Below are 60,948 nucleotides of genomic sequence, written 5' to 3'. Positions count from 1 at the left end.
AAATAGACATTATTACTTTATGTATATATGCGACTACATGACCAAAATGATTCGGCAACAATACATTCAGAAAAATGAGAAATTATATCCCATCTATGTATGATATTATCTATGCATAAATGCATTCTAATGTCATATATAATTAAAACAAATAAAAAAATTAGAGTCAGTGTATGAATAAATCTAATTAGAAGAATAGTGAATTAGGAGGGACAAGATTGCAGATTAGAGTGAGGCAGCATTTCTCCTAGCTTGGCTACCCAGAACTCAAGCAGTAGGAATATGTCTTCTCCCCAAGGCTGAGAGAAAAATCCTGAGACTGGAGGGGCAGTCTGTCCTAGCTGAACCAGAGATTGTTTGACTCATTAAGTGGACCTAAGAAAGTCATCCTGAATTTATTAATCATCCAGTGAAGAGCCAATCCAGGAGCCATCTTGGGAATGCAATGCAGTTGCACCAACAGGAACTGGAAATACAGATTTGTGAGTTTGGCTAGGTCTATGTGGGCCTGTCTGAGCATAGCAAGGACTTGGCTGGGTTTAGCAAACCTATGGAAAATCAGAAACTGGGACCATTTTGCTTGGAGGAGCACAGTTTGGAGAGGCTGTCCCCAGCCCTGTGAGTCCTGTGGCTTATGGGGGCTGACAGTGGTCAGGAGGTTGGAAAGGTAGGTATGAGAGCACTTGGCTCTCTGCATACCTGCCTGGCTGATCCCAGCAACCACACAGTCCCAAGCACCCACCAGTTCCCAGGGCCCACCTGGGCCAGCTCCCCACCCCAGGTCCCAACATTAGCCTGATCCCTGGTGCCTTCCCCAGTCTGGCACCCACTGGTTTCCTGGGGCACACCTGGGCTAATCCCCTGTCCCATCACCATGGTTCCCAGCATCCTCTCTTGTCTGGCACCCGTTGGGTTCTCAGGTCCCCAGTGCCAGTAACAGACTGGCAACTGCCAGGGCATTTGGGCCCCCTAGCCCCCAGTTCCCTGGCCCCCTGGACATTGACCTGGACCACTGCTCTGCTCACTCAAACAGGAGCTCTGCTGCTGGCTCAAAGCCCAGCCTGCCAGGCCACTGCTTCACTGCTAGGCCTCCCTGGCCCAGCACATAGCTTTACCAATGACTACAGGGACATCACCTAGCCCTGATCTGCCTGGCTGAGGTCAGCTAGGCCTGCTAGATGTGGCCATCCACTTTGCCATCCAGCCACAGCCCAGCCTGCATGACCCACTACTTTGTGGCTGGCCCGCCTGGCCCAACCACTTCATCATCATTTGGCCACAGTCCAGCTTGCCTGTCATGCCAGTTTGCTGCCAGGCCCAACTGCCCCAGCCACCAGCTTCACCACCTGGCCAGCATCCCATACTGTCCACAATAATCCCCCAAGAAGGGAAGTGGGGAAGTCTTAAACCCCAACCTTCAACGAGGTGGCCAATACAATAAAAATGAAGGACTCACAGTCCAAGGCCCATATTCCCACACTTAGTTCACACTTCAAAAAGAAATGAAAAGAAAACCAGTTGGGCACAGACAGAGAACATATATGTTTACTATTTTGTCCACCACAGTGGAAATGACTCCTTAATTTCTTAACAATTCACCAAGATTTTCCTTTTATTTGGGTTTTGTTTTGTTTTTCTATATTGGGTTTTTGTTTTATTTAAATATGTACTGATTGATTCAAAGACTCCAATACATATACACATTTGCTTCTCTTTCCTCATTTCTGGACTTGTTTTTCTTTTTTGAAAGGGTTATTTTCCCATGCTCTGTATTTTGAGGGTTACAGTTTTTGATTAGCATATTTTGATTTTGTTTTATATTGTTTCTGTCACTAGAAAAGTGAGAGCCTGCAGAATGGGAGATCTTGGCCACCTCCTCCTCAGGCAGGGGATTAATTTTCAGAATATATAAAGAACTAAAAAGCATAATACCTAAAAATACCCAAATTAATATGTGGCCAAAAGAACTAAAGAGACTCTTCCCAAAAGAAGAAATACAAATGGCCAAGAAATACATAAAATAAATGTTCCACAGCAATTAGGGAAAAGCAAATAAAAACTACATTGAGATTTCATCTCACTCCAGTCAGAATGGCAATTATCAAGAATTAGTATGCAGCCATATCAACATTTATAGAAGCACAATTCACATTAACCAAGGTATGGAACCAATCTAGGTCGTGTCAACAAATGATTAAAGAAGTATTCCTAATAAAAAACGAATGATATTATGGCATTTGCCAACAAATGGATGGAACTGGAGACCATTATACTAAGTGAAATAAGTCAGATGCAGAATGTCAAATTTCAAATGTTTTCTCTTATACATGGAACCTGGTCCAAAAGAAGAAGAAAAAAGAAAGTAAAAATCAAAGGGGAGAATTCCATCAAAGCAGCAGAAAGATCAGTGGAGTAGAGGTCGGGGAGTGATAGGGACAGAATAAGGGAATAACAGTGAGATGATTATGATCTTACTTTCCCTTGTATGTGTGTGTGTGTGTGTGTGTGTATATATATATACCACAATAAATCTCATCTTTATGTAAACACACAAGAAACTGATAACAACAACCAAAAAAACCCTAAATAAATAGCAGAAAGATCATAGAGTAGAAAGAAGGGAAAAAGGGAAGGGAGGAAGGGAGAGAAAGGTGAAGTAGTCGGAATTAAATTAGAGCAAATTGTATTCCATGCTTTTATAATTGTGTCAAAATGAATCCTAATGTATGCATAACTAAAAAGTACTATTAAAATGAGATTAAAGGGCAGGGCATGATGGTGCATGCCTGTAATCTCAGCAGCTTGGGAGGCTGAGACAGGAGGATCTTGAGTTCAAAGCCAGCCTCAGCAACTGTGAGGCACTAAGCAACTCGGTGAGTTCTTGTCTCTAAATAAAATACAAAATAGGGCTGGAGATGTGGCTCAGTGGTCCAGTACCCCTGAGTTCAATCCCCAGTACCCCCACATCCCAAAATGAGATTAGAGGAAGGGTGCACATTCTAGTAGCTCCTCAGCACTGAACTTACAAAGCAGGAAGTGGCTTCTCAGCAAGGTTGTCAACTGGGGAACTCACTGAAACTGAACACGGAACTGTAAAAAAATTATCTATAGAGTCAAAGAAGTCAGAAATGAAAACATAAGAAATAACACATCAGAGAAGTGCCAGTTTGGGCTCCAGTGTGGCTGCCAGCAGCTGTAGCAAAGGGGAGGGACAGTGCAGAGAAAAGAGACAGCATGACGGGCTGATAAAGACATTGAAAAAATAAAGAAGAATTGACTTGGGGTAACCTGTTGGATTAGAGAGGGAAAGCTGATTGTAGTATCATTATTTTAATAGCCTGATTATTTTTTTATCTTTATTTATTTTTTCTTTTATTTTTATTGTTGGTTGTTCAAAACATTACATAGTTCTTGATATATCATATTTCACACTTTGATTCAAGTGGGTTATGAACTCCCATTTTTACCCCGTATACAGATTGCAGAATACAACAGACACTAGTATGGCAATATGTAAATCAATGGATGTGTAACTGATGTAGCCTGATTATTTTAATAGTTGAGTTTAATAGCCAGCTAGGAAGTGAAAAAGTGAAAGCAATTTCAAAAATAACTCTCATGTGAGGGGAAGCATTTTTAGGCAAGGCAAACTGGCTGCTGGGCTTGGGGGTGGGGTGGGGGAAAGCATGAACTTGTCCTACCAGATAAGGTGGCTGCCTGCTGTGCTTGCTATACCAGAGAAAGCAGCCAGCCATCTGCTACTAGAGAACTCAGCCACACGTGCTGAATTCCTGTGGGTGAGGAAAATGCACTCATGATCATGTTCACACTTACATTCATACTACCAGAGAGGGTGACCATCTGTTGCTTCCCTGCAGCCAAGAAAACAAGTGGTCATGCTATCAGAGAATTGGTGGAAATAAGCCCTTTTTTTCTCAGTAAGAGTTTTCATTTTATATTATGTATATTTTTTTGTTCCTCATTTCTTTTTTCTTTTCTTCATATTGCCATTTTAATTAAAACTTTTTATTTTTAAAAAGACTGTTTTAAAATTTTCAAACATAATTTCATCATATTTTATTTCTTTTTCCCATTATGTATGTTTTTGTGTTTGTGTGTGTGTATGTACTCACTATGCAGATAGGCTTGAAAAAGTACTAGTATGTTTATATAATTCTTTAAATTTTTTTTTAAATTTATTTTTTGCATTACAATTCTTAATACACTTTTATACCACAATTTATCATATCTCTGTGTTTATATAATTTTACTTTCACATTAATTGCTCCCTTCTGCACCCATTTATTTTATAGCTTCATTTGTCTTAGGTGGGGTTCATTTATATAGGGGTTTGAGTTTTTTTTGATCTTACAGTTGCTGGTTTGTGCATACTTTGATTCTCATCCCTTTTATCTTCCCTTCAATAACTATCCTCCTCACCAACAGTCAAATTTTTCTGTTCCTATGTACTCTCTTATTTTTTATAAATCTTTTATTTCTTCTTTACAGCTGACATCTGCTACCTACCACTGGCCTCTTCTTTATCACTTTTTTAAAAAAATATTTTAGACTTTCCCTCATAGTTATGCCCTATTTTTCTCTGTGCTTAAGTAACTAATTCCTCTAAATATAAAATTATATAGATGTAAATCATACCCCTTTCATACTGTGTTTATTAACATAGTGACGACATGGTAGACACCTCATGTTTGAATGCCTGATCTTGTCCAAATTTTTATTGCTGGTACTGATGATAAATGCTTACCCTAGCATTCCTATATAGGTTGTAATAATGTTACAGATGTAAACACTGGACATTTATCTCAAAATTATACATCTGCATCTGACATCAGTGTTATTCCAGCTACCCTTTCCTCTAAGAGAGGCTGAAAGTGATTGGGATGCTTCAAGATCACAGAGTAGAAATACTGTTGCCAAGAAACACCCACAACTCAGCCAAGCAACAGTGACTCTCATCCTACACATGTTCTAGCTCCACCTGCATCTAAACATTACTTCAAATCATAGAATTGGGCAGACAAAATCCCCAAACAAAAAACCAGGCCCCAAGGAGGAAAACTAGAGGAGAACTTCAGGTCCCATCCCTTGACATCCAATTGTATATCAAAAACAGAAATTCTAGGGGCTGAGGTTGTGGCTCAGTGGTAGAATGCTTGTCTAGCACATGTGAGGCACTGAGTTTGATCTCCAGCACTACATAAATAAATAAATAAAGTTATGTCCATTTACAACTAAAAATATTAAAAAAACAGAGAAATTCTAGAAAAATTAAAAAAAACCCCTACATACATAAGGACACATGTATAAAAGAGAAAGGGAATCTATCTTAATGGGTGTGTAAGTCCAGTATCTCTGAAAATATTAAAAAACAGGTAAATAAATATCCCCTCAAATTTATAATCCCTCATTGAAAAATTCCACAAGATATGGAAGAGGATAAAATTCCAAAGAAGATTATAAAATCTTTATTAGAATGTTCACTGAACTAATAAAAGCTCTAAAAAATGAATTAAGAGAACAAATAAAGAGATGAAAGAATATTTCAATAAAGAAATATAAATATTGAAAATAAACCAATGAGAATTTCTGAAAGTAAAAGACACTATGAACTAAATTAAATTCACTTGAGCTGGGCATGTTAGCATATGCCTGTAATCCAAGCAGCTCAGGAGGCTGAGGCAGGAGGATCACAAGTTCAAAGACAATCTAAGCAACTTAGTGAGGCCCTAAGCAAGACATCCTCTCAAAATAAAATATAAAAAAGGCTGGATCTGGGGTATGTAGGTCAGTGGTTAAGTGCCTCTGGGTTCAATTCCCAGTAACCCATTTCCCAAATCACTTAAAAGCATCACAAACAGATTATTGAAAATTGAACTTCAGCACTTGAAGACTGAACCTCAGGTCTTAAAGACAGAATACATGAATTGAGCACACAGTCTATAATAAAGGAAAAAATAATGGAATAGGATCAGAATATAAAAGAACTCTGGAACAACATCAAGAGACCAAATTTAAGAATCATTGGGATAAAAGAGAACAGAGATACAAGCTAAAGGCATTAAGAACTTTTTCAATGAGAATGTTACAGAAAACTTTTCCTATATCAGAGAAGAAATAGACATTCATGCACAGAAAACATACAGGACCCCAAATAGATATAGCCAGAAGAGAAGGTCTCCAAGACACATCATAATAAAATGCCTAACACCAAAAATAAGAAAATAATATTAAAAACTGTAAGAGAGAAACCTCAGGTCACATTAAGAAGCAAATAAATAAGGCTCACTTCTGACTTCCCAACTCAGACATTACAATAAAGGAGTGCTTATAGTGACATATTCCATCTGATTGCTATACCCAGAAAAGCTTTCCTTCATATTCAATACAGAAATAAAAAAATTCTACGACAAGTGTAAACTAAAGGAATTCATGACAAAAAAAGCCACCACTCTGAAGAATTATCAAATATAAGCTGCACACAGAGGACCCCCAAAACAAATCCTAAAACTCCCCAATAGATGAATATCAATAAAATACTAAGCTAAGTGAGAATCAAGACTGAGTTAAACAACAAAAAAAATCAAAATTGCAGTAAACCACAAACATATTCATAATAACACTGAATATAAATGGTCTCAGCTCTCCAATTAATAGATTAGCTGAAAGCATCAAAACAAAATCTAACTGTATGCTCTTTGCAAGAGACACATCTCATTGGCAAACACACTCACCAGCTGAAAGTTAAAGGATGGAAAAATATTACATGCAAATGGAGTTTGTAAATAAGCTGGAACAGCTATTCTCATACCTGACAAAGTTGATTTCAGGCAAAATTGATCAAAAAAGACAAAAAACACCATTACATCCTGGTAAAGGGAAAAAAATCCAACAAAAAGATATAATGATAGTAAATATATATGCCCAAAATGTAGCACACCTAATTAAATTAAAAAATACTCCTTGACATTAAATACCAGAGAGACCCCAATACAATTGTGGGTGAATTCAACACTCCCCTATCACCAATAGATGGGTCATCAAAGAATACAAAACAATAAATGCTGACAAGTATGTGGGAAAAATTTCTCTCATACATTATTGGTGGATTGCAAATTGATGCAACCACCCTGGAAAGCAATATGGAGATTCCTTAGCAATCTTGGAATGGAAGCACAATTTGACCCAGTTATCCCACTCTGGCTTATACCCAAAGAACTTAAAATCAGCATACTATGGTGATGAATCAACATCAATGTTATAGCAGCTCAATTTACAATAGACAAGCTATGGAACCAACTTAGGTGTTCTTCAACAGATGAATTAATAAAGAAAATATGGTATATAAACACAATGAAATATTACTCAGCCATAAAGAAGAGTAAAATTATGGCTTTTTCCAGTAAGTGGATCAAACTGGAGAACATAATTTTATGCTAAGTGAAATAAGCCAGTACCAAAAAACCAAAGGCTGAATGTTCTCTTTGAAGTGTGGATACTAGCCCGCAACAGGGGAGGATGTGAAAGAGAAGAATATAAACCCATTGAATAAGACAAAGGGGAATGAAAGGAAGGGAAGGGGAGCAAGAGAGATAGAAAGGGAATAGAATTAATCAGTCAAAACTTTTCTATCCTTGTATTTGAATACACAACCAGGGTAAATTTACATCATATATAACCACAGGAATAGAATCCTAATTAGAGTAAGTTATATTTCATGTATGTTTAGTAGGCCAAAATACATATTACTGTAATGTATGTCTAAAAAGAACAACAACAACAACAACAAACTATGCTGAGAATTTCATCTCACTCTAGTCAGAATGAGAATTATCAAGAAGACAAATAATAACAAATGCTCATGAGGATATTGGGGGAAAAACACATTTATACTGTTGGTGAGACTTCAACAAATCTATAAAGATATATGCAATCCAAATAACACTATAGATCAAATGAACCTAATAGACATCTACAGAACATTTCACCCCTGAACAGCTGAATTTACCTTTTTCTCAACAGCTCTTGGAACTTTTTCAAAAATAGACATTATTCTAGGTCATAACCTAAGTCTTAGAAAATATAGAAATGATATTATCCAGTGTATCCTATTAGACCACAATGGAGTAAAACTAGAAATCAGCAGCAAGAGATAGGAATAGGAAAGACAGTGGAATGAATCAGACATAAATTGACTATGTTCATATATGAATACACTGCAGTGAAACTCCACGTCATGTACAATCACATGAATGAGATATTACTTAGAATAAGTTATACTTCATGCATGTATGTCAAAATACCCTACTTTTATGTATACCTAAAAAGAACAAATAAAAAAAGAAAAAAGAACTGTTCCTAGTGTCCTAGAGATTTTGATATGTTGTACCATTATTCTCATGTACCTGTAGGTATTTTTTATTTCTCCTGATTTATTCTGCTATTCATTCATCATTCAAAAGTATATTATTTAATCTTCAGGTGTTAAAGTGGCTTCTATTTTTTTAAATCTCATCATTGATTTCTAATTTCATTCCATTATGATCTGCTAGTATACAAGACAACTTTTTCTACTTTTTTTATTTGATAAGAGTTTCTTTGTGGCCTAGGATATGATCTATTTTAGAGAAGAATCTACGTGCTGCTGAGAAGAAAATGTATTCAGTTATCGAATAGATGAAATATTCTACATATGTCCATTAAGTCTTAATTATTGTATTTTTTAGTTTTGTAGCTTTTTTAGTTTGTTTTTGTTTGAAAGATCTATCCAGTGATGAGAAATGGGTATAAAGTCACCCAGTATCATTGTGTTGTGGTCTGTTTAATTCTTGAAATTGAGAAGTATTTATTGTATGAATATGCTATATTGTTTGGGGCATAAATTTTTACCACTGCTATTTTTGTTGATGTATCTTTCCCTAAAGTAGAATGAAATGACCTACTTTGTCTCTTCTGATTAATTGTGGCTTGAAATATACTTTATCTGTTATAAGGATAGAAACCCCTGCTTGTTTACAAGATCCATGTGAATGGTATGTTTTCCCCCCGCATCCTTTTACCTTCAGTCTGTGAATGTGTTTGCCTATGAGGAGAGTCTCTTAGAGACAGCATATTATCCGGTCTTGTTTTTTTTTTTCTTTTTTTTTGGGGGGGTGTACCAGGGATTGAACTCAGGGGCACTTGACCACTGAGCCACATATCCAGCCATATTTTGTATTTTATTAGAGATAGGATCTCACTGAGTTGCTTAGCACCTCGCTAAATCGCTGAGGCTGGCTTTGAACTTGCAATCCTCCTGCCTTCACCTCCCAAGCCACTGGGATTACAGGTGTGTGCCACCACATCAGGCAAGTTCTTGTTTCTAAATCCATTCTGCCAACCATGTCTTTAGATTGAAGGAGATATATATATATATATATATATATATATTTGATTATTTGATATTTTTATTTCCTATCATTTTGATTAATTTCCAATGTTTAAATTTGATTGTTATTCAATTGATTATTCTATTGCCATATCTCCTTCAGCTGGTTTTCATTTTTATTTACATTTCTTCTTCATGAAATATTTTACTGAGTTTGTTTTTAGTTATGAATTCTTTTAGCGTTTGTTCATCATGGAAGGTTCTTAATCTTATATTCAATTCTGAAACTTAATTTTTTAGGGCTGATTATTCTTGGTTACCATTCATTTTTTTTTTCAAATGTTGGCTTATATTATTCCAAGACCTCTTGGATTTCAGGGTCTGGGTTGAGAAATCAGCTGAAATCTGGATTGGTTTACAACTAAATGTGACCTGATGTTTTTCCCTAGCAGCTTTAAAAAATCTACTCTTATTCTGTATATTAGGCATTTCCATAGTAATGTCTTGGAGTGAATATGTTGTGATTTTGTATATTTGGAGTCCTATATGCCTCCTGTATTAGAATTTTCATTTTATTCTTTAGGTTTGAAAAATATTTTAATATTATTTCATAGAAAAATTGTGCTTTCTTTTAGTTTGTCTTTCAGAGCTTTCATCTATCCTAATGAATTTAAATTTGGCCTTTTAATGTTATCCCATATTTCTTGAACATTCTATTCACAGTCTCTTAACATCTTTTTTTATGGTCAACTTTATTTTCAACATACTTTGTCTTTAAGTTCTGAAAATCTATCTTACAAATTGTCTAATCTATTGGTGATGCTTTCCATTGAATTTTTAATTTGGCTTATTGATTCCTTCATTTTGATGATCTCTGATGGGTTCTTTTTCAAAAACTTTGTCTCCTTATTGAGTTGATCATTCACTTCTTGCACTTCCTCTGATTTCACTCCATACATTGTCTTTTAGCTCGTTGAACAGTTTAACTGTGAACTTTCTAAATTTCTTCTCTAACATTTCCTCCACTGTGATTTCAATGAGGTCTGTTTTTGGAGCATTTTGGGTGTTTTGGAATGGCTTGTTTCCTTGCCTTTTCATGTTTCTATGTCTACTCATCTATCAGTATGTGTCTGAGTTCTTTTAGGTGAAGGAACAATTTGTGAGCTTTTTTTCTTAAGATTCCTGTGTTGGGTGAATATCCAGATGATATTTTAATTCATTGTGTGACCTCTGCTGATTCTGATATCAGACCCACTTTAAGTGATGACACTTAGCCCTATTTACTATAGTCATTTCGGGGCCAAGCCTTATTCCATTCAACTTATAAGAACAAAAACTTGTTGCAGTTGATCTCTGCTGTCCCTTACATTCAGATATATAACTGTAGTAAAGTTCTGGAAGGAGGTAAAAAATTATTTTTTAAATTTAGTAAATTTACTATACCCTTGAGGGCTAAAAGGAGGAAGGAATAAGATTGGACAAATAGGAGAGGAAAAAGATTGACAGAAAGAAAGAAAGGGGGAGAGGAAGAGGCTGTAAAAGAGTAATTTATACAAAGGTAGAAAGAGAAAGATGCGTGTTATTTGAGGTTGTATCAGGGGTTGAGTAGGGAATGAGAGAGGCAGATATAAACTAGAGTTAGGAAAACAAAGATAGGAAGATTGATTCCATTTAATGCTTCAAACAATTAGATGAAATACAATCAAATGTGTTGAATGTACAGTGTTGGCAATTAGGTTAACAATTATATTCAAATTAAGGCATTATTTATATAATCAAAGTTGATGTTAGAGTTGTATATAGTATACCATATCCCAATGAAGAAAATTCTTGTTGGATCTTGGTTTGGATTTCATCGTGGTATGGACATTTAGTAGATGTCCATGAGTCTTAAATCATGGTTCTCTCCTGAGTTGCTGGGAGACAGGGGACATTTTCATGTTTGCTATGGTATTCCTACTAGCAGCTTCTGGTTTGTCAGCTCTGGGGCCTGCAGGTGACTGCTCAGTTGGCACATTGTTTCTATTGCATGTAAAGTATTTCAGGATTTAGGTTCTAGAGTGTCCCCGTGATCACTGTGTGTACCTGTTCTCTATTCATTCCATTTTGCAGAAGTGAAGATCCTGGTGGCTATCTGTGGGTGCAGAAATGTTGGTTGTGAACTTTCTTCAGGTGATCTGTGGTGAAGAAGTATTCCCCTGGCCAACACAACTTTCTGAGGTATGGTAGTAAAGGGACTCCAGTGGTTCACCTAGACTCTATTTTCTACTGTCCCAGGTTGTGAATGGCATGCATCACATAATTCTTCTATTGATTCTTGATGCAAGGACCTGCAAATATCCCAAGTAATGCCCTGTTACTTGCCAGTTATGATTGCACTGGCATCAGCTCTTATCTGCTGCATAGACTCAGGAACTTCCCTGCTGGGTCTCTATGCCACTGGATATTCAGGCAGCTTCCCTCTGGTAGGCCCTTCAATCTCATTCCTGCTATTTGGATCCTGGGGACTATTCCTTGTCTCCCTATGGTGCCTCATCCAAGAGTTGGTATTTGGTGGCCCGGTGAATCTTCCTTCTTTTGTTCAGTTCCAAAGCTGCTTCTTTGTTGCCCTTGCTTGGGGCACAGATGCATAGTGGGGCTTGTCGCACTTCCCTGGCACCAGACCCCTCCAGCCTGCTTGGTTATCCTAGTTCATAGTGAGTGTGGAGGGGGGAACAATTTTGGTGATTTAGGGCTAATAGTGGTCCTTCTAGAAGTTCATTCTATCTGGATTTTTAAGAGATCTCTTTGCACTTTCCTCTGGCTCAGTTTGCAGCTGACGGGCATGGAAAGAAGGAAATGGGTCAGCTGACAGCTACATAAGATGGCTGCAGACCCCAGCTCAGCTTTCTTTTCACAATTTGGTTTTAAGCTGTTTGTGCTATTTTAAGAGATTTCCGTTACTGTTATGCTTGAAGATTTTTCTGGACCTGACCGGGCCCACATGGAGAAATGACTCAACCATGCTGTGGGTCCCCCAGACTGCCTCAATCTTGAGACACAGCAGCCATAGCCATAGTCCTTCCCACATGGTAGTTTCCACCATAAGATAATGGAAAGGGCCTAGAGGTAGCTGCCTGCTGCAGCACTGCATCACCACACAGGCCACCCAATGCCATCACATGGGGGCATCATTCCATCCCCATCTCTGAAAGTAGCCACTTCCATCTTCAGACACCACTGCTGCTATCTTGGGTTGCCTCCACTGCCAACTCTGCCATCTTTAGTTGGGGCAGCTTGCATCTTGGGACACCAACTGGGGCCTGGAAGCCCAACAGCAAGGTACTTATAGGTTTGACACTATTGCTGCCACCCACTAGGGATGTGACCACTTCTATCTAGGGGCAACTAACAAGACCTGAAAGACCATCACCAAGGTTCCTGTGGACCTGGTTACACCAAAGGTATCCCTACTAGGTGTGCTAATTGACATCATCTTGTTGGAGAGGCAAAAGAGAGCCCTGCATGGGGTCACCCCTTTCTAATTTTTCGTCTAACAGCCCACTTTGTTTGGTTCCCCTTTCACTCTTTCTATAATATAATACCACTATATTCTCACATCCTACCTCATGAACATCTCATTCTACATCCCCCTTTCTCTTCCTGTCCACAATTAGAAACTGTAAAGCCTTATGCAAACCTACTGACTATATGGTTGATGATAATCATCATCAATGTTTATAGTAAAAAATCTGTAATTGTCTAAACAGGATCTATTAGATTTATGGCTGCATATTGCATACATTGGGTATTGTAAACATTGAGTTCCCCCATAAAGGCAAGGCATTGGTAATCTGCAGGGACACTACAAGTTTATGGGGTAGAACTGTAATGCCTTAGATCCACATTGCAAGAGAGAAAAAGACACATGGAAAACATGAAAAAAACAAGAGAAAAAATTGCCCCATACAAACCAACCATAGAATAATAGAATCCATTGACATAAAACAATAATAGAATCCATTGACAGCATAGTAGGTGAAATGTCAGAGAAGGAGTTCAGTATGTACATAATTAAAATGATCTGTGAATCAAACAGTAACATAAGAGAGCAAGTACAGGCAACAATTGATCACTCCAACATAGAGATAAGAGGGCAAATACAAGTAGCAAAGATTACTTCAAGAAATAGAGATTCTGAAAAACAAAAACAAAACAAACAAACCCCCCCACAAAACAAAACAGAAATCCTTGAAATTAAAAAAAAACAATAAACCAGATGAAAAGATCAATAGAAAGCATCTCCAACAGACTAGATCATTTGGAATACAGAACCTCAGACAGTGAAGACAAAATATCTAGTCTTGAAAATAAAATTGACCATACAGTGAAGATGGTAAGAAAACATGAACAGAACATCCAAGAATTATGGGATAACATTAAAAGACTAAATCAAAGATTTATTGGGATAGAGGAAGGTACAGAGATTCAAACCAAAGGAATGCACAATCTCTTTAATGAATTAATATCAGAAAATTTCCCAAACATGAACAATGAATTGAAAAATCAAATACAAGAGGCTAACAGGATACAAAATGTATAAAATTACAACAGATCTACCCAAGGCCCATTATAATGAAAATTCCTAGCATACAGATTAAGGATATAATTTTAAAGGCTGCAAGAGAAAGAAATCAGACTACATGTAGGAGGAGAAGACCAATCAGGGTCTCAGCAGATTTTTCAACTCAGACCCCCAGAGCTAGGAGAGCCTGGAACAACATATACCACACTCTGAAAGAAAACGAATGCCAACAAAGACTCTTACATCTAGCAAAATTAATCTTCAGATTTGATGGTGAAATAAAAACCTTCTATGATAAACAAAAGTTAAAAGGATTTACAGAGGAAACCTCATCTACAGAACATTCTCAGCAAAATATTTCATAGGAGGAAATGAAAAACAGCAATGAAAATCAGCAAAGGGAGGAATTACATTAAAGGAAAAGCCAATCAAAGGAGAAACCAAGTCAAGTTAAAAACCGAAAATAAACCAAATGACTGGGAATACAAATGATATTTCAATAATAACCTTGAGTGTTAGTGGCCTAAACTCATCAATAAAAAGATGTAGACTAGCAGAATGGATTAAAAAAAAAAGATCCCAAAATAAGCTGCCTTCAAGAAACTCATAGGAAAAGACATCCACAGACTGAAGGTGAAAGGATGGGGAAAAATATATCACTGACATGGATTATGTAAACAAACAGGGATTTACATACTCATATCAGACAAAGTGGACTTCAAGCCAAAGTTAGTAAAGAAGGATAAAAAAGGTTATTTCACACTGCTTGAAGGAATCATACTTCAACAAGACATAACAATCATAAATATCTATGCCTCAAACAATGGTGCATCTATGTATATCAAACAAACCCTTCTCATCTTCAAGAATCAAATGGACCACAATAACAGTGTGCCTTTAACACACTTCTCTCACCATTGGATAGATCCTCCAAACAAAAACTAAACAAAGAAACTATAAAACTCAATAATATGATCAATGATTTAGACTTTATATATATTATTCCATCCGTCAGTGAGCAAATATACTTTTTTCTCAGAAGCCCAGGGATCCTTCTCCAAAAAAGACCATATGTTATGTCACAAAGCAAGTCTTTTCAAATAGGAAAAAATAGAGATACTACCTTGCATTCTATTTGACCATAATGTAAGGACATTAGAAATCAATGATGAAATAAAAAATGAAATAAAAAATAGTCTCTAACATCTGGAGGCTAAATAGCATGCTATTGAATGATGCATGGATAACTGAAGATATCAGGGAGGAAATAAAAAGAAATTCTTAGAGGTAGATGAGAACTCTGATAGAACATATCAAAATCTCTGGAACACTATGAAGGCAATGCTAAGAGGAAAGTTCATTGCATTAAGCTCTTTCATTAAAAGAAGAAAAACTCAACAAATAAACAACCTGACATTACATCTCAAAGTCCTAAAAAAAGAACAAATCAACACCAAAAGCAGTAGAAGACAGAAAATAATTAAAATCAGGGCTGAAATAAATGAAATTGAAAAAAAAAGGAAACAACTGAAAAAATTGTCAAAACAAAAAACTGGTTCTTTGAAAAGATAAATAAACAAACCCTTAGCAACCCTAATGAAAATAAGGGGATAGAAAACTCAAATTACTAAAATTCGTGATGAAAAAGGAAACATTATGACAGGCACTATTGAAATGAAGAAGACAATTAGAAATTATTTTGAAAATTTATACTCCAATAAAACAAAAAATCTCAAAGACACCAACAAATTTCTAGAGGCATATGATCTGCCCAAACTAAATCAGGAGGACATACAAAATTTAAACAGATCAATTTCAAGCAAGGCAATAGAAGACACCATCAAAAGCCTACCAATCAAGAAAAGCCCAGGACCAGAAAAATTCTCAGCCAAGTTCTACAAGACCTTCAGTGAAAAATTAATATTAATACTCCTCAAATTATTTCATGAAATAGAAAAGAAGGGAATTCTTCCAAACTCATTTTATGAAGCTAGTATCACCCTAATATCAAAGCCAGACAAAGATTCATCAAGGAAAGAAAACTTCAGACCAATACCCCTGAAGAACATGGATGCAAAAATTCTCAATAAAATTCTGAAAATCACATACAAAAACATAGTAAAAAGATAGAGCACCTGATCAAGTGGGGGTCATCCCAGGGATGCAAGGTTGGTTCAACATATGGAAATAAATAAAGGTTATTTCACCACATCAATAGACTTACAGAAAAGAATCATATGATTATATAAATAGATGCATAGAAAGCATTTGACAAAATTCAGCACCATTTCATATGCAAAACACTAAAAAATTCTAGGGATAGTAGAAACATACCTCAACATTGTAAAAGCTGTCTATGCTAAATCCAAGGCCAATATCATTCTTAATGGAGAAAAATTGGAAGCATTCTCTCTAAAAACTGGAACAAGACATTGATGACCTCTTTAACTACTTCTATTCAACCTTGTCCTTGAAACTCTAGCCAGAGTAATTAGACAGATGAAAGAAATTAAAGGGATACAAATAAGAAAAGGAAAACTCAAAATTATCACTATTTGCCAATGACATGATTTTATACTTAGAAGATCCAAAAAAATTCCACCAGAAAGCTTCTAGATTTAATAAGTAAATTTAACAAAGTAGCAGGATATAAAACCAATACCCATAAATCAAATGCATTTTTATGCATCACTGATGAATCCTCTGAAGGAGAAATTAGGAAAACCACCTCATTCACAATAACCTAAAAAAATACACTCCAATCAATAAATCAATTTAACAAAAGAGGTGAAAGACCTGTAGAAGGAAAACTACTGAATACTAAAGAAAGAAATTGAAGACAACCTTGGAAGATGGAAAAATCTCCCATGCTCTTGGATAGGCAAAATTAATATTGTCAAATGGCCATACTACCCAAAAAGCTATACAGATTCAACAGGATTCTAATTAAAATACCAATGTCATTCCTTATAGAAACAGAAAAAACAATCATTACATTAATTTGGAAAAACAAGAGACCCAGAGTATCCAAAGCAATCCATAGCAAGAAGAGTGAAGCAGGAGGCATCACAATACCAGACCTAAAACTATACTGTGGAGACATAGTAACAAAAATGGCATGGTATTCTGATAGGACATAAGAAATTATCCCTAGTGGTTGAATTTACTAAAATTTGGTTTCTGTTGTAAATTATGGTCTACTTTAGAAAATGTTCTATGTATTGATGATAGATGAAATATTCTCCAGATGTCTATTAGGTCCATTTGATTATTTTTTTTTTTTAGTTCAGAAAAATTTTTACTTAGTTTATGTCTGCTGCCGCAGTCTGGCTGCAGCAAACTAACCGGGGGGGTGACGAACAACTTGTGTACATTGATACAGCAGGAGTGGGAGCCATTTATTGTAGGACAGGAGGGGTATATATACATCGCACACAGCTTATCTTAATTAACATAAACTAGATACAGCAGTCAACCAATAAGGAATCTCCACACTTAATGGCTCTCTGGCGTTACTTCACAAACCACTCCCTCTGGCAAAATGCCAGGTGCCATCTTGACTTGTTTACAGACCCTAACAGTCTGCATGATCTCTCTAATGGTGAGAGTAGGTGAGTGACTCACACCTGTGCTCCAGCACCTCCTCCAAATACACAAGTACCATGTCTTCAGGTTATTTTCCTCATCTGGTCTCTTCTCTTCATCTTGGTCATGAGCAACCATAGGTTCTACCCTCTATCACAGTATCTCAACTGGACCCTGAGTCACAGTTATTGGAGATGGCTGTGTCCTCTGAGGTAGAATTCATTATTTCTAGTCTTGCCTGTATTCTCTACCTTCTCCTCTGTAAATAGGGAGGATTTGTAGTGAGAATCCACAGAATGCCAAAGAAGAACATGGGATGGTGGAGGATGGTAGACAGATACTTCACTAGGGCTTCCTTCAGCAACTTCAGCATGGTGTCATGCCCATAATCTCCCCAAACAGCATCTCAAACTTCCTGCTGAAAATGTGGATCATGGGGATAACCTGGCTCAAAGTGGACATGTGGGTGCTCATCCAAGGGTCTCAATGTGTCACAAACAGACTGCATGACCTTTCACTGGTTACAGCTGATCAGTTCTCTGAAGTTAGACTCAGTGGTCATTATGTTAATTGTTCTTTTTTGCACAATGAATCACTCAAGCACATGGAACAATGTGTTCCACTTGGAAGGCATGTCCTGGATAAGGTGGTTATGAGATAGGTCCTTCTACATCTCCTAGTTTTTTACTTAGAGTCACTGGAAAACCCATTCTCACAGCTGGAGAACTACTGCAATGCTCAGTAGGTTCTGCACCATTCTTTGGCTCTTAATGGCCTAGTTTGTGATCAGTTTCACTATGTAGCTGAAGCATTGCATGCTCAATGTTCCCCTAATTCAGTTTCTTCCCTATGCTCAGGTCATCAGTGACTATGGTACCAATCTGAAGGTCATTTAGGCTTCTGCATGCTCTTGCCACTGTGGTCACAATTGATGTGACACAACCAAAAATGCCAAACAACAGTGGTCCTCACAATGTGGTAGGACCTACATTGAGTCATAAGGGTCAGGTACTCATGGGTCTGGTTACTCATCCATATTCTGGAAGGACCACATCACTGTCAGCTTATTTCAGCTGTGACATATTCTTTTACATTGACATTCATACCCAGGATAGCTGTCCTGTACAAGTAAGAAAGAGAAGGCAAAGAGTATTGAGGTTTCAAGCATTTGAGCAACCTTTTAAAGCCAACATCGTCTACAAAAGAATATGGCTGAAGGCCAAATGCAATCATTTCAGCAATGAGACGTGATTTTTGTGTGTTGTGGGGGGGGGGGGCTGAGTGAGGGTCATAAAACTTCTCACTGAGGTTGTCAAAGGAGTAGTGCCAGATAACTCCATGATCAGTGGCCCTTGGATGCCTGAAGAGTGGGTCAGGGTGGTCTCTGAGACATGGGTCTTGAGCAGGTGGCATGGAACCTCTTCAGATGTTAGGAGGCAGCTGGTGCCCTGGTTGGTGGGATTCTTGCTGCTGCTGCTGGTCCAGCCACAGTGTAAGCATACCACTTTAGGGACTCTGCAGAGCAAATAGAGAAATGACTACAGCTTTGAGCTCTTCTTGCTATTAATGGGAAATATAATACATTATTTTTTTCTGGCCTCTCTGGCAAGCCAGTTTATTATTTTTTTGCATGCCTTTAATCCCAGTGCAGGAGTATTGCGAGTTTGAAACCAGACTTATCAACTTAGCAAGGCCCAAGCAATTAAGGGAGACCCTGTCTCAAAAAAAAAGGGCAGGGGGCTGGGGATGTGGCTCAATGGTTCAGTGCCTCTGAGTTCAATCCCTGGTACCAAAACAAATAACAAGAATAAAAAGAAGAAACAAACAAAAATCATTAGAAAAAGCCAGTTAATTTGGAGGAGGAATTTTCCATGGAGTTTGCCAAACTTGTACCCAGAAAGCCCTTTTTAATTCTAACATTTTCATGGTGGCATCTGTAGCACAAATGGCTGGTGCCTAAGCTCCCTTTCTTCCCCGGGCATGATGACCCAGCTGCAGTGTAGACATACTGACTCAAAACTATTCACAGGGACCCAGTGAAAAAATGGTGCCAGACTTCCTACTTCAGTCTTTTCATGACCTTCTTATTCTGTTGGAAGACAGCACCAGATTCAAACATTCTAGAACTCAGTTCCCCAGTATGCTTCTTCTCAGGAGAGGATACCACCAGGGCCTCACCAACATCCTTGGAACCCAACAGCACAGTCATAAATTCCCAGAACACAACTGCAGATCCCTGGCCAGCCTGCCCAGGGATGAGGAGGCAGAAGGGCACACTTTGACCAATGTTGCTAGAAAGAGATGACACAGAATTTGGTTCTCCTCCGGAGGCAGCGGGTTTAGACTCAGGGTATGAGATGGGGGACCGCACCTGCAGACAGGACGCTGGTGCCGCTCCCATTCTCTTGCAGCACGTTGGAGCATTGCGTTTTCCAATTGTGCCAAAAGAGGCAGCTGGTGTCCAGGTTCTTGCGGTTCTTCCCTCTGCTCAACTCATTCATGAAGTCAACGTGTTGGATTTGAGCAGTCCAGGAGTGACCGGAAGTGCTTCCAGACTCCAGATCTGCTCCTGGAACCAAACTTGCTCTCGGGAAGGGGACAGTTTCTTTCCACCACGCCCTCTATAGTTCCGTCATAATGGAATGCAGTGATGTGGTGGTACCCCCACACACCAGGTCCTCCCCTTTGCTGTACTTCTTCTCGTGACTGGCACATCAGAGGAGATTTCAGAAGAGACTACTGACACCGGCTCAGGCAACGGGATCGTAGGCGCCATTTTCTGGACGAGTCTGATGGGTGAGAGTGTGGAACTGAGGTCTCACGCTTTTGCAGGTTGTATGAAAGCAGGAGCCAGAGGTGGGAAAGGAGGACCTCCCAGAGACACTTCTGTTCCTTTGAATGAGCTTAGTGCAGTGCCCTTACCTGAAGTGTCTCATGAGGCAATTTGTACTCAATTATTTCTCATTTTCCCCCCTCCGGAGAACTATTCATACGTTACTTACATGTTGTTTTAGTGCTATCTTGAGAAGAGTTAGAGAAATGCTTCCAAGCTGGAAATTACTTCCTGGAGTTTTTGTGTCAGCTGGAAACAAGGCTCTGGGTCACTGCTTCTGTAGCTACACAATACAGTGTGCTGTTTAAGTGGAAGAACGGAGACCCATGGTCGTCCTCCCTTTCAGCAGGGAAGTACTTTTCAGGAGGTTGACAGGTACAGCTCACTCCTGCCCTGACTTCTGCCTCCTTGGCATCAATCTCTCTGTGCTTCATGTCCTATTGTTCATGCTGGAAGTCCATTCCTTCTAAACTGTGGCCAGGAACTAGATCACCATTTTCCTCCTCTATTTGAATCAAAATCACTGTCTTCTATTTTGAGACAAAAACATAGTCCCCTTTGGAACAAGTGTTCTGGTTATTCTCCATGACCTTCCACAACTATCCTGGCTCCTTCATCATGCTAATGTCTTAGGTAAATAAAAAACTGGTCCAAATGCTCATCTGTGCAGCCAAATGTATATTATCTTCATCTTTTCATAATTACTCAATCTTTGAGGATGTTTCTATGACTGATCATGATTATCATTGGAAAGCAGAAGGTAGCATGCCTGAGCACATGTGTTTCAGGAGTTCTGCTAAATACTTCACAGTGTGGACACACTGTGGAGACTCACTTTTGGTATTAAAGCCAGGATACCCACCACCTTGACAGCACAAACATGGTCCTTTTGCATTTCTGTCTTCATGCTTTCTTAGCTCCATTTTCCAGTTTTCCTCACAACCCAAACTCCAGGCCCATCAGGGATCTGGCTCAGTGCAGTCCACAAGCTGAGGACCTACAACTGTACTGCAGGAGCACCCACTCATCAGTTGCTTTGTTTGCCAAATATGCACTGGGCTACCTGAAATTGTAACCCACTCCCCAGGGCTGCGTATGGTGAGGGTTGGCTCCATTGATTTTTTTATATTGTTTCACTCATTATTAAAACCTTTGACCCAGCCCACTCCATAGCACTGCCTACCAGTTTACATTTTCTGCTTGAGCTGCCAGCGTCCTGATGTGTCATATGAAGTCCACTCATATTACTTGCTCCAGAAAAATATGGAAATTTGTAATTCTTTAAATGCATAATTAATTTCAATTACAAGAGGTAATTTTTGTCTTTTCTTTTTCTTTTATTATGTTATGCTCACTGTGACATATTTGTATATGCACATAATTTGCTCCAATACACTTCCCATTCTTCCTCCCCTTCTCCCTTCCCCTATTCATCTCCTTTATTCTCTGGTCTTCTATTTATTTACATGTATTTTTCCCCCATTGGTGCATTATAATTTTTCACAAAAGTGGAATTTATTGTAATACATCAATAGGTATAGAATAATTTTGATTTATTTTATTCCCCTTTTCTTTTTCCCACCCCCTTTATCTTCTTGATTCCCTACCTCTACTTTGCTGATCTTTAAGAATAATTTTTTTTGGTCAAGAATCTTAAATATTCTGCAATGAACCATCACCTCTGTCCCCCCTAATCCTGTTCTGGCCTTTTCACCTTCATCTTTCTCCCATCCTTGGTTCCCCTGTGTTGAGAGCCACAGCCTAAGGGGCCCCAGCAAACTTTCAGACTGCCAGCTGATGATTGGCTCACAGCAGCCCCAGCAACATCTAGCTGATTGGCTTCTCTTCGGTGATGCTCATTGGGCTGTTTCCCTGCCCTTTCAGACCACAGAGCTGCTCGTTGGGGGACTTTTTTGGCTCTGCCCACGCGACCCAGCCAATGGGCCTCAAGACCAGGAGGATTGTGGGAGGTGGAGAAGCTTGTGTTGGAGAGAGAGGCTTGTGGGAAGCTGGTGGTGGCAGTTGGGGCTCTGAGGGTTTTTCCTGAGAGGCTGTTTTGTTTGGTGTGTGTGGTTCTAATAATAAAGTTAGTTTCTTTTGACAAGTGGCTCCTGATTGTGCCCAGCCAGACTGCGGCACCCCTGCTGCTCTTTCTTAGTAAAACTAGTAAAACCTCTTAAAATATCTTATTTTTCCACTCAATGAACACCTTGCTGTTCATTTTTAGTTCTCACCCTATTTGTGGTCCCTCTCCCAGATTCTCAGACTCTACCCAGACAAACACTGACCACTGCAGGTCCAGGGTCTCAGAGCCTGGATTCAAAGGAGAGGTTTAAAGATCCCCATGCCCAGGAGTTGGCTTTGACATCTTGCCCCACCTGCCTGAGGCTGATCATTAACCCAGTGCTTATATAAACCTAGGGCCTTTCCTGATGTGTGCAAGGCCCTGGGTTCAATTCCCAGTGTTGAACATATTAAATTTTTTTGGACATTTATAAACGTGAATTGTTATAATCTAAATTTATTTGTCTTGTTTTATGCATACAATTCTTTAATAAAATAGCATTTAAATCACTTACTTTTTAAAAGATACTTACAAATAAATAATATTTTTCCATTCTTGTTTCATTTTGGACTAGTTGAGCATTCATATTTGTTTTATCTTGATAGTTATTCATATTTGTTCCAATATTTCAGTGATTTCTTCAGGGCTTACAGTATGTGTTATTTACTATCTAACTTTCTAACTTTAAATAATGTTATACATATGGTATAATAATCTCACAAAATTATAGTTGTATATACTTCTTCAAATTACTTATAAAGTTATTGTCATATTTTATTTAAACTTTATAAATTTCAATATATAATACTTGAATTTTTACTTTGAACAGTAAAATACTTTGCTGAATTTCAGAAGAAAAATTATCTCATATATATCTACATATTTAATAGTTCTGCATTTATTTTCTTAATTTTTGATCTTTTTGGTTACATATGACAGTAGAGTATAATTTGACTCATTTATACAAACATGGAGTATATAGTACTGTCATTAGGATCACAGGCTCATGATTGTTTATGACATAGATTCACTGTGATATATCTATACATGTACATAGGAAATTATGTCATAATCATTCCATTGTCTTTCCTATTCTTACCTCCTTCCATTCATTCCCCTTTGTCTAATCTACTAAACTTGATTCTTCCACTCTTTCCATTGTTGTGTGCTAGCATCTACGTATCAGAGAACATTTGACCTTTGTTTTTTGGGGATTAGTTTATTTCAATTAGCATAATATTCTCCAGATCCATCCATTTACTGGCAAATGTCATAAAGTCATTCTTCTTGATGGCTGAGTAATACTCTATTGTGTATATATATCAAATTTTGTTAGCCTAGGTTGGTTGAAGGGCACTTAGTTCCATAGCTTAGATGTGGGTGTGCCACTGTAGAATACTATTTTTAAGTCCTTTTGGTATAAACTGAAGAGTAGGATAGCTAGGTCAAAGGATGATTCTATTCCAAGTATTCTAAGGAATGTCCATACTGCTTTCCAGAGTGGTTGTACCAATTTGCAGTCCCACCAACAATGTATAAGAGTACCTTTCTCCCCACATCCTTGCCAACATTTATTGTTACTTTTGTTCTTGATAATTGCCATTCTTACTTGAGTTAGACTCTCAGTGTAGTTTTAATTTGTATTTCTCTAATTGCTAGAGATATTAAACATTTTTTTCATATATTTGTTGACCATTCATATTTCTTCTTCTGTGAAGTGTTTGTTCAGGTCCTTTGCCCATTTATTGATTGAGTTATTGTTTTTTTGTTAAGTTTTTTGAGATCTTTGTATATCCTGGGGATTAATGCTCTGAAGCGCAGGTGACAAAGATTTTCTTCTGTTCTGAAGGTTCTCTCATCACTTTCTGGATTGTTTCCTTTGCTGTGAAGAAGCTTTTTAGTTTGATACCATCCCATTTATTGATTCTCGATTTTACTACTTGCACTTTAGGAGTCTTGTTGAGGAAGTTAGTTCCTATGCTGACATGATAGAGTCTTGGGGCTAATTTTTCTTCTAGTAAAGGCACAGGTTCTCTGTTCTAATACCTTGGATCTACTTTGAGTTGAATTTTGTGCAGGCAAGAGATAGGAGTTCAATTTCATTCTGCTACATATGGATTTCCAGTTTTCCCAGCACCGTTGTTGAAGAGGCTATGTTTTCTCCAATGTATGTTTATGATGTCTTTGTCTAGTATGAGATAACTAAATATATGTTGATTTGTCTCTGTGTCTTCTGTTCTGTTCTATTAGTCTTCATGTCTGTTTTGGTACCAATAACACGCTATTTTTTAAGTTTTAAAATATTTTATTAGTTGTCAATGGATCTTTATTTGTTTACATGTGGTGCTGAGAATCAAATCCAATGCCTCACACATGCTAGACAAGCACTCTGCCACTGAGCCACAATCCCAGCCCAAGCATGCTGTTTTTGTCACTGTTGTTATGTAGTATATTTTAATGTCTGGTATTGTGATGCCTCCTGTTTCACTTCTTTTGGTAAGGATTGCTTTGGCTATTCTGGGCCTCTTATTTTCCAAATGAATTTCATGTCTGCTTTTTCTATTTCTACGAAAGATGTCATTGGGATTTTAATAGGAATTGCATTAAATCTGTATAGTGCATTTGGTAGTATGGACATTTTGACAATAATAATTCTGCCTATCCAAGAACATTGTGAGATCTTTCTATCTTCTAAGGTCTTCTTCAATTCTTTTTTTAGTGTTCTGTAGGTTTCATTTTAGTAGAAAAGTTCTTCACTTCTTTTGTTAGATTCATTCCCATATACTTTATTTTATATTTTTGAGGGTATTGTGAATGGGATAGGTTTCTTAATTTCTCTTTTGGCTGATTCATCATTGGTGTATAGGAACACAATTAATTTATTGCTGTTAATTTTATATCCTGCTACTTTGCTGAATTTGTTTATGAGCTCTAAACATTTTCTGGTGGAGTTTTTTTGGCATTTGATTATAGGATCATGTTGTCAGCAAATAGTTTGAGTTCTGCTTTTCCTATATGTATCCCTTTCATTTTATATTTTTGCCTCATTGCTCTGGCTAGGGCTTCAAGGACTATGTTGAGTAGAATTGGTGAAAGAGGGCATCACTGTCTTATTCCTGTTTTTAGAGTGAATGCTTTCAATTTTCTTCACTTAGAATGATGTTGGTCTTGATTTTAGCATATATCCCTTTTACAATGTTGAGGTATATTCCTACTATCCCTAATTTTTTCTAGTGTTTTGAACATGAATGGATGCTGTATTTTGTCAAATGTTTTTTCTGTATATATTTAGATAACCGGATTTCCATATGTTCAACCAATCTTGCATCCCTGGGATGAACCCCACTGGATCACTGTGCACTATCTTTTTAGTATGGTTTTGTATGTGATTTGCCAGTATTTTATTAAGAATTTTTGCATCTATGTTCATTAGGTATATTGGTCTGAAGTTTTCTTTCCTTGGTGTGTTTTTGTCTGCTTTTGGTATCAGGGTGATACTAGCTTCACTGAATGAGTTTGGGAGTGTTCCCTCCTTTTCTGTTGTAATAGTAAGAGGACTACTGGGGTTAGTTTTTATTTGAAGGTAGAACTTGGCTGAGAATCCATCTGGTCCTGGACTTTTTGTTGGCAGGATTTTGATGGAATCTTCAAATTCATTGCTTCAAATTGATCTATTTAAATTTTGTATGTCCTCCTGGTTCAATCTGGGAAGGTCACATTTCTCTAGAAATATGTCCATGTCTTCAAGATTTCAAATTTTAGAAATTTGATGTTTTCCCCTTTTTTCTTGTTTAGCAGGCTAGGGTTTTATCAATCTTATTGATTTTTTTCAAAGACAAAACCAAAGGCTGAATGTTTTTTCTTAATATGCAGATGCTAATTCACAATAAGTCTGGGGGCCCTAGGGAAGAATAGTGTTACCTTAGATTAGGTAGAGGGAAGCCATGGGAGGGTAGGGGAGGTGCTGTGGGGTTAGAAAAGATAGTAGAATGAAGCCAACATTATTACTGTGTGTATACATGTGACTACATGACCAATATGATTCTGTAATATGTACACTCAGAAAAATGAAATTATATCCCATCTATGTATGATACATCAAAGTGCATAAATGCATTCTACTGTCATGTATAATTAATTAAAACAAATAAAAAATTAAAAAATAAAATACAATAAAAAAGTATTTAGCCATTCAATTAAAAATAAAAAAGAACCATCCTTTTGTTTCATTAATTTTTTGAGTTTTTTTTGGGGGGTGGTGGTGTGGATTTCAATTTCATTGATTTTTGCTCTGATTTTTTAATTATTTACAGTCTTATACCGCCTTTAGTATTGATTTGTTCTTTTTTTAGGACTTCAAGGTGTAGTTTTATTATATATATATATATATATATATATATATATATTTTTTTTTTTTTTTTTTGAGGTGCATTATTTATTTTGTTAATTTCTATTCTTTAAATGAATGAGCTCAATGCTATGAACTTTCCTCTTAGAACCATCTTCATAGTGGCTTAGAATATTTTGATATATTGTGTTGCTCTTGTCATTTACCTATAAGCATTTTTTTAAAAATTTCATCCTGATTTCTTCAGCTATCCACTCATCATTCATTAGCATATTATTTAGTCTTTAGATACTAGATAAGCTTCTATTTTTATCTATGCCATTGATTTCTAATTTCATTCTGTTATTATCTGATATAATGCAAGGTATTATCTCTATATTTTGTATTTACTAAGTATTGCTTTGTGGCCTAATTGTGGTCTATTTTAGAAAATGATCTGTGTGCTCCTGATAGGAAAGTGTATTTAGTCATTGAGGGATGAAATATTCTATATATGTTTGCTAACTCTAAGTTATTAATTATATTTATTAGTTTTAGCTTCTTTGTTTAGTTTTTGTTTGGAGGAGCTATCCAGTGATGATGGTAAAGGCATCCAGTATTATTGTGTTGTGGTCTATTTGATTTTGAAATTGAGAAGGGTTTGTTTGATGTATGTAGGTACTCCATCATTAGGGACAGAAATGTTTCTGATTGTTATATCTTGTTGATGTATCATTCCTTTAAGCAGTATGAAATTGATTTCTTGGTCCTTTCTAATAAACTTGGGTATGAAGTCCACTTTATCTGATATAAGTATAGAAACCCCTGCTCATTTATGAGATCCATATGAATTATAAGATTTTCCCCATGCTTTTACCTTCAGACTGTGGATGTCTTTGCTTATGAGGTGAGTCTTTTTGGAGACAGCATGTTGTTGGGTCTTGTTTTTTAATATAGTCTGTGTCTTTTTTAAAATTTTTTTTAGTTGTAGTTGGACACGATCCCTTTATTTTATTTATTGTTATATGTTGCTGAGGATCAAACCCAGCATCTTGCATGTGCTAGGTGAGCGCTCCACCACTGAGCCACAATCCCAGCCCCTCTGTGTCTTTGATTGATGAGTTTAGGCCATTTACATTCAGTGTTATTATGAGAATTGATTTTTATTTCCTGTCATTAAATTTAAAAAAAAATTTATTTAGTGCTGAGGATTGAACCCAGGACCTCACACATGCTAGATGAGCGCTCTACTGTTGAGCAACAACCTTAGCCCCTATTTCCTGTTATTTTGATTTATTTTTGGTTTATAATTTGAATTAGTTTCTCCTTTGATTGCTTATTGTTCGAGTGTAGTTCCTCCCTTTACTGGTTTTCACTTTCATTGTTCATTTCTTCTTCATGAAATATCTTATTGAATATGTTTTGTAGTGCTGGGTTTCTAGTTATGAATTCTCTTAACATGTTTATTATTGAAGGTTTTTATTTCATTATCAAATCTGAAGCTTAGTTTTGTTGGATATAGTATTTTTGCTTGGCATTCTTTTTCTGTCAGGGCTTGGTATATATTATCTAAAACCTCCTAGCTTTGAAGGTTTGGGTTGAGAATTCAGCTGCTATTAGAATTGGTTTCCTTCTAAATATGTCCTGTCAGTTTTCTCTAGCAGCCTTTAAAATTTTATCATTATTCTGTTCTGGCATTTCCATTAAAATATACCTTGGTGTAGGTCTGTTGTAATTTTGTTGTATATTTGGAGTACTGTATTTGATTTCCACTTCATTATTAAGTTTGGGGAAATTTTCAGATATTATTTCATTGAAAAGATTGTACGTTCCTTTGGTTTGTATCTCAGAGCCTTCATCTATCCCTATAAATCTTAAATTTGGTCTTTTCATGTTATCCCATCTTTCTTGTAAGTTCTGTTTGTGTTCTCTTGACATCTTTTCTCTGTGGTCAATTTTATTTTCAAGATTATATATTTTATCTTCTTTGCCTGGAACTCTGTTTGCCTGGTGATGCTTTCCATTGAGCTTTAAATTTTGTTTATTTGATTCCTTCTTTTAAGAATTTCTTATTGATTCTTCAGGATTTCTATCTACTTATTTAGATGGTCTTTCACTTCTTGGATTTTCTTTCTAATTTCATTCCATACATTGCCTTTTAATTCATAGATCAGTTTAACTATGAACTTTCTCAATTCCTTCTATGTCATTTACTCCACTTTAATGTCATTGGATTCTATTATGAGGTATTTTGACTTCTTTAGGATAATTTGTTCCCTTTGCTTTTTTATGTTGTTTGTATGTCTACCCATTTATCAGTAAGAATCTTGAGGTGGCAGAGCTTCTATTATATGAATTTACATTGTTTTTGAAGTTTTCTAGTACCTCATGCTTTAGTGGTAGACAAATAATATTCAATGCAATCAATATTCAACATTGAACTAAATACTTAGTTCCTATTTTGGCATCTCCAATGTTAATTGGCAGTATAAAGAGAAAGGGTATGTAGGCAATTGCTGACAGTATAAATGTTGTGTTCATAAAAGAGTTTGCCATTTAAAAAAGGTGAAGAGGGAGAATGCAGAGGAGATTTAGGATGTAATAATTGATAGAGAGCATGAGAGAGAGAGATAGTAAAGAATTAAAAGATCAGTGAAAAAGAGAACAATAAAATTTGGCTGTTAGCAAAAGACAAGAGAGGAAGAGAATCAAGGGAAATAAGAGAAAAAGAATATAAGACAAAAAATATAAAGCAAAACCAAGGTATACCTATAAAAAACACTAGTCCCCAAAATACAGAGTCAAGAAAATAACTATCTTCAAGAAATGCTAGAAATAAGAGTGAGACAAATATGTATATATTTAAATGTCCATGACCACTCACCACACAAAAGTTAAAAATGTTCTTGATGGAAGATTAATGTATTGTTTCTGCAGTGATGGTAAAAAGTTGTCTATAATATTATATGTTGATTGTCAGTTCCTAATTGCCTGTCTTTCCATTTTTTTCTGGAGGTATGCATTGTGCACAAAAGTATTAGTAGTTGCAGGCTGTCAGTTTTTTCCTGTTGCCTATTCTCAGCTTCCCTTCTCAGCAGTATGAGGTGTGTTGTGTTGGAGGGTATCATCTACTCCACTCATAGTGAGGTGCAAGTGTAGAGTTCTGTGAAAGGAGTTCCCAGAGGTGGTGCTGTTTGGGTCTAGCTAGATCCCCAATGCTTTGTGGAATGATATTTGGTGAAGCTTTTAAATCAGCACCCCTCTGGAACCTGGCTGCTTCCAGTCTACACAGGTGTCTGTACTGCTTGACTCCCCCTTGGGTTCTACTTGAGCAGTGGAGGAGCCAGTCCTTTGCCCTCCTCTACCTCCCATGGCTCCCTATCTTGGCCATTCGGTTGAGTCCCAAGCGCACATTTCCTCTCTCACTAGATCAAGTCCCTAGTCATCCCAGCTGGTCCTGTGAACTGCAAGACTCAAAGTGTAACAGACACCCAGGATCTCTCAGGTCTGAGTGTCTCAAATTCCTCTGAGTACAACACTGTTCATGCCAGAATTTAATTTCACCTGTTTTTCTAGTCAAACTCTGGGTCCTTTGACTTTGTCAGGTCAGGTTTTTGGACCCATCTGGAATTACACAGGTCTAGGCACTTGGGTTTTGACCCACACTAGCCAGCCACCAAAGCACGATGAAAAAAGATGATGGCTGATCCCACTCTCTGCAGGTCACTGGGAGATGTGCAGCATCCCTCTCACATGAAAGCAAAGTGCAGTCATCCACTGGATCAGCTCAACAATGTACTGGATTATCATCCCGTGTTTTAAGACACACCTCAGTGCCACTTGGAATGTGGGCTCTCTTAGTCTCTCTCTCTGACCTGCCTGCAATGGATCTGCATTGGCAGCCAGTGGTGCTGGTGTTGTATTATTTTCTTTTGCTTTATTCTATTGAAACTTCTGTGTCCCGGGCTGGGGATGTGGCTCAAGCGGTAGCGTGCTTGTCTGGTATGCGTGTGGCCCAGGTTCGATCCTCAGCACCACATACAAACAAAGATGTTGTGTCCACCGAAAACTGAAAAATAAATATTAAAATTCTCTCTCTCTCTCTCAAAAAACAAACAAACAAACAAAAAACCTAGCTGATTGGCTCCTCGGCCCCAGCAACATCTAGCTGATTGGCTCCTCTGCGGTGATGCTCATTGGGCTGTTTCCCTGCCCTTTCAGACCACGGAGCTGCTCATTGGGGGACTTTTTTGGCTCCGCCCACGTGACCCAGCCAATCGGCCTCAAGAGCAGGAGGATTGTGGGAGGTGGAGAGAGTCTTGTGGAGGGGAGAGAGAGGCTTGTGGAAAGCCGGTGGTGGCAGTTGAGGCTCTGAGGGTTTTTCCTGAGAGGCTGTTTTGTTTGGCGTGTGTGGTTCTAAAAATAAAGTTAGTTTCTTTTGACAAGTGGCTCCTGATTGTGCCCAGCCAGACTGCAGCATTTGGTGGCTTGCACGGGGAGCGACTGAGGGTAAGTGAACTGCTCGCCCCTGAGGGCAGGGCGAGAGGATGGGTAGCCATTTTAAGATTCTTCTTTTGTTATTTTGTTTCACTTTTGTTTTAAGTTGCCTGTCCCTGGAGATGTGTAAGATGGAAGAAAAACCGCTCACATCTGAGGAACAGATAGGGAGAAAGGATGGATGGACATTTCAGGAGGCTATTATAATGATTTTGTGTTGTTCCAATTTTGTTTCACTCAGTTTCAGTTTTGTTAGGCGTTATCTTGTTGGGTTGTATTATAGTAGAAATACGGGATCAGAAATTAGTAAAAAACAAACTGAAAGAGTGTTAAGTAAATTGTTAGAGGAAGGAGGCATCTCAGTAAAATCAAGAACAATCAGGGCATACGTTGATACAATACAAAAATGTAGCCCATGGCTTTTTAAGGAGGAGTTGTTAAATATATCACAATGGAACCATCATGGTGAAGATTTAAAAAGAATAGAAAAGAAAAGCCCAGGGACTCTGCCAGTTGGCACATTGCCATTGTGGACGTTCATATCTTGTTTGCTTAGTCCAAAGCCTTCAGTTCAGACAATGGTAGAGGAAGAAGAAGACATAATGATTCAAGTAAAAGAGAAGGTCTCTCAAGTTAGTCAGACAGAGGAAAAGATTCAAGTAAAAGAGAAGGCCTCTCAAGCTAGTCAGACAGAGAAAGAAAGTGTAAAACAGAAAAAGCCATCAGGGGGAAAGTTACAACAGGAGACTGCTACTAACACCTTTCTATCACCAGAGGGTGTAAGTGTCCAACCAACAGCACCACCTCTACAGGAGACTGCTACTAACACCTTTCTATCACCAGAGGACGTAAGTGTCCAACTAACAAGGCCACCTCCATATGCTGGGAGGTCCCCAACCCCCGCAGTTGATAGTTGGGATCCTGAGACAAGATCTCAAATATTAACATGCCCTGTATTTGAGGCAGGAGGGCAGCGATTTTACCAAGTTTTAAATTTCAAAACAGTGAAGCAGCTAAAAGAGGCTGTAACAACCTATGGTCCTCAAGCACCCTTCACTGTAAGCATGGTCGAATCCATTAACAACTTGAACATGACGCCAGCAGATTGGGCTAATATGTGTAAAGCTGTGCTAAATGGAGGACAATACCTGTTATGGAAGGTTGCCAATGAGGAATTTTGCAAGGAGATGGCTAGGCGAAATGCAGCAGCTGGTTATCCTCAGAGAAATCTAGATATGTTGTTAGGAAAGGGACCTTATGAGGATCAGCAGCAACAAATTGCATATGATCCTGGCATATACGCACAAATTGCTGCAGATGCAATTAAGGCATGGAAGACTTTACAAGGACATGGAGGTTTACAAGGTCAATTATCTAAGGTAATACAAGGAGCTAATGAACCTTATGCTGAATTTGTAGATAGGCTTATTCAAACAGCTACCAGAGTTTTTGGGAATACAGAACAAGTAATGCCATTACTAAAACACCTGGCTTATGAGCAAGCGAATCGTTGGTGCAGAGATATCATTAGACCATGGAAACATGAAGATTTAAACACATATATTAAATTATGTAGAGACATTAATGAACAAGAGCAAGTCGTGGCAGCTGCAGTAAAACAGGCTTTAGATGCCAGAGACATTAATGAACAAGGGCAAATTGTGGCAGCTGCAGTAAAACAGGCTTTAGCTGCCAGGCCAAGAACATGCTACAATTGTGAACAAACAGGACATTTTAAAAGGAATTGCCCCATTGGAGGAGGGTTTAACAAAACTAGGTATCAAAGGAGTAGAATACCAGGTATTTGCCCACGATGCCGTAGAGGGAGACATTGGGCTAATGAATGCCGTTCTCAAACCACCATAGAGGGTACTCCATTATCAAAAAACGAACAAGGACCAGGTGTTTATCCATGATATCGTGGAGAAAGGCATCGGGCTCCATTGCCAAAAAATGGACAGGGGGGCCCAATGCTCCGGGGCCCAAAACCACAAATATACGGAGCACTGGAGGAACCCAGCAACCCCATCAGGGTAGTGCCCAGGACACATTGTCCATCAGATCCCTCATCAGACAAACCAGAGGGAGCGCAGGGTTGGACATCTGCGCCTCCGCCAGAGCAGTACTAACTCCAGAGATGGGAGTTCAAATCATTCCCACAGGGGTGAAAGGACCTCTTCCCAAAGGAACAGTAGGCTTATTATTGGGACGCAGCTCTTCTACTCTAAAAGGATTTATGATAAGTCCTGGGGTAATTGATCCCAATTATGAAGGTGAAATAAAAATTATAGCCAGTTCTCCAAAGGGTATATCAGTAATTTCACCAGGAGATAGAATAGCACAGTTACTAATAATACCCAGCCTACATGATAAATTTTCCAGTCGTACTGTAGAAAGAGGTTCCAAGGGATTAGGCTCCACAGGTGTAGATTGGGCTATGCTTTCTTTAAATTTAGATTCTCGCCCCATGCTAAAACTAAATATTCAAGGACATGAATTTAATGGGCTACTGGATACAGGTGCAGACCTTAGCATCATCTCTCGTCAAGAATGGCCAAAACATTGGCCATTACAACAAGCCACTCAAATGCTTCGAGGCCTAGGAGTGGCAACTAATCCCCATAGAAGTGCAATGGTATTAGATTGGAAGGATCCTGAAGGATGTGAAGGAACTATACAGCCATATGTATTGGATCATCTTCCCGTAAATTTATGGGGACGAGATGTCCTAGATCAATTAGGTTTGACATTAACAAACAACATCAACCAAAATGCACCCACTATTATGACTAGACAAGGTTTTAGGAAAGGAAAAAGATTAGAAAAACAAGAACAAGGTATAGCAGCACCAATACAAATAGATCAAGGAACAGACAGACATGGGTTGGATTTTCAGAAAGGGCCACTGAGACAATAAAAATTACTTGGAAATCAGAAAGACCAGTATGGGTTTCTCAGTGGCCCCTGACTAAAGAAAAGATACAAGCAGCCCATGACCTGGTCAAACAACAATTAGCAGAAGGACATATACAACCTTCTGTATCTCCCCATAATACTCCCATTTTTGTCATCAAAAAGAAACCTGGTAAATGGAGATTATTGCAAGATTTAAGAGCCATTAATAATGAGATGGTTATTATGGGACCTGCTCAATCAGGGATTCCTCAGTTGTCTGCTTTGCCAAAAACCTGGTATGTTTTAGTTATAGATATTAAAGATTGTTTTTTTTCAATTCCAATTCATCCTGAGGATAGTCCACGTTTTGCATTTACTATCCCTGCACTGAATCATGAAGGTCCTGGTCAGAGATATGAATGGAAAGTACTCCCTCAAGGGATGGCTAACAGCCCAACTATGTGTCAAATTTATGTTAACAAAGCAATCCAGCCACTTAGAAATCAAAATCCTGAACTACAAATATTTCACTATATGGATGATGTATTATTAGCACACAAAGATAAAAACACATTGCTAGAATGTTATGCCACACTTACAAACTTATTAAAAAATTATAATCTAGAGATAGCAATAGATAAAGTACAATTAAATTTTCCAGTTAATTATTTAGGAGTTCTATTATCCTCAACCATGGTCCGTCCACCAAAAATTCAAATACGAGTAGATCAACTCAAATCACTTAATGACTTTCAAAAGTTATTAGGAGACATAAATTGGATAAGGCCTTATTTAGGTATACCAACAGGAGAGTTGGGACCTTTATTTGATATCCTAAAAGGTCCATCAGATCCAAATTCACCCCGAATGTTAACGCCTGAAGCAAGAAAGGCAATAAAAATCATTGAAACATATATGGAAAATATGCATTTGGATAGAATTGATATAAGTTTGCCTTTATTATTTATTGTACTACCAACAAAAAATATTCCTACAGGAGTATTTTGGCAAGAAGGTCCATTATTATGGATACATTTATCTTATTCTCCTAACACTATTCTTACTAGGTATCCTGAGGCTGTAGGACAATTAATACTCAAAGGAATAAAAGCAGCAAAGGGAGTGTTTGGAATTTCTCCCAATAAAATTATTACTCCATATACTATGAATCAAATTGATGAGTTAGCTAATGAGTTAAATACTTGGGCAATAATCGTGTGCAAATCTAATGTTTCATTTGATAACCACTTACCATCTAATCCTTTATTGTCTTTTTGGTCATTGCATCCTGTAATTTTTCCAAAAATGACAAGAAAAACACCTATCATGAATGCTCCAAATATATTCACTGATGGGTCAAATAATGGTACAGCAGCAGTAGTTACCCCTGATCAAACTTTTACATTTTTAGTACCCAAACAATCAGCTCAAAAGGTAGAGCTTAATGCAGTTTTACAAGCTTTTGTGATGTTTAAAGATTCTGTATTTAATTTATTTTCTGATAGTCAGTATGTAGTTAATGCTATAGTATCTCTTGAAGATGCTGGTAGGATTTCCCCTTCTTCTACTGTTTTCTCTTTGCTTTCCACTATACAAAGTCTAATCTGGGACAGAAAAGATCCATTCTTTATAGGACATATCAGGGCACATACAGGATTGCCTGGAGCCCTTAGTTTGGGCAATGATTTAGCAGATAAAACTACACATGACATACATATTTTCTCTACACTAGAAGAAGCTATAAATTTTCATAAAAAGTTCCATGTCAATGCTAATACTTTACAAAAGCATTTTAAAATAACTAAGGAACAAGCTAGACAAATAATAAAACAATGTCAAAATTGTGTGACCTTTTTACCACAAGTTAATCTTGGAGTCAATCCTAGAGGATTGATACCTAACCATATTTGGCAGATGGACGTCACACACTTGCCAGAATTTGGAAAATTAAAATATTTCATGTTACAGTTGATACTTCTTCTGGATTTTTGATGGGCTCCCTTCATGCCGGAGAAAAAACTAAAGATGTTATAGCTCATTGCTTACAAAATTTTGCCACTGTGGGTGTTCCAAAACAGTTAAAAACAGATAATGCCCCTGGTTATACTTCTACCTCTTTTAAACAATTTTGCTCAACATTTGGCATTACTCATATAACAGGAATCCCATACAATCCACAGGGACAAGGCATAGTTGAAAGAGCTCATCAAACTATTAAAATGTACTTATTAAAGCAAAAAGAAGGAATTGGGAAGGGGTATATATTCCCCAAAGATAAACTTAAAATAACCCTTTTTACTCTAAACTTTTTAAATTTGGATTCATCAGGACTTAGTGCTGTGGAAAGGCATATGTGTCCAAAAAATGTGCATAAGCCCAAGGTACTTTGGAAGGATATTCTAACAGGACAATGGAAAGGTCCTGACCCAGTAATTGTCTGGAGTCGGGGGTCTGTTTGTGTGTTTCCACAGGGAGAACAGCAGCCGATTTGGATTCCAGAGAGATTAACCAAGGTCCTGACCCAGTGATTGTCTGGAGTCGGGGGTCTGTTTATGTGTTTCCACAGGGAGAACAGCAGCCGATTTGGATTCCAGAAAGATTAACTAAATCGATTTCTACAGACCAAAAAGAAGATGATTTGGCTCAAATCCATAACAACTGATATCCAAAACTCCAGTTTGGCTATTCTTACATCTGCAACAGAACCAGGATGCTTTTTTCAATATCTATTTTATTATTGCCCTTTGCCATATCATGAAGTTCTATTTTGTTTTTTGAGCTCATACAGACCTAGGTTAATGTTTTGCTGATCAGTTCTATTTTTTGACTATAGAGTTTTTAAACATTGCAATGGAGATTTCACCTGTAAAAAGTTATAAGGCCTTTACTATAATGTTATGTGTTGTATGTATTATATTATGTGTGCACACTTGTGTTTTGTGTTATATGTTTGAATGTACGAATGTCCATATATCATATATGATGAGCACTCATGATAAAATGGATCCAAATATTTTTTTTCACGTGATTTATATGGTTTAATTTAAATTGGGTAAACAACTGTTGAGGATTGTTTTAATATGTAAACAAAAAAGAAGGTTAACAGATCTGTTTGTTTACTTTCACCTTTTCATTATATTTAATAATTCTCTTAAAGATAATGTAAATTGTTAAGAAAATTGTTTTCTTTTAGTGCCTTCTGTAATGTTACATAATTTTTTCTTTAGCCATTATTGCCAGAATTCCTATCTTCATCCCAGTGCCAGTGAAGACAATGTAAATTGTTAAGAAAATTGTTTTCTTTTAGTGCCTTCTGTAATGTTACATAATTTTTTCTTTAGCCATTATTGCCAGAATTCCTATCTTCATCCCAGTGCTGGTGAAGTCAAAGATAAAACCAATCTACAGCTTCTACAATAGCCATCACTGAACTGCTTGCAGAACTTGCCTGGACACATTGTGAGCTCACCTGTATGCATTGTGAACTATCTGTTGGTGCAGCGACTTGTGGTAGTGTTGGGGTATTTTTGCTGATGATGTCATTGGTGGTACAATTTTTCCAAAAGGAGCCGTCAATTGGCTTGGTGTATCTTCCTCCCTTCTGCTTGTCATGATCGTCCAGCTAAAATTTGGGGGCCAACAGAGGTGAGGCAAAGAACCTCACCCCCCTGCTGGTACAAAGACCTCTCCACAGGTGTGGCTGTATACTGGACCGGTAGTCAGTGATGGGTAAGATCCAATTGCAATGGTACCAACCTAAGGACCATATGTATTATTGGACAACCTAAGGCAGGCACGGTCCCTAAGCCACATGCTTTTTGTTTAAACAGAGAGGGGGAGATGTTGAGAGCCACAGCCGAAGGGGCCCCAGCAAACTTCCAGCTGCCAGCAAACTTCCAGCTGCCGGCTGATGATTGGCTCACAACGGCCCCAGCAACATCTAGCTGATTGGCTCCTCGGCCCCAGCAACATCTAGCTGATTGGCTCCTCTGCGGTGATTCTCATTGGGCTGTTTCCCTGCCTTTTCAGACCACGGAGCTGCTCATTGGGGGACTTTTTTGGCTCCGCCCATGTGACCCAGCCAATTGGCCTCAAGAGCAGGAGGATTGTGGGAGGTGGAGAGAGTCTTGTGGAGGGGAGAGAGAGGCTTGTGGAAAGCCGGTGGTGGCAGTTGAGGCTCTGAGGGTTTTTCCTGAGAGGCTGTTTTGTTTGGCGTGTGTGGTTCTAAAAATAAAGTTAGTTTCTTTTGACAAGTGGCTCCTGATTGTGCCCAGCCAGACTGCGGCACAAACAAACAAAAAACCTTCTGTGTCCCTAGTCCATTCTACGAGTCCAGTATTAAATTCCAGTAGGATTTCTTTCTTTCTTTTTTTCTTCCTTCCTTCCTTTCTTTTCTTTCTTTCAACTGATCTCAAAGAGAAGCTGTTTGTACTCTTTCCTGGTCCCAAGCCATGGAGTAATTTGGAAAGTAACCTTCTCTACTCCACCATCTTGACCTTTCAGAATTAAAAAAAAATTTAAAAAACTGTTGTCATAACATAGTCTATAGGAAAACATTTCTCTCTTTAGGAGTGCTGGAAAACTTACTAATGTTAGCACCCTGAACAGAGCAGCTTGGGTATATTGGGTGCATTTGTAGTTCTTTTACCATCACATGGCTCCTTTTCTGCTCAGGCAATGCTGAAGACCAATTTGTTGAGAAATGTCTTCGTGGCTGCTAAGTAGGCCAGAGTTTCCTGAGACAATTTTCCGTGTGTGTGTGTGTGTGTGTGTGTGTTTATATGTGAATAAAGAAAAAGTTGGCCATGTTGGTCTTATTTGATGTACATTGGTTGCCCATTTGCTGGTGGCTCTTCATAAATCTACTTATAATCGTGACCTGTAATTCCAGAAAAAAAAAACATAGTGTCACCAATTATGAGAGGTTTTCTTCTGGCATTTGAGAACCTACAAGTTCAGTTATATCTTGTGTGCTTTTCCCATAATCTTCATCAAGAATCTTCTGCCTTGGCTTCTTACTACTGCACAGTGCTTTGTGGAATGATGTTTGGTGAAGATGCTTTTAAATAAGCATCCCTCTGGAACCTGGCTGCTTCCAGTCCACACTGGGTGTCTGTACTGCTTGAATCTCCCATCAGTTCTACTTGAGCTGTGGCAAGGGTTGATAGGAGGTCTGACAGTTTGGGTCCAAAGACAGGTTCAACTCAGAGCATATTCCTTCTTTGCTCCCAAACCTGAGTTAATACTGTTTCTCTTATCTAAATTCATCTCCCCTCTCTGTTCTCCTCCAATGGCTAGCTTACTCCCAAATTATTCCAACCCTACCCTGAATATCTGGGTACTACATCTGTCTATTTCATATGTTCTGTGCAGTTACTGAAAGTGTATTCTATTTCCTATGATAGTGCTAAAAGTGGTCCTTGCCCAGGGACTGATCATATGGGTTTTGTAGTGTGGCATCTTTGACCACAATTATATTGCAGTAGAGACTGCATCTTCCTCTATGGGCATGGAGACTGTATATAATGGGTATATAATAGGTACTCAGTAAATACTTTCTTTACAAAACTTGTGACCACCTAAATAGCATGAAAGGAAATGGAGACTGGCAAATGACAGCTAGGGTGATTGGAGTCAGACCAACTATAAGTTAAAAATGGATTTTTATTTGGGGCATCCAGTCTGAAGTTGCCTTCTTTTGTGAAATATGGAAGTCTCAACCAAATTCCAAAGCAACAAACCAGTTCAGTCCCTACCCTGTACTGAAATAGCTGATTAGAAAAAAGTGTTTTTTACAGAGGGTTAAAAAGGCAGAGACAGAAGAAGTACTCCAGGGTCTTATACTCCAGTTCTTTTCTGTCAGAACTGGTGCTTGTCCATTCAAGGGATCTCTCTTCATCTTTGAGTCTTAAGCATAGCAGGCAATGTGATGGAAAAGGGAGATGACTGAGAACAGGATTCTATGGCTGGAAAAATAGAAAAGAACTTCTTCCTACCCAGCTTTGGGGTCTGTGTGGCTGATTCAAGGGGCAAGGGTTGATAGGAGGTCTGGCAGTTTGGGTCCAAAGACAGGTTCAACTCAGAGCATATAAGTGGATATGCCAATGTTCCTCAGGGCAAAGTTCTGTAGGTTTTCCTATTAAAAGCCTTAGAGTTTATTGCAGCCACATGACATTGCTGTTGTATCACAAAGCACCCAGACTCCCTTATGTTAAACCCATGAGCATGGCTATGTTCCAAGAAAACTATTTATGGACACTGAAATTTAAATTTCATTTAATTTAACATTTCGAAAAATAGTGTCATTCTTTAGAATTTTAAACCATTTTTAATCATTCAAAAATGTGGGAAAAATGTTCTTGGCTTATGGGTCATGAAAAAGTGGTGACAGGCTGAATTTAGCCCACCAAATATAGTTTACTGATTATTGCTCTTAAGAAGTAGCAAAATGGACCACCCTACTTAACATTATTCTGTTTTCAAAAAGTCTGATTTGGATCTTTTAACTCTAACCTTAGTCTGTTTGCTTGCATTCCAGATGGGTGCATCCCCTTTTTGCCAGTAATAACAACAGTGGCCTGGTTGGTACAGTAGCAGCTTCAATAAGTGCTTTGGCAGCATTTGAATGGAATGTAAGTGACAACATATACTGTTGCCTTTAAATCAAACCCATATCCAGAAATTTCATAAAACCATTTCTCAGGTTTTTCTGGGACTCTTTATAGGATGTATTTCTCTTTGCTTTGACTTTTATTTTTCCTTGTCCTAGTAAGCTTTTTGTTTTAACTTCAACACCTCCATTCCAGTTACATTATTATTCACCTATTCGAGTTTTCTCAAGCAGTTATTCCCACTAGGCAGGAGGATGGTGAGTTCAAAGCCAGCCTCAGCAAAAGTGAGGTGCTAAGCAACTCAGTGAGACCCTATCTCTAAATAAAATACAAAATAGGGCTGGGGATGTGGTTTAGTGGTTGAGTGTCCCTGAGTTCAATCCCTAATACCACCCCGCCCCCCCAAAAATCTAATTTCTGGGGTGAAGGACCGGTGGTAGAGGGCTGTGGCCTTGGGGTTGTTGTGTCACTCAGTTCTGAAGGAGCTCCGTGGGTATCTAGTGAGTTCTGCTAGCATTTGACCTTCTCTTCCCAGACCCCACACCAGCAGCAACCCTGAGCCGACACCCAGAAAGACCGGCAATAGTGGCCTCCACCGCCTCGCACCCACCCATCAAGGGGATCCTGAAGAACAAGACGTCTGCGACTTCCTCGGTGGTGTCCTCGGTGGAGCAGCCCCACCGGAGTGTTGAAGAGGAGTTGAGTAAAAAATCCCAGAAGTGGGATGAAATGAACATCCTGGCAACATATCACCCAGCAGGCAAAGACTATGGTTTAATGAAAATAGATGAACCAAGCACTCCTTACCATAGTATGATGAGTGATGATGAAGATGCATATAGTGATACAGAAACCACTGAAGCCATGACTCCAGATGTTCTAGCTAAGAAATTAACTGCTGTTGAAGGCTCAGAACCAAAGTATTGGATTCAAGAAAAAAAAAGCAGAGTCGAGGAGAAAAATGACTTCTCACTTGAAGAACGAGAAAAAAAGCGACAATTTGAATTGAGGAGGAAACTTCACTACAACGAAGGACTGAATATTAAATTAGCTAGACAACTAATTGCAAAAGATCTACACGATGATGAAGATGAAATGTTAGAGGCAGACACTGAACAATCAAAGCAAGGATCTACTGCAAGTGGCCAACAGCAAAACAAATCACAAAATTTATAGAAGAGATTTGTTCAACATTGCAATTGTTTGTCAAATACAAACCCTGTTCACTATAACATGCCGCTTCTTGTTCTCCACAATTCATGACTTAAGTACCAAAATGCATTCCAGTTATTTTATATTGCCAAGAATTAAATGATAACCTTAGAGACTGATTAGACTAAAGATGCCTAATTAATGCATATACAGTGTAATGTCATCAGTCTAAAACTGCTTTACTTTAAGAACACTGATTAATTTGTATAGGACATTATATAGCTTTTTATGCTTTAGAAGTTAAACAATACCTGGGGGGGGAGGGGGAAGGGGAACTAATTTATTTTCATCACTTCTAGATGTGATACCTCTTATAAAAGTTTTTTTAATCAAAAGCCTTCTTGGAACAAGAAGATATATAGGCTGAAATATATATATATATATATATATATATATATATATATATATATATATATATATATATATATATTCAGGCTGAAAGGTATTTTAACAGTTGTCTTCAATTGTCTTTTCTGTCTAATTGAGAAGGATTGTAAGCATTACTGTTGCATTTTCTGGCTTACTATCTTTAAAATTCTTGTGTTTATAAGGAAAGATCTGAAGTTTTTTCTACTCAGAACTAGCTTTTTGTTCCCCACAAATAAATTATCAGGTTAAACTTGCGCTAATGTCTGCTGTAACTGATTGTTTTGGTACATTGAGCAGACCAGATCAATATTTTCAATAAATATAATTGTAGCTATCAGTATTCAATTTACATACCTGTCTTAACCTCCTGTTTCTGTTTCCTACTCCTTTCTATACATAAGCACATGATTGTAAGGATTTTATAAAAGAATAACAAAGCTGCTACAATAATGAGATTCTCATTTTGGCCATAAGTACTTATTAATTCTTCTGATAGATAAAGAAAGTCAATTGAGTGGTAGCAATACTATAGGCAGGAAATAACATTCAACTATTCAATTTCTACACATCTATTATTTACAGTGTGATAATTAAATTGCTATTATTAGTTCATTTGACTTAATTAGACCTTAGAAAACAACTGAGACTTTTTTGCATGATGAGAGAATTGTATGTAGCCAGTGATATAATTATTTCTGAATGTAAAGACAGAATTAAGCCTGAACATTTTTATTTAAAAATTTTTAAATAGTTGTGATTTAATGGAATATGATAATGTATGCCATGACAAATGTACTTTATTCTTCTAACTTAGTAGGAATTATTTGGAATTTTTTTCCTGAAATGAAGTGCAGTTCCTGTGTATCACTACACAGTGATGGATGGTTTCATTTCTAGTTACTTATTTATATCTTAATTTTTTGGTAAGTACCAAAAGAATCCATTATATAAACAGACTTAAAATTATTTCTGTATATTATATATATTAAATGGCTTTTATCAAACAGCTTCTCTTCTACTTGCAGATTTATGGAAATATCAGTATGCTGAAATAAATAAAGAGTGGAAGGATTTTTGCTTTTTTGATTCAGTCTCAACTTTTACTTGACCTCTTTGATAAATTGAGTTATCACTTTTATCTCTTCTCTCTGAACTATAACATGATGTGCTCAGCACTAAACTAGAATCAAGGAAATTAAAAAAGAAAAAGAAAAATTGAGAATCCCATTTACAGTGGGAAAGATAAACATGTACTCACTACAGTGTAAAAGCACAAGGAAAAGGGTACTCACCAAATACTGAGGGTTCTCACAGGAAGCACATCAATCATAGATGATGGATAGCACTTGGCACATGGCTTCCTCAGTGCTGATATCCAAAGGATGAGTAGATATTGTCCAAGTGTGGGGCCTGTCCTAGAAAAGGACAGTAGAGTGAGGAGTGAATCATTTGAGAGATTTTAGGTAGAATCTGCAAGGCTGTGGTAGAGTTCCTAATTCTTTAGTAGAATTTGTGTCCTCTTAATCAGAACCTTGTTAAGGACATGTCCTCTCTTTCACTCATAGTACCCTACATCTAGCACATAACTGGGAATGTGGTGTCATAAATCTAGTGTAGCCTGTGTTTTTTCTATTCTTTTCTCTTATCCTTTTTAGAGTTTTCATGTACATGCATGAGCATATTGGTCAGAGGCAGAAGCTTGTGTGAAAAAATGTTGGATCATATTGAAAGTTTAAATCACCAACTGAAAACGTTTTTAAAAAGAAAGTTTAAGCCGACCATTCATGGGTGGACTCAAGAAGTGACCTTGACACATCACAAATGCTATTCCCCTTCTGTGTTGAAAATTTTGCTGCTGCTTTTGCTTAGTAGTATCGTGGAGTACAGAACACATACAGCCTCAGATATGCACTATGGCCAGAGATTTGTTTTGATAGTGCCATGAACACCAGAATAAGTCAGACTCCAGAGGCATGGGCAGAATGGCCTATGACCCAATCAGTGATTATCAATCTGCAGATAACTGCTTTTCATTTAGTCTTTGTCCTCGGGCTTCCTTAATTTCTATGAGGTTCAAGTTCTACTTCCATAAGAAAATAATTGTTACACATGACAGTAAAATCCAAAATAATTGCTGTTTTTTTTTTGGCAAAAACAACATAAATGATATATGTGGAGATTTTTTGTAAGACTTGCATTTTAATGCTAGATTATTTTGTCATCATTATTATTATATTCGACAAGATTTAGAGGGTACTGAGTGTATACTTCTGTTTCTTTCTCATTATTTTATCACCCGCATATAATTTCTATCATTCAAGATTATTTGTTTTGGCAAAGTTTGTATGATCTTCCAGCAGTCCAATGTGGCTCAGATCACTTTGTATTCTGACATTTTTTTTTTAACCTCACATTAGGTTACATCCTAAGCTCCAGAAAATGGTGGCCTTTGCATCATAGAAACAAAAAAAGGAAGTTGCAGTTGTTTGGGAATCATAATTGTTTCATGGGATAGATAAAGCAAACCTTTTTCTTTACAGGTAAAAAAATTATAAGGCCCACAAGCCAACACTCTTTAACTTTACATTCTTCTTGATTTCTTGTGACCTTGCTGCTCTTGCTGGTTCTGTGTCACCATACACTTCAAGACAGGGGTGATTATCTACAGGTGTTCTGAGAAAAATTTTAAGGCGTATCCCTCAGGCATTCATTTATTCACTCATTTTGTTCAATCATAAAACCTGGATACCCAGGCTCACCTGGATACCCAGTCTCACTATTGTTAAAAATATACAGGTGACAAAAAAATCAAATTCCTTGCCCAGAGAGTCTCCCAGTATAGACGGCGGCTTCAGCCCTGTGAGAAATCAGTAGTGGTCCTGCATAGCGATCATTATGGTGAGGTCAACTGGGTGCAGGAACACTGAATCTGGGGTCACTCATGTGCTTCAAGAAAAGCTTATTAGAGAGAACCTGAAGCCCTTAGGAATAAAGGTTACATATGTTGGTAGAAAAATCATATCACAGAGGGTCAAAAATACATGGATTATACTGTCATGTGTAACTAAAAAGAACAAATAAAAACTTTAAAATAAGGAAGTTGAAAAAAAGCTTATTTGGATTATTCGAGTTCAGACAAAATTATGGTCAAAACAGGGAGTATGTGGGGTAGAGTGATGGGAAATGGAGATGGGTCTGCAAGTGTAAGTACAGTTCAATTGTGAAAGGCTCACATGTATGCTGGATTTTAAAAGTGTGTCCTATATCCTCCTGGAAATAGGAAATGTAGGCTTTCAGGTCATTTAAGAAGTTCCATTCAGACTGAAAAGAGAATGGACTTGAGCAGAAGTTCACACAGTGCCCCATGAGGTTCTAGGAAGGATATAGAAAAAAAGGGAAACTGCTTTCTCATTATCAATGCAGTTTTGATGCCAGATTACAGGTGAAGGCAGTGGAGAGGGAAGTATTATGAGCAACTCAGTCTTGAGGCTCAGAGATCTGGATGCATGAGGTCTTTATTAGTGGATTAGGGGATCCCAGAGAGGAGCTAAATGATGGGTGATAGGAGAACAGCGAGTTAACATTGGTACTGGGTGAGTGTTTGGTACCTGTAAGACACTAATATGGAGATGCCCAACAGGCAGTGGGAGCATGAGAGTTTCAGGTTGGTTAGGAGGGGAGAGCTGGGCTGAAATTATCAACATGGGCATCCTCTTATTGAACACCTGCCTTATACTAGTCATGGTATGCATTTTCAGGGATATATCTATGAGAAGCCATTGTTCCATCACCAGGAAGAGATGGAACAAATAAATTTGGAATCTTATGAAGCAGTACTGTCCCAGGTGGCAATGGAGGAGTTTCTAATACAGTCTGGGTGTTAGAAAGGCCATCTGGGTGGAGTAATGGGAGAGCATCCCTGAAGAAAGGCCATCTGGGTGGAGACTTGTTGAGAAAGGGTGACTGATCACAGGGAATAGTCTGTGCAAAGCCCAGAATGCAAGAGCATAGGGCCCTGTGGGCACCTGGAGTGGATCAATATGGCTGAAGCACAAAAGCTAGGATTATAGCAGGAGGCTGTCAACAGATTTTGTTTTTATTTATTTTTAAATTATTAGTTGTTCAAAACATTACAAAGCTCTTGACATATCATATTTCATACATTTGATTCAAGCAGATTATGAACTCCCATTTTTACCCCGTATACATATTGCAGATTCACATCGGTTACACATCCACTTTTTAACATACTGCCATACTAGTGTCTGTTGTATTCTGCTGCCTTTCCTATCCTCTACTATCCCCCCTGCCCTCCCATCTTCTCTCTCTACCCCATCTACTGTACTTCATTTCTCTCTCTTGTTTTTTTCCTCTTTCCTCTCATTTCCTCTTATATGTAATTTTGTATAACAATGAGGGTCTCCTTCCTTTACCATGCAATTTCCCTTCTATTTCTCTTTCCCTCCCCCCTCTCGTCCCTGTTTAATGGTGATCTTCTTCTCATGCTCTTCCCCCCTATTCTGTTCTTAGTTGCTCTCATTATATCAAAGATGACATTTGGCATTTGTTTTTTAGGGATTGGCTAGCTTCACTTAGCATAATCTGCTCTAGTGCCATCCATTTCCCTGCAAATTCCATGATTTTTCATTTTTTAGTGCAGAGTAATACTCCATTGTGTATAAATGCCACATTTTTTTATCCATTCATCTATTGAAGGGCATCTAGGTTGGTTCCACAGTCTAGCTATTGTGAATTGTGCTGCTATGAACATCATTGTAGCAGTATCCCTAGAGTACGCTCTTTTAAGGTCTTTAGGGGATAGTCCAAGAAGGGGAATAGCTGGGTCAAATGGTGGTTCCATTCCCAGCTTTCCAAGGAATCTCCATACTGCTTTCCAAATTGGCTGCACCAATTTGGAGTCCCACCAGCAATTTACAAGTGTATCCTTTTCCCCACATCCTCGCCAGCACTGTTGTTGTTTGACTTCCTAATGGCTGCCAATCTTACTGGAGTGAGATGGTATCTTAGGGTGGTTTTGATTTACATTTCTCTGACTGCTAGAGATGGTGAGCATTTTTTCATGTACTTGTTGATTGATTGTATGTCCTCCTCTGAGAAGTGTCTGTTCAGGTCCTTGGCCCATTTGTTGATTGGGTTATTTGTTATCTTATTGTTTAATTTTTTGAGTTCTTTGTATACTCTGGAAATTAGGGCTCTATCTGAAGTGTGAGGAGTAAAAATTTGTTCCCAGGATGTAGGCTCCCTATTTACCTCTCTTATTGTTTCTCTTGCTGCGAAAAAACTTTTCAGTTTAAGTAAGTCCCATTTGTTGATTCTTGTTATTAACTCTTGTGCTATGGGTGTCCTATTAAGGAATTTGGAGCCCGACCCCACAATATGTAGATTGGAGCCAACTTTTTTTTCTATCAGACGCAGAGTCTCTGATTTGATATCAAGCTCCTTGATCCATTCTGAGTTAACTTTTGTGTCAACAGATTTTGGATTGGAGAGATATTGAATGAGAGCCTGATGGGCCAGACCAACAGAGGCTTGAGACATATTCATGGGCCCATCAATATGAAGTCTTATGTTTTTCTTAATTCTAGAAAGTTCTCAGTGGCTCTTGGTTCCTTTTATGTTGTTCTAACAACAACAACAACAACAAAAAACCCCAAGGCTGAATACTTAATAAAGAGATTTTATTCAACTCAAAGTTCTAGGGGTTCAAGAGCATCTGCTCAGCTCTGGTGAGGGTATGATAGAGGATGGCATCACATGGTAGGGGCATGTGCAGCAGAGAGATGTCATAAGAAAGGAATCCAAACATGCTTTATAACCTTCCATTCTCATGGTAACTAATTCAGTCCTATAAGAGCAAGAACACACTCCCAGGAGACTCAATTAACTGCCTCAAGAAAAGCACTGATCCCTTCTAAAGATTTAATTATCATGTCTTAAAGGTCACACTGCTATTATCACACTGAGGACCCAGGCTTCCAGCACAAGACACTTTGGGGGACAAGCTATATTTAAACAACAGCATGTGCACTTTTTGGGTCATTATCCATCTTTAGCCTCTCACACAGCTGAATTAATCTCCCTCTTCAGTTTCTGGCCTAGTGTTATTTGACAGCTTCACAAAGCACCTCTTTCATATAATTGAAAAGAATCTTTCTCTTTTCCCTTCCCTCCTTCTATTTATCTCCTCACAAATGTCCCCTTGAGTGTATTTAATGCATCATTAAATAGTCAAGTCTTCAGGAAAAAGTATGATAGAATTTTGTGTATGTGTGTATATATAAATATAGCCTCAAGCATTTGTCAGGGAGACAGAATGCTAATTTGCACATGCAGTCTACACAGCAGTAACATAGTTGGTCATATGGATGTCTAAATTCCCTGGGGTGTCTCTACCAAGTTTTTTATTTATATATGACAGTGGAATGCATTACAATTCTTATTACATATATAGAGTACAATTTTTCATATCTCTGGTTGTATACATAGTATATTCACACCAATTCGTGTCTTCATACCTGTACTTTGGATAATAATGATCATCACATTCCACCATCATTAATAACGCCATACCCCCTACCTTCACCTCCAACAATTCTGCACTATCTAGAGTTCGTCTATTCCTCCTGTGCTCCTGCTCCCTTTCCCACTGTGAATCAGCCTCCTTAAATCAAAGAAAACATTCAGCATTTTTTTTGGGGGGGGGGATTGGCTAATTTCACTTAGCATTATCTTCTCTAACTCCATCCATTTACCTGCAATGCCATGATTTTATTCTCTTTTATTGCTGAGTAATATTCCATTATGTATATATGCCACATTATTTTTTATCCATTTATCTATTGAAGGGCATCTACCAAGTTTTAATGGGGAAAAAGGAACATTGAGACCCTGCATTCATACAGTAGTAGACTTTTGATTCATGAGAGCCTCTGGAGTGCAAATCCACCCTGTCATTAAGGATATGAAAAGGCAGATGTGCAGAAAGAAAAAAAAGCGTCAATCATTAAAATAATAGCTAATTAGTAGTAAAAATAATATCTCCTCTTCTGCTTTTTTTCCCACTGCATATCCTTTCTCAGAGCCAGTCCAGGTGTATATTTTCATTTTCAGTTTTGTTATCAGATACCTGAATGAAAAAGAAAGTACTTTTTAATATTATGCTGGCTTTTCTTAAATTTACCCTATTTTGCCGAAGACTGCCCCTGCAGAGTGGGTGTGATAAATGTTAAAGGAATTTAAAAGTTCTTAAAAGTTGCATTCCTTAGAGATAATCAATGATGAAAGAAAAGAGGAATTTGAAGTTTTAACAGCAAACAAAAAGCCATGAATTGGTGTGAATATACTTTATATACAACCAGAGATATAAAAAAGTTCTCTATATGTGTAATATGAATTGCAATGCATTCCTCTGTCATATACTTAAAAATCAACAAAAAAATTAAAAAAATAAGCCCAATAAAAACAAACAAACATGAGTAATTTATTTATCCTCAGTGATTAAAATAATCTCACCAGGTTTACATTCCAGGTGTTTGACTCAATGTTCATGAGGGAAAAAGTTGACCTTCATTATTACTCTTCTGTTAGGCTGAGTCATTTTTGCAAGTAAATCAACTACATAGATTATATGCCAGGAACCTTCGTAAAGCAACACAAGCATTTTACAGGACTTTCTGCATATTATTAAGCTCTGTGTTAAGATAACAAATATTCCTAATTGATGGAAGATCACCATGCAGTTAAGGAGATAAGTATTCTACACATGAAATTATTAGCCTTTTATGAGAATACATGCAAATGAACTAAAATAAAAGCTGGAATAAAGTATGTGAACAAATACAGCAGGCATTCTGTGTACACCCAGAAAAGGGTCAGATATGTGGATTTTATCCTGATGAGTGGAATTGGAGGTGGTCCTCTTAAAGGGTCACTTGAGCAGTCCCCAGGATGGGAAGATTAAAAAAACAGAAGAGCCCTTGAGTGTCATGGGCTTTGTGCTCATAAGTTACACAGAAGGCTTGGTCTTGGTCTTGGTAATCTCCCATTTCTCCTCTGGTCTTGACATTTACAGCTTTATGGTTCTAGAGAGCACGAACAGGGATTGAGGCAGAATGACAGAAGGTAAAGTGGTCTTTGAGGGATATGGCCTTCTGGAGTGAAGGGTTCCTGGTTGTAGTAGAGGGATGGAATGTATGTGAACTATGGAAGAAAGATGAGCATGTGTATTTTACAGTTCAGGGTCTGTGGTCAGCTGGAAAGATAATGCAGCAGGAGTCCATTCTTGCCTGCCAGGTTATATTTTGAATGACATTAATAATGATTAATCTTAGATATGATAGTGTACATTTATACTCTGATGAACAATTTCATATTGGTTACTTATTATGTGTACTTTTATACTATGATGAACTGCCGCAGTCTGGCTGGGCACAATCAGGAGCCACTTGTCAAAAGAAACTAACTTTATTTTTAGAACCACACATGCCAAACAAAACAGCCTCTCAGGAAAAACCCTCAGAGCCTCAACTGCCACCACCGGCTTTCCACAAGCCTCTCTCTCCCACACAAGCTTCTCTCCACCTCCCACAATCCTCCTGCTCTTGAGGCCGATTGGCTGGGTCACATGGGTGGAGCCAAAAAAGTCCCCCAATGAGCAGCTCTGTGGTCTGAAAGGGCAGGGAAACAGCCCAATGAGCATCACCGCAGAGGAGCCAATCAGCTAGATGTTGCTGGGGCCGCTGTGAGCCAATCATCAGCCGGCAGCTGGAAGTTTGCTGGGGCCCCTTCGGCTGTGGCTCTCAACAATGAACAATTTCATACTGGTTACTTATTAAACAAATTATTATACCTTGGTTTGAAAAAGTGCTCCCCTGCCTAGGTTGGAAAGAGATCATCTTGCTCACAAGTTATCAACCTCAAATAACATATATACTGAGAATCAATTGTAGGCATAATGTCACATAATATCTAGTTTGTATCTCCTATAACACTGATATTCTTTTAGAAAACCACATTGCAAATTTTAAAATCAGGAAATTAACATTAATACAAATTACTATTTTATCTACAGTCCTATTCACATATCAACGATTGGTCCACTGTAGTCCCTTGTACCAAAAGAAAATCCTGGATAATTGTGCTTCTTCTTTATTACAAATATTTCATCATCGACACTACATGTACATTTTAACTGTCCTTTTCTTGATTTGTACATGTGGTTGAATAAGCACAGCTTTTAGGTAGTTTGGTCCTCAAACAATTTGACCATCAATGATGGCAAAGCCCAATGCTGTGGACAAGCCTTCACTATACCTGCCCCACCAGAAACTGTAGCACAGTCAGAGATCTGATTAACAACAAAACAACACTGCAGATGTCCTTCTGTAGGCTGCCTCCTTGGGACAGAAAAAGGCCTTGCCAGCACCAAGACTTGGTCACAGGCTGTGATCTCTGGTCCTCAGGATTAAGACCAAGGGATACTGCCTTGGCCTTCTCACTTCCTGCCCTGAGGCACTTAGGTGTCACTGTGGGGACAGAGGGCCATACTGAGCACTGAGGGTCACAACATATACATTGTGATTATCTACAGTCACCCCAAGTTTTGCAGTTCATCATGTGGTCCTGAGCCATCTTGATGTGTGATAGTGTCATGGTGGCATATTAATTCACTTAGGTGCTTATGGGAAAAACAGTTCCATAGTTCCATGTAACCCAGCTCTAAATTTTAATTAATTTTTAAGAGAGTTTTTTAGCTTTTGAAAACAAAATCAGCTTGCTTTGTATATAAGAACTGTTATTTCTTTCATAGACTTTTTTTTTAGTGTGTTATAGTTATATATAATATTTGGGTTCATTTTGATGAAATTATACAAGCATGGAGTATAATTTGCTCCACTTAAGTCCCCAGTACTTCCTTTTTTCCTCTCCTTCTCTCTCCTCTTGTTCCTTTTCCTCTACTTTACTGGTCTTCCTTCTATTTTATTTACAATTGCTTTTTTAAAATTAGTGCTTTATAGATATACATAAAGGTGAAATTCACTGTGGTATATTTACATATGTACACAGAAAAGTTTGATCAAAGCAGTGTCTCTTTTGGAATTTACTTCTGCATTTTTAATGTGCTTAATATGCTGTTTCTCCATTGTTTTTTAATGGATCCTGGAGGAATCTGACAAGAAGGGGACAGATTTGTGTTGAAAAAAAGATCAGGGAAACTGCAAATTTTAAAATCAGGAAATTAACATTGATACAAATTACTATCTTATCTACAGTCCTATTCACGTTGGGGCTCCAAGGCTATAGAAAGAATGGGTTATGTAAGATCTTGCACATGGGGAGGGTCCCACTGCAGGTCTGATTATATTTTAGCTGCTGGGCTCTAAACTACAGTCAACAATTCTTCATTTTTAAAAATTTTACTCTGGTCCTTTCAGTGACTATTCTAAACTGTCTACCTTTTTTTTTTTTAAAGTCATTATGTTCCTGATTCTTATTTGAAAATCCAATTCTTAAGAGAATTTGAGCATAAACCACTCATTTCCATTGGCCAACAATCTCCATTTCTTCTTTCCACCACTATAATGATAAAATATTGCTCTTTTAGTCAAAGTGCAACCCTCTACAGTGTCTGCTCTGATCTTATCTCTTCTCAGTGTTTATAGCTATTGCTTCATTAATATTCCCATCATCTTTTATCCCTTCCATTCTATTAACACCCCACCACCATGTTCAAATATCTACCTCCTAAAAATAATATTGCTTTGGTTTGTCTCCACTCTACTTAGTATTCTGTTTTTTTATCTCTCTGCTGATAATTATAAAAAATATTCTCCACAAACTATAATGTAGATATTTCTCACTTTCCATTCACTCACTGCCATTCTTCCATAAGGTTTATCCAATAATAGATTCTCTGAGATCTGGCTTTTAAGGAATTTATAGTTGAATTGCAGAAGTAACACGTGGAACTAATTAGTGGGAGGATTAGTTAGGTATGTAAACAGTGCTGTGCAGAATTAGGTATAAACTACCTTACACGGCCCCCCGCCACGCCCCCCCCACCCGCGCCAAATCTCCTGCAGCCAAAGAAGTTCTTTTTTTTTCTTTTTTGATATCAGGGATTGAACCCTAGGGTGCTTAACCACTGAGCTATATCCCAGTCCTTTTTTAAAAAAATATTTTGAGACAGGATCTCACTAAGTTTCTCAGGGCTTTTCCAAGTTGCTGAGGCTGACTTTGAACTTGTGATCCTCCTGCCTCTGCCTCCTGAGACACTAGGATCATAGGTGGGTGACATTATGCCCAAAGAAGTTCTTGGATGTGGGTTTAGTCAGATATAGATTTGGGATGAAGGATAGGACAATATAGGTGTGGAAACAACATGGACAAGACCCAGAGTTAGAACTATGTATTTTAAAAAAGAATTGAGTCATTGTTATATTGTGGACTTTGTCATGTTGTAAGTGTAGATGTGGTTGTGCTGTTCTCTAATGATTTTTTTGTAGACTTTTTTTTCTATTCAAAAATACTTGGAGCTGGACATGGTGACACATGTTTGTAATCCCAGTGACTTAGGAGGCTGAGGTAGGAGTGTGGGGACAAGTACATGGAGTACTGCATTCATGGCATACGTTAAGGGTGCCTGAGTGGCAAACCACTCTCCTTGTGCTAGGTGCATGAGCAGCAAACCACTTACCTCATAGGCACAACCCTGGGTGTGAGGCCACATATTGCAGTCCCAGTGCTTGCTCCATAGCCTGATCCTCGATTGGTTGCTGCAAGGACAGTTGGCCAGAAATTGCATTGGAAGCTGCCTGTAATCTGCTTGGCTATGCTAAGCATAATAAAATCAGACCTGCTTCCAGCTTGGTCTCCAGAGGTCTTGATTCATGGTTGTGCAGCCACACTCTCCTCTGCCCTGTTCCATGGACCTCCTTTCTGGATGAGAGAGAGCTCATGCATAGGAGGATCTCAAGTTCAAGTACAGCTTCAGCAACTTAGCAAGGCCCTCATCAACTCAGTGAGAACTTGTCTCAAGATAAAACAAATAGAAAAGAGTTGGGATATGCTCAGTGGTAAAGAGCTCCTGTATTAAATTTTTTAGTGTGATATAGTTATACATAATATTTGGGTTCATTTTGATGAAATTATACAAGCATGGAATATAACTTGCTCCACTTAAATTCCCAATACTTCCCTTTTCCCCTCACCTCCCATCCCAAAGCATGTGAAACTCAGTATACGGTAGAAAACCAGGATCTCAGACAGGGTCTGGCATACCTCCACCCCTCCATTGTCCTCCACTGGTGTTATAATTCTAACCCTACATAAATATATAGAGACCTAAGGTTGGTTGGCCCAAACCATTTTATAGCTGATCAACCTAGAACTCAGTTATTGAAAATAACTTAGCTGTATTTACATCATAAATTAGTGTCAAAGCTGGTACTGAGTCAAGTTTTCCTGTCCAGTCATTTAAAGTTCCTAATTTAAAAAAAATTTTATTTTCGGTTATACATGACAGTAGACTGTATTTTGGCAGAGTATATATATGTAGAGTATAACTTATTCTATTTAGGTTCCCACTCTTGTGGTCTTACATAATATGGAGTTACTCTGGTTATGTATAAAATACAAGGCTAGAAAAGTTATGACCAGTTAATTCTACTGTCTTTCCTATTCCCCACCCCACTCACTTCCCTTTGTCTAATCCAATGGATTGTTTGGGGTTATCATCCACAAATCAGAGAAAAAATTTGGCCCTTGTTTTTTTGAGATATACTTATTTCACTTAGCATATTTTCCAACTCCATCCATTTACCAGTAGATGCCATAATTTCATTCCTCTTTATGGCTAATATTCCATTGTGTATATATACCACACTTACTTTATCCATTCATATGTTGAAGGCCACCTGGGTTGTTTCCATAGCTTGGCTATTGTGAGTTGAGCTGGTATAAACATAGATGTGGCTGCATCACTGTAGAATGTTTTAAAGACTTTTGGTTATAGACTGAGGAGTGGGATAACTGAGTCAAATGGTAGTTTCATTTCAAGTGTTCTGAAGAATCTCCATACTGCTTTCCAGAGTGGTTGCACCAATTTTCAGTCTCACCAACAATGTATGAGAGTTCCTTTCTCCCCATATCCTCATCAACATTTATTGTTACTTGTATTCCTGACAATTTCCATTCTGACTGGAGTGAGATGAAGTCTCAGTGTAGTTTTTTTAAATCTGAAAATTGGTTTTATTTATTTTTAATTTGTTTTAATTAGTTACACATGACAGTACAATGACCTTGACATATCATACATTTGAATCAGATGGGATATACTATCTCAATTTTCTGAGTATACAGGTTGAAGAATCATGTTGGTCATGCATTCATATATACAGTAATAATAAGGTCTGTTTCATTCTACTATCCTTCCTATCTACCCAACCCCTCCCCTCCCCTTCCATCGCTTCTCTCTACCTAATCTAGGGTAATGCTATTCTTTTTTTTCCTCACATCTTCATACATGTATTTTGTATAATAATGTGGGTCTCCTTCCACCATCCATGCAATTCCCTTTCTCCCTCCCTTTCCCTCCCACCCCTCTTCCCTAAGTAGAGGTAATCTTCTTCCCATGATCTTCCTCTCCTTCATTTTGAGTCACCCCCCCCCTTATATCAGAGAAGACATTCGGCATTTGTTTTTTTGGGATTGGCTAACTTCACTTAGCATAATCTGCTCTAATGCCATCCATTTACCTGCAAATGCCATGATCTTATTATTTTTTAGTGCTGAGTAATATTACATTGTGTATATATGCCACATTTTTTCAATCCATTCACCCACTGAAGGGCATCTAGGTTGGCTCCACAGTCTAGCTATTATGAATTTTGATGCTATAAACATTGATGTGGCTGTGTCTCTGTAGTATGCTGTTTTTAGGTCCTTTGGGTATAGTCTGAGAAGAGGAATAGCTGGGTCAAATGGTGGTTCCATTCCCAGCTTTCCAAGGAAACTCCATACTGCTTTCCAAATTGGCTGCACCAATTTGCAGTCCCACCAGCAGTGTATGAGTGTACCTTTTTCCCCTGCATCCTCATCAGCACTTATTGTTGTTTGTCTTCATCATGGCTGATATTCTTACTGGAGTGAGATAATAGAGTAGTTTTTATTTGCATTTCTCTGATTTCTAGATATGACGAGCATTTTTTTGTATTCTTGTTAATTGATTGTATATCCTCTTCTGAGAAGTGTCTGTTCAGGTTCTTGGCCCATTTGTTGATTGGGTTATTTATTTATTTTTTGGTGTTTAGCTTTTTGAGTTCTTTGTATACCCTAGAGATTAGAGCTCTATCTGATGTGTGAAGGGTAAAAATTTGTTCTCAGGATGTAGGCTCCCTATTCACCTCACATATTATTTCTCTTGCTGAGAAAAAACTTTTTAGTTTGAATTCATCCCATTTGTTGATTTTGGTTTTAATTCTTGTGCTATAGGTGTCTTATTAAGGAAATTATGGCCTAACCCCACATGATGGAGATTAGGGCCTACTTTTCTTCTATTAGACGCAGAGTCTCTGGTTTAATTCCTATATCTTTGATCCATTTTGAGTTAACTTTTGTGCATGGTGCATGCATTTTGTTGCATATGGATTTCCAGTTTTCCCAGCACCATTTGTTGAAGATGCTATCGTTTCTCCATTGCATGGTTTTAGCACCTTTGTCTAATATAAGGTAGTTGTAGTTTTGTGAGTTAGTCTCTGTGTCCTCTATCCTGTACCATTGGTCCACCAGCCTGTTTTGGGCCAGTACCATGCTGTTTTTGTTATTATTGCTCTGTAGTATAGTTTAAGGTCTGGTATAGCGATACCACCTGTTTCACTCTTCTTGCTTAGAATTGTTTTAGCTATTCTGGGTCTCTTATTTTTCCAAATGAATTTCATAATTGCTTTTTCTATTTCTGTGAGGAACGCCATTGGGATTTTGATTGGAATTGCATTGAATCTGTATAGTGCTTTTGGTAATATGGTCATTTTAATGATATTAATTCTGCCTCTCCATGAGCAAGGTAGATCTTTCCATCTTCTAAGGTCTTCTTCTATTTCTCTCTTTAGGGTTCTATAGTTTTCATTGTATAGATCTTTCACCTCTTTTGTTAAGTTGATTCCCAGGTATTTTATTTTTTTGAGGATATTGTGAATGGGGTAGTTTTCTTCATTTCCATTTCAGAGGATTTGTCACTGATATACAGCAATGCCTTTGATTTATTGGTATTGATTTTATATCCTGCCACTTTGCTGAATTCATTTACTAGTTCTAGGAGTTTCTTGGTAGAGTTTCTTGGGTCTTCTAGGTATAGAATCATATCATCAGCAAATAGTGTTAGTTTAAGTTCTTCTTTTCTGATAGTTATTTAATTTATTTTGGCTCTCTAATTGCTCTGGCCAGTGTTTCAAGAACTATGTTGAATTGAAGTGGTGAGAGAGGGCATCCCTGACTTGTTCCAGATTTTAAAGGGAATGCCTTCAATTTTTCTCCATTTAGAATGATGCTGGCCTAAGGCTTATTGTGGATAGCTTTTACAATGTTGAGGTAAGTTCCTGTTATCCTTAGTTTTTCTAGTGTTTTGAGCATAAAGGGGTGCTGTATTCTGTCAAATGCTTTTTCTGCATCTATCGAGATGATCATGTGGTTCTTGTCTTTAAGTCTATTGATATGATGAATTACATTTATTGATTTCCGTATGTTGAACCAACCTTGCATCCCAGGGATGAATCCCACTTGATCATGAAGCATGATCTTTTTGATATGTTTTGGTATCCAATTTGCCAGAATTTGATTGAGGATTTTTGCATCTATATTCATTAGAGATATTGGCCTGAAGTTTTCTTTCTTTGAGGTATCTTTGGTTTTGGAATCAGGGTGATATTGGCCTCATAGAATGAATTTGGAAGTACTCCCTCTTTTTCTATTTCCTGAAATAGATTGAAGAGTATTGGTATTAGTTCTTCTTTAAAGGTCTTATAAAACTTGGCTGTATATCTGTCTGATCCTGGGATTTTCTTGGTTGGTAATCTTTTGTTGGCTTCTTCTGTTTCCTCACTTGATATTGGTCTGTTTAAGTTGTGTATATCTTCCTGACTCAATCTGGGCAAATCATATGACTTAAGGAATTTATTGATGCCTTCACTATCTTCTATTTTATTGGAGTATAATTATCAAAATAATTTCTAATTATCTTCTGTGTTTCTGTACTGTCTGTTGTGATATTACTTTTTTCATCCTGTATGCTAGTAATTTGGGTTCTCTCTCTTCTTCTCTTCATTATTATGGCTAAGAGTCTGTCAATCTTATATATTTTTTCAAAGAACCAACTTTTAGTTTTGTCAGTTTAGTTTTAATTATTTCTTTTGTTTCAATTTCCTTGATTTCAGCTCTGATTTTAATAATTTTTTCCTTCTACTGCATTTGCTGATGATTTGTTCTTTTTCTAGGGCTTTAAGATATAGGGTGAGGTCATTTATTTGTTGGGTTTTCTTCTTTTAAGGGATGAACTCCATGCAATGAAGTTTCTTCTTAGTAGTGCTTTCATGGTGTCCCAGAGATTTCGATATGTTGTGTCTGTTTTCATTTACCTCTAAGAATTTTTAAATTTCCTCCTTGATGTCTTCTGTAACCCATTGTTCATTCAGTAGCATATTGTTCATTCTCCATGTGATGTAGGAATTTTTCTTCCTTATTTTATTGTTGATTTCCAATTTCATTCCATTATGATCAGATGAAATGCATGGTGATATCTCTACTCCTTTGTATTTGCTAGTGTTGCCCTATGGCATAATATGTGGTGTATTTTTGAGAAGGATCTATGTGCTGCTGAGAAAAAAGTGTATCTGCTTGATGTTGGGTGATATATTCTATATATGTCAATTAAGTCTAAGTTATTAATTTATTCAACTTTTGTTGTAAGATCTGTCCAGTGGTGAGAGAGATGTGTTAAAATCACCCATGATTATTGTGTTGTGGTCTATTTTCTCTTGAACTTGAGAAGAGTTTGATTGATGAACATAGCTGCACTATTGTTTGGGGCATATATATTAATGATTGTTATGTCTTGTTGGTGAATGGCTCCCTTGAGCAGTATGTAGTGTCCTTGTTTATCCCTTTTGATTACCTTTGGCTTGAAGTCTATTTTATTTGATATGAGTATGGACACCCCTGCTTGCTTTTGAGGTCCATGTGAGTGGTATGATTTTTCCCAACCTTTCACCTTCAGTCTGTGTATGTCTTTTCTTATCAGTTGAGTCTCCTGTAGGCAGCATCTTTTTAGATCTTTTTTTTTTTTAATCCAGTCTGCTAGCCTATGTCTTTTGATTGATGAGTTTAAGCCATTAACATTTAAGGTTACTATTGAGATATGGTTTGTATTTCCAGCCATGTTTGTTTATTTTTGTCATTTAACTTGATTTGTTTTTCCTCTTTGATTAGTTTTTACTTTACTGTACTACCTCCCACTGTTGATTTTCATTGTTATTTTTAATTTCCTCTTCATGTAATGTTTTGCCAATGATGCTTTGAAGCACCGGTTTTGTAGCTGCAAATTCTTTTACCTTTTGTTTATTGTGGAAGGTTTTTATTTCATCTTCAAACCTGTAACTTAATTTTGCTGGATACAAGATTCTTGGTTGGAACCCATTATCTTTCAGCATTTAAAATACGTTGTTCCAGGATCTTCTAGCTTTCAGAGTCTCTGTTGAAAAATCCACTGTTGACCTAATTGGTTTACTCCTAAATGTAATCTGCTTCCTTGCTCTTGTGGATTTTAAAATTCTTTACTTGTTCTGTATGTTGGGCATTTTCATTATCTCTTGTGGTTTTGTACATTCAGCGTCCTGTAGGCTTCTAGGATTTGGATTTCCATTTCATTCTTCATGTCTGGAAAGTTTTCTAAAATTATTTCATTGAAGAGGTTGCTCATTCCTTTGGTTTGGACCTCTATACCTTCCTCTATCCCAATAACGCTTAAATTTGATCTCTTAATTATCCCATATTTCTTGGATGTTCTGCTCGTGGTTTCTTATCAGCCTCTCTGAGCTGTCTAGACTCTTTTCAAGATGATATCCTTTGTCTTCATTGTCTCATGTTCTGGCTTCTAAGTGTTCTACTCTGGTGGTGATACTCTCATTTAAGTTTTAATTTGATTTATTATTTCCTTCATTTCCAGGATTTCTTTTTTTTTTGTATAACCTCTATCTCCCTATAGAGTTGATCTTTTGCTTCTTGGATTTGTTTATGTAATTGTTGTCAAAGTGATCTTTCATTGTATGCATTTGCTGTCTAAAGTCCTCCTTAAGACTCCAGATCATCTGAACCATGTATATCTTGAAATCTTTATCTGACATTTTTTCTGCTGAAGCTATTATCTCCTCTATTTTTGAGTTGTCCTGCATTGTTTGTGGCCCTTTCTTTCCTTGTTTCTTCATGTTGCTCATATTTCTTTCCAGCTCTGTGTGACTGTTGTGTTATTATTTTTCTCCTATAAGTTTGTATTGCTCTTGTATAGTTCCAAGAACTCTCCTTTGTGATGGGAGACA

At 37.6% G+C, this 60,948-nt stretch overlaps 1 protein-coding gene across 1 annotated transcript; it reads left to right on the top strand.

Moving 5' to 3' along the window:
- Positions 1 to 19,819: 19,819 nt before the first annotated feature.
- On the top strand, positions 19,820 to 41,938 carry LOC124089454 (protein phosphatase inhibitor 2-like). Its single transcript, XM_046439496.1, has 3 exons — positions 19,820 to 20,135; positions 20,253 to 20,390; positions 41,298 to 41,938. The coding sequence occupies exons 1-3, from the start codon at positions 19,820 to 19,822 to the stop codon at positions 41,936 to 41,938; spliced, it is 1,095 nt and encodes a 364-aa protein (XP_046295452.1).
- Positions 41,939 to 60,948: the final 19,010 nt, after the last annotated feature.

This window comes from Marmota monax, unplaced genomic scaffold (assembly GCF_021218885.2).
Source record: "Marmota monax isolate L192 unplaced genomic scaffold, Marmota_monax_Labrador192_F-V1.1 WCK01_AAM20220418_F8-fsc00253, whole genome shotgun sequence".
NCBI classification, from domain to species: domain Eukaryota; kingdom Metazoa; phylum Chordata; class Mammalia; order Rodentia; family Sciuridae; genus Marmota; species Marmota monax.
This window is presented reverse-complemented; position numbering and strand designations above follow the sequence as displayed.

Coding starts and splice junctions, on each gene's coding strand:
- LOC124089454 (XM_046439496.1), top strand. CDS start 19,820: ATGTTGCTAGAAAGAGATGACACAGAATTTGGTTCTCCTCCGGAGGCA. Junction 20,136..20,252: donor TTGCTCTCGGGAAGGGGACA/GTTTCTTTCCAC, acceptor CTGGCACATCAG/AGGAGATTTCAGAAGAGACT. Junction 20,391..41,297: donor TATGAAAGCAGGAGCCAGAG/GTGGGAAAGGAG, acceptor TTCTCTTCCCAG/ACCCCACACCAGCAGCAACC.